The sequence below is a fragment of the Nannobrachium achirus genome (assembly GCF_963921795.1).
Source record: "Nannobrachium achirus genome assembly, chromosome: 13".
Classification (NCBI taxonomy): Eukaryota; Metazoa; Chordata; class Actinopteri; order Myctophiformes; family Myctophidae; genus Nannobrachium; species Nannobrachium achirus.
The window spans coordinates 955,404-1,027,492 of record NC_137833.1 but is presented as its reverse complement, the minus strand read 5'-3'; the positions used below and the strand labels follow the sequence as shown (position 1 = coordinate 1,027,492).

Genomic DNA, 72,089 nt, shown 5'->3' with positions numbered 1-72,089 from the left:
TGATTCTACATTGATTAAAACTCAGAACTCTGACTGAGGAGGGAGTCAGGGAGATAGGAGGGTTATTGATCTGACTGAGGAGGGAGTCAGGGAGATAGGAGGGTTATTGATCTGACTGGGGAGGGAGTCAGGGTGATAGGGTTATTGATCTGACTGGGGAGGGAGTCAGGGAGATAGGAGGGTTATTGATCTGACTGAGGAGGGAGTCAGGGAGATAGGAGGGTTATTGATCTGACTGGGGAGGGAGTCAGGGAGATAGGAGGGTTATTGATCTGACTGGGGAGGGAGTCAGGGTGATTGATCTGACTGGGGAGGGAGTCAGGGAGATAGGAGGGTTATTGATCTGACTGGGGAGGGAGTCAGGGTGATAGGAGGGTTATTGATCTGACTGGGGAGGGAGTCAGGGTGATAGGGTTATTGATCTGACTGGGGAGGGAGTCAGGGTGATAGGGTTATTGATCTGACTGGGGAGGGAGTCAGGGAGATAGGAGGGTTATTGATCTGACTTTTGTAACTCTGAGGACCCCCTAGGGGTCCCGGACCCCCTGTTGAAGACCCCTGATCTAGAAAATCAAAACATGGCACTTCATTCCAAAAAGCTTGCTGAGTCCTGCTGTAGAGACGGCTAATGTCAGGAGGAGATCAAGTTCTACTTCTACCGTACCAAACCAACACTATTTGTTGCTATGTCCATTTAGGCCTAGAATTATTGAGTGCTTTAACTATTGAAAAAATAGCAGATATACAAGCTTGTAGATCTGCTATTTTTGAAAAATCATGAAAATTTGTGCACATTTTTGAATATATGTATTTTTTAAAGCGAAGGTTTGTAACTCAAATTTTGCTTGTGGGTGGTCCCTGGAACTAAATATTTTGAGATGGGGGTCCGTGGCCAAATACATATCATTTTGGGGGTCCTTCACATGAAAAGGTTTGAGAACCACTGACATAGTAGTCTCTCAAGAACAGACTAACTGAGCTCCAGTTAAGTGAAAAGGACCTTTTCTTTGACGATGGCTGGCCAGATTGCTGACATAGAAACATGGGTTTTTCAAAAAAACCTTAGAAGGATTCAAAAGACACTTATAGAATCGGGTCAACATTTTTATTTTCACGATTTTTCAAGAATAGCTGATCTACTTGTAGATCTGCTATTTTGCTTAAAATAATAATACACAACTGTGTGCCCGTTCTGAATGTGAGTAGCTGTGATAGTACATTTGTGGTTTCCTTCCTTAACGCTGACATCTTGATGAGGAATCTTCCATCTTGATGAGGAAGTCTCAGACCTTGCATAGCTGTGTGATGTAAGATATGTGGAACAATGATGTGCTGTACCAGGGACGTGCAGAGACTGTTAGAGAGGCAGGGGCTGACATTTCTAATGTTGCGCTGTGAGCTTGGCTATTTTCCAATAATTCTTTCAACATAAGAAGCTGCAATCAAGTTCAGGAGAGTTTGGACAAGGTAATTTAGTTGGGTCAAAAGGGGCAGTTCCGTGACCATGGAGAGCGAAGGTCCGTTTCTCAATGGATTTGTCATCTAGGAGGGTTATTAAACACATTTGGCCGGGGTGTATTTTTTAAAATGGTTGGGAAAATGTTTGACAGCTAGGGTCATTTTCAGTCTCATTCACCTACACTATAAAGGAAAAAATGCCTACACAAAAATCTGCTTTAAGTGGGATGTGAGGGGTCAAACTAGGGGTGTTTAATTATTCTGAATCCATTGCAAGCATTTTTTTTGCATGAAAAACATTCCTTGGGCTAAGAAACGGCCAACACAACTATGGTTTAGTGACGAGTCATCAATTTTCACAGTCTTTTAGGGTCTGTTTTTAGCCCAAGGAATGTTTTTCATGCAAAACAAATGCTTGCAATGGATTCAGAATAATTAAAAACCCCTAGTTTGACCCCTCACATCCCACTAAAAGCAGATTTTTGGTAGGCATTTTTTCCTTTGCATTTACTACCAAAACCTCCACGGGCTGTCTGTGCGTCAGTCAGTGAGTCAGTCCGTCACACTTTTGCCCTGCTCATATCTCCACAACCGTTGCCCCCATCTATGCCAAATTTTGCACACACACTCCTTGACTGCCAAACTACAACCTCCAAGGACCCCCGGAGCCCCAGGGACCCCCAGGTCCCTGGGGGACCCCCAGATGTAAAAAATGACCACATGTGCTCACACGTCACACTTTTTCCCTGCTTATATCTCCGCACCCGTTGACCCGATCCATGCCAGATTTTACACACACACACACACACACTCCTTGCCTGCCAAACTACAACCTCCAAGGACCCCCGGAGCCCCAGGGACCCCCAGGTCCCTGGGGGACCCCCAGATGTAAAAAATGACCAAATGTGCAAAAATGACCGAATGACCACCCCAACGGGGGCTGCTCACGGGGAGTCTTACTGGTAGTATAGGTGAATGAGACTGAAAATTACCCTACCTGTCAAACATTTTCCCAACCATTTTAAAAAATACACCCCGGCCAAATTTGTTTAATAACCCTCCTAGATGACAAATCCATTGAGAAACGGACCTTCGCTCTCCACGGTCACGGAACTGCCCCTTTTGACCTAACTAATTCTCTTGAATGCTGCCTTCAGGTATGGCATGGAAAGAGGGGGCATTTGAATTTCTTTCACCATAGTAAAAACTGCATTCATGGTCTGGAGAGGGCACTTTTTACAGACGGATAAAAGGGCAGGGGCTCAAGCCCCCTTTGATGTCTATGTGTGCACGTGCCTGTACTGTACTGATGATAAACATGATTTGAAGGAATGCAGCCTCACAACTACCTTCCTGCAACGCCTCCTAACTTTAACCCATTCAGGCAAAGAATAGTTTAATGCTTTAACTATTGAAAAATAGCAGATCTACAAGCTCACAGTTTGTAGAGCTTGTAGATCTGCTAGTTTTCTGCTATATATATATATATATATATATGTATATATGTATATATGTATGTGTGGCGGAGAGAGTCGCAGCCCCAGCCTGAAGCCTCAAAAGTCTAGTATCTGCTCTTGCTCCATAGGGATGATGGTTGGAGTGATGGTTAAGATATTGTACTCTCACGCGGGAGACCCGGGTTCGAAACCGGGTGGGGACGTTTGGATCACCTCTGTTACATAATATATATTTTTATATACAGTATACATATATATATTTTAAGCAAACATTTTTAACTCAAATATTTGGAGTGGAACAACATATTTTGAGGGGTTTTCCACAGCCAAATGCATTTCATTTTGTAACTTTGACTTATTGCCCGACTTTTTTTCCGTCCATCCATCTTTCCAGATAAAGTTTCTTTTCCCACAGTTTTGGTGGCACCAGAACACTTGGGTCATGTTTCAAATCCATCGGCTTCATTGGGAATCGTGAGCTTGCATTTTTCTAAGAGATACATTATATAGTTTAATGTATATTGATTTATTAGTGAGTACATTTTCTCTGACTTGAATGGGAAAGTGCAACAATGTAACATTCCCAACTTTATTTATGGGTGTGAGCATCATTTAGTTCCAATAACCGTACAGTAACTATCTTAGAGCTGAAGGCTGCATTCTGCCGTTTAAATTATTTATGAAGCTGTTACACATAACGTATGATTTATGCAACTCTGACAACATGTGAGTCCAACAGTTCAGAACACTACTTTATGTCTGACCTCATATGTTCTGTAGGCCTGATGGTGGCGCTAAATGTGACAGATCCATGTTGATGACAGGACTCTAGACATAAGCCTACTGTGTACCCATTTGCGTGATTTTAGAGCAAAATCTGTAGGAGCAGTGTCCAAAAATGTGTTTAAAAAATTCGGCCTGATGGTGGCGCTAAATATGACTGATCCATGTTGATGACAGGACTCTAGACATACTGTGTACCGCTTTGCGTGATTTTAGGGCAACATTTTTAGGAGCAGTGTCCAAAAATGTGTTTTGCAAGAATCGGCCTCATGGTGGCACTAGAAGAGGGCCATGTGAGAAATGGGGGGTGGGGGTTGTGGTTTGGCAGCCAAGGAGTGTGTGTGCAAAGTTTGGGATGGATCGGGGTAACAGTGGCAGAGATATGAGAAGGGCAAAAGTGTGACGCGTGACTGGCAGACTGACTGACTGACTGACTGACTGACTGACTGACTGACTGACTGACTGACAGACTGACTGACAGCCGGTGGAGGTTTTGATAGTAACAGTGGTTTAGATGCCGGTATCTCACGACCGTCATGTTTCAGGGCTACCGATCTACAAGCTCACAACGCGTCTCGATGCGACTCGTTGTGAGCTTGTAGATCTGCTACAGTATGTTTACAAGCCAGAAGCTACTCAGTACTCAACAGTAAAACAAGCCTGAAGTCGCTTAGAATAAGCAGACCTGGCAACGCTTGGTCGAAACAAAAACCCTGTGACGCAATCACCCCGAAAGAGGAACATGTTGTGGTTGAGGCTGGTGTTGTTGGCAGCAGAGCTGACTGTTGTTGTTTCAGGTAAAAAGTCTCTTAAAGTGTTTGTTTGTTGTTTTCACTGCAGAATGTATGTGTGTTACTGGCTCACATGGACAAGGAGTAATGTTTAATAACTAGTTAGAAGCATTAGCATAGTGTGCTAGCATAGCTGCTAATGCTATCATGACATGTGTAAGCACTGACATGTGTGATTGTGTTGTTGTTGTTTGTTAGTCTGTCAGACTTTCTTTCTGGATAAACATTATTTTATCGCGCTACTCCTCACACAGTTTTGTTGCCACCCACTAACCCGATGAGGCCAGTCGATTTGACATATGGGCCATATGTCAAATCGACCGGCCTCATCGGGAATGGCTTGCTTGCATTTTGCTAAGAGACGTTTTATGTGGTTACTTTTTCGCCAGCAGAGCGCGCAAGTACTACTTTTGGTGCTGTCTGTATCCGATTGACAAACAAGGCTTTTAAAGAATATGGAGATGGCTGTCATAGATGTCTGATGTCATAGACACATGAGACTGCTCAATATGTCCATATATGGGCATATGAATACATCAGGGATCTCCATATAGCCATGGGCATAAAAGGGAGGAGGACGGAATTCATTTGCAAGTGAGACTCGTGTCACGCGAGGAGTTAAATGGGCTGAGGTTTTGGACAAGGTCGACGCCCTCTCGCTCCGCCCCCTTCATGGCAGGGAAGATTGAGTTTTGAGTGTAGCAACATTTTTATAAAATACCAAAGAAGTGTTTATTTATGTATTTTATTTACACTTCGCCCGCTTTCTGCGGAGACGCACATTTTTTTTTTTAAAGATTTGTTTTGCGGCTTTTATGCCATTGATAGGACAGTAGACTGACAGGTCTTTATTGATAGGACAGTAGACTGACCGGTCTTTATTGATAGGACAGTAGACTGACAGGTCTTTATTGATAGGACAGTAGACTGACAGCTCTTTATCGATAGGACAGTAGACTGACATGTCTTTATTGATAGGACAGTAGACTGACAGGTCTTTATTGATAGGACAGTAGACTGACAGCTCTTTATTGATAGGACAGTAGACTGACAGGTCTTTATTGATATGACAGTAGACTGACAGCTCTTTATTGATAGGACAGTAGACTGACAGGTCTTTATCGATAGGACAGTAGACTGACAGGTCTTTATTGATAGGACAGTAGACTGACAGGTCTTTATTGATAGGACAGTAGACTGACAGGTCTTTATTGATAGGACAGTAGACTGACAGGCCTTTATTGATAGGACAGTAGACTGACAGGAAATGGGGGGAGAGATGGGGAGTGACACACGGCAAAGGTCGTCCGGATCGGGAATCGAACCGGCGACGCCGCCAGGCATCCATGCCTGAGTGGTATGAGCCTGGACCAGTAGGCCAGCGGGAGCCCCGGAGACGTGCATTTAACAAAGAATGACAGACAAATAAAATGCTACCACTGTGCTTTCAGCCTTTCAGCAGAGCAGTGGTGGCTGAGTGGTTAGTGTCCACACCTAGGACTCCGGAGGCCCCAGAGGTCCCAGAGGTCGCAGGTACGATTCCCCACTCCAGCTACTATACCACTGCTCCCCTTCCCCCTTGCGCTCCTTGTGGGCATCACTGGGTTGAGTTCAGCTGGGTTAAAGCTGATAAAAAAGCAGCTGGGTTGGGCTGCGATATCTGAATTTCCCCTGCGGGAGGAGTAGGTATTCATTATCAAAATGCTACCACTGTGCTTTCAGCAGCGACGCGCTTGACTCTCCCTCTCCCTTCTACTTTGCCAGCCTAGGAGGGCGTCAACCTTGTCCAAAACATCAGCCCATTGAGCTCCTCTCTAGCTTTTGTTGTTGCTGTTATTGTTGGAATGCATTGGACTTGTACTGGTGTGTGTGTGTGTGTGCGTGTGCGTGTGCGTGTGCGTGTGCGCGTGCGTGCGCGCGTGCGTGCGTGCGTGCGTGCGTGCGTGCGTGTGTTTTGAAGCTCTTCTGTAAGGTTTGTGTTTCTTTTTTGTATTTATTATTTTCTTGTTTTCTACTGGTTGATTTCCACCTCAAGGACAGATCTACTGGTTCAACAGATCTACTGGGTCAACAGATCTACTGGGTCAACAGATCTACTGGGTCAACAGATGATGGCCTCCAAACGTTGTTCCATGTCGTCATACAAACAGCGAGAGATGGCGTGTAAACGTGGACTGATTGATGCCAGCATGCAACCTGTAGTAAAGTTGTACAGGATAGGTAAGTAATGTTTAATTAACCTGTATTAAAGTTGTACAGGATAGGTATGTAATGTTTAATTAACCTGTAGTAAAGTTGTACAGGATAGGTATGTAATGTTTAATTAACCTGTATTAAAGTTGTACAGGATAGGTATGTAATGTTTAATTAACCTGTATTAAAGTTGTACAGGATAAGTATGTAATGTTTAATTAACAACCTGTAGTAAAAGATGTCTTTGTAATAAATGTATCCATAGCCGTCATGACTTCTATTCCTTCATTCCAGACCAGAGTGTGGAGTCCAGACTGCAGCAGAAGATGACTTCTCCAGACCAGAGTGTGGAGTCCAGACTGCAGCAGAAGATGACTTCTCCTCCAGAACCAAGCAGCACCAAGAGACAGAAACGATTACCTCAGCGCTTCCAGGACTTTAAGTTGTGTGAGTGAGTTTGTTACTGCCTGGGACAGGACGTCTCGCGTGACCAGACTGTTGCCTCCGCGATTTGCAAATGTTCCCGTCATAAAGTCCGGGGTAACGTAAGAATAATGAGCGGAAGTGAAGCCTCTTCCTCACTCCCGTTTCCGTCTCACATCGTGCACATTTATCCTAATATCAATACAAATCATCTAAGAATATCTAGCTTGCTGCTTATCAGAAATTACATTTTAAAATATATTTTCTTGAATGGAAATGCCAGCTTCCATTACTCACAGTTGAGGAGGTGTACAGTAGTTGCAGACTCCATGTAGCATTCGGAGATTGTGGAATAGTTGTCTGTCTACGCGAGACTACTGGGACAGTGGATCTGCTGGTGTGAGCTTCAGTGCCATGGGGTCCCATGGGTGCATGTCTCTTTGATGCCTACAACCAAGGTCACATCAAAGTTCTTCTTCTGTTCCTTCATTCCAGACCAGAGTGTGGAGTCCAGACTGCAGCAGAAGATGACTTCTCCAGACCAGAGTGTGGAGTCCAGACTGCAGCAGAAGATGACTTCTCCAGAACCAACCAGCAGTGTTTCTGTTCAACAGGAAGCAGAAGATTACGTTAAAATTGTAGTTAAAGAAGAATATGTGGAATACTGGGATACCAGTACGTTTCTTTCTTTCTTTCTTTCTTTCTTTCTTTCTTTCTTCGTCTAAGTTAGTTATTGTTCTTTTGTTGTTTTGTTATTTTGTTATAACTCCTCCTACAAAGCTCTTAACTCCTCCTACAAAGCTCCTAACTCCTCCTACACAGCTCTTAACTCCTCCTACAAAGCTATTAACTCCTCCTACAAAACTCTTAACTCCTCCCACAAAGCTATTAACTCCTCCTACAAAGCTCTTAACTCCTCCCACAAAGCTGTTAACTCCTCCTACAACCCTAGCCTCCTGTTACAGGAGTTTAAACTTCATCTCCAACCTTCTTCTGTTCCTTCATTCCAGACCAGAGTGAGGAGCCCAGTTCTACTGGACAGGAAGCTGAAGCTGAAGTAGAAGTTGAAATTGAAGCTTCTTCATCCTCGTCTTCATCTTCGTCTTCGTCGTCTTCTTCTTCTTCTGAAGATGATGATGATGAAGAAGATGAAGACCACCATCACCTGAAAACCAGTAAGTTTCATTCTCTGCTGCTGTAAGGCTATGATTGTAAATGATGTATTCATACGTATTGCATTGAGAGACAGCATTTAGTTGTCACAGTAAACAACATATTGTTACATCCAGTCACCGCTGGAGCAATCACCTATGTGACGCACCGTGGAGTGGAGAAGTATAAATCTAGTTGAGAAAAAAAGCACATTACAAATATTAATATACATTATTTTAATCCTAGAATCAATTCATCCAGCATCCTGGTGAATCTTGACTATGAAACATTTGATTTGCCATTAGATTACAGTAGCGATGTGTTCATGTAGCTGTGGGTTAATGATGGCTCGTTAATGCCTGTATGAGCGTTTCACTTCAAAGACAATCGTCTGAAATTGTTAATTGTTTATTGAATGGATCCCCATTAGCTGATGCCTTGGCGACAGCTAGTCTTCCTGAGGTCCATATAAAATACATACAAATATAAAAACATGAAAATAAAATGCTTAATTGCTGAAATGAAGCTGAAAGTCAAAGTTCAGAGGAACTATATTGCTTATTGTTGCGTTGACATTAATATACATTAAAGGGATATTTCACTTTCAATCTTTTGGGAGTCATTTTATCGTCTACTCAGGCTTGTGTTTCACCCCAGACAGTTTTTAAGATGACTGATTGAATGTATTTACCTATCAGACACGCCCCCTTCCAATACAAACCCATTGTAACTTCAAACTCCATTTTAACCATGTTAGATTCATCGACACACTCGCTTCTGGTGGCTCTTTGATTACTTAGCATTTTCTCACTTTCTTACTGTAACACAGCTTGCATGTTGTTTCTAAACATGACATGTTTTCATGAACGGTGTCTTTATATCTCCTGTCATTGTCCATCCTAGATGTCTTTATATCTCCTGTCATTGTCCATCCTAGATGTCTTTATATCTCCTGTCATTGTCCATCCTAGATGTCTTTATATCTCCTGTCATTGTCCATCCTAGATGTCTTTATATCTCCTGTCATTGTCCATCCTAGATGTCTTTTTATCTCCTCTCATTGTCCATCCTAGATGTCTTTATATCTCCTCTCATTGTCCATCCTAGATGTCTTTATATCTCCTGTCATTGTCCATCCTAGATGTCTTTATATCTCCTCTCATTGTCCATCCTAGATGTCTTTATATCTCCTCTCATTGTCCATCCTAGATGTCTTTATATCTCCTGTCATTGTCCATCCTAGATGTCTTTATATCTCCTCTCATTGTCCATCCTAGATGTCTTTATATCTCCTCTCATTGTCCATCCTAGATGTCTTTATATCTCCTGTCATTGTCCATCCTAGATGTCTTTATATCTCCTCTCATTGTCCATCCTAGATGTCTTTATATCTCCTCTCATTGTCCATCCTAGATGTCTTTATATGTCCTGTCATTGTCCATCCTAGATGTCTTTATATGTCCTCTCATTGTCCATCCTAGATGTCTTTATATCTCCTGTCATTGTCCATCCTAGATGTCTTTATATCTCCTCTCATTGTCCATCCTAGATGTCTTTATATCTCCTGTCATTGTCCATCCTAGATGTCTTTATATGTCCTCTCATTGTCCATCCTAGATGTCTTTATATCTCCTGTCATTGTCCATCCTAGATGTCTTTCCTGACCAACTAGGAGTGCAGAGATACACCTGCTGTCAGCGCTGTGGGAAAGACTTCTTCACCGAACACAGACTCACAAAACACCAGAGAAGTAATACCTGTCAGAAGCCCTACGGATGTGACCAATGTGGGAAAAGGTTCAGTTACATTTATACTCTCAAACGTCACCAGCGAATTCATTACCCCTGTGAACAGTGTGGGAAACGCTTCACTTCATACAGTTCTCTCACCGCTCACCAGAGAATGCATACCAGAGAGAAACCATACCAATGTGGGAAAAGGCTCAGCAGTCACTTCAATCTCAAAAGACACAAGAACGTTCATTTGGGAAAGAATCTTTACCACCGTGTCCAGTGTGGGAGAAGCTTTAGGAAAAGCTGTGTGCTCAAAAGATACAAGAACATGCATGCAGTAGACAAACCCCTCCAATGTCCCTTTTGTCCAAAACAGTTCCCTTCCCAGAGTAAACTCAAAACTCACCAGAGAATTCATACCAGAGAGAAACCACACCAATGTGACCAGTGTGGGAAAAGGTTCTGCAGTCGCAGCCATCTCAAAACTCACCAGAGAATTCATACCGGAGAAAAACCCTACTCCTGTGAGCTGTGTGGGAAACGCTTCAACCAAAGTGGTTGTCTCACAAGGCACAAGAAAACTCATACAGGAGAGAAACGCCACCACTGTGACCAGTGTGGAAAAGGGTTTGCAAAGTTTAAAGAATCACCAGAAAAGTCACTGAAACCTTTGTGTGGGAAGAGTCTTAAACAGTAGCACACTTTAAAGGTGATGTCAAATTAATCAGACCATGTTGTACATTTGTTCTTTGTCATGTTCAGGCACTGTTCAAGAAGTGATGCATGCAAATGGTACATTCCGATGTGTTCTTTAGTTGTTGTTTTATTTTTCTTTAGCGTTGTTTAGGATCTGATCCCAGTACGAGTGTTCACAACAGACTTAGGATGCCACAGATGTGAGTGTGGTTTTAGAGTTGATGTTAATGATTAAAGGTTTTGTGTTGTTAAACTCCATCCTGTTTTGTGATTCTTCATCCCCCGCCAAGGGATGTTAATAATATAAACATTGGCCTTGTCACCTCCCCTTTAAAGCCTTGTCACCTCCCCTTTAAAGCCTTGTCACTTCACATCCCCTTTAACTCCTTGCCACTACCCCTATAAATTCATACACCATATATCAATGCCAAAACAGTTTTATCTTTCTTTCTTTCTTACACGTGTCTGTGTTCTTTACATTGATAGAGTGTATCAGAATCCACGAGATTGTCACATCAGTAAATAAATGGCTGAAATGTGTTGTTGTGCAAGATCATGAATGTTTTAGTAAGGGGAAGTTAGCTGAGTCTTTGGCCAATCTGGGAACTAAATAATTACCAATAGCTTTCTTCACAAATGTGTTCATAAAGGTGTCTACTATCACCTCTGAATTCTCTCCAACCCAACCACAAAGTTTCCCTTGGTTTAGTGATGAGTCTGTAGGAGCCAATCAAAGTTGGGGTCCAATTGACTTTATTATACAAGAAATACAAAAAAATAAATGTGCTTTAAGTAGTGTCAAAGTGTCATATACATATATATATATATATGTATATGACATATATATATATATATATATATATATATATATATATATATATATATATATATATATATATATATATATATTAGTGCTGTTCGAGTTAACTAAATTAATCGCGATTAACTCACCGTTATGTTAATTGCGATTAATTATTTTAATCGCAATTAATCGCATATTTATATATTATAGCCATTTGGCCTTTGGACACTGTTTCTCAACATTATTATCTCAACTATTATTTGGTGAGGTCTCCAGATGATTAGCTTAATGTGCAATATTGTTTTCTCACTCAACAGTAAACAATCCAACATACATATACAGGGTATCTGCACATTTATAAAGTGACAATTTAATTATTTTATTAATATCTCTAATTGTCTCACAATAATTAACTAAAATGGTCAAACATTGGCTACAATATTGGCTATTTTGGCTACAAGGTCCATCCCTCTTGATATAAAATATAATTAAAGCATAAAGGTGGCTCAAAGTAGCTGACAGAGTACAGCATCTTGCAATGGGCCTGGTGTACAAGATTCACTACACCTCCAAGATACCCATGTACCTGGCAAACTACTTCTTGAAGGTCAAGGATGTTCACGATCACAACACCAGAGGCAGCTCCACTAATCATCATCAACGTAGATTTAACACTAAACAAGGAGCTAACTCGTTCTCCTGCTACACCATCAACATGTGGAACGCCCTTCCACAAGCCTTAAAGGAGAGCAAATCCCTAGCCTCCTTCAAAATTGGTATGAAAAGTCACCTTCAGACAGCTACTACCCGTGACTTTCTGCCCTTGTATTTGATGTTATGCTTTTGAAACTGATATTATCCTAGATAAAGTACTATGTTCTATCCGTCTGTCTTTCAATGTTATATGAGATACTTAAAGTGTGGTTCCTGTGGAAATAAGCCTCGACTTTCTAGGATCTCCTTTTAGTTGACCTTGTACCAGTGATTTGTACTGTCATGAAACTGTACTTTTTTCTATTGCAAACTTCTAATAAATTCTTCAATCAATCAATCAATCAAACCATTGCTCCAATCATTACCCACATAATTAACCTTTCCATCGAACAGGGTCATGTCCCCCAGGACTTCAAACTAGCTAAAGTAACCCCCCTGCATAAAAAAGGTAGCAAACTAGACCCTGGAAACTACCGTCCCGTTTCCATTCTTAGCTCCATATCCAAAGTCATGGAGAAAATAGTCTACGAACAAATTGCAAGATATCTCGATGAGAATAATCTGATTTACGAGTTCCAATCTGGATTAAGAAAATCTCATTCCACTGACACATGCCTTCTCTATTTGACTGACCAAATCAAACGCGAAGCGGATAACCGCACATATAGCGGCATGGTCATGATGGACCTCCAGAAGGCATTTGACACCGTAAATCATTCTATTCTGATTGAGAAACTGAAAGCCATCGGTCTTGACAGCGCAGCAGTGAGTTGGATGCAATCTTACCTGGTGGGGAGGGAACAGGTGGTGGAGATTAACACATCGGGTGCCCACGCGTCAATCTCTTTGATCTTTACGAGTGCCCAACGACGCGGTTGACGCGTTGTACAGTAAACTATACTGTACTGTAGCTACTGCACTTGGCTACCGCGGTGATGAAACAACTCCATTTCCCAACATGCAGCGCGCAATTACGTCACCCGGACGTGCTGTGTGGCTCGTTGACTTCCTGTTTACCGGCTGCACAAAAATGCTGTTTTCTCCGGATTCTCTTCCTTTTTTCATTTTTTTCTCAAAACGGCAGCCTCTTCTACATGCCGTAACACAAACACTGTGGCTTAGAAATGATAAAAAACGGTCCCGACTGAAAGAAAAGATTTTCGCGAAATAAACAGGACATACTCGGATTACATTTACTCGGATTACTTTTCTCGCCAGTACTCTCGCCGGTAGGTAAAATGACGCGTTGCCATGGGCACCAGCAAATAAGACGTCAGAGATCACGTGGGCATCCGATGTGTTAACGGTACCCTGCCCCCCCCCCCCCCACCCCCCTCCCAGTAAGCTGTGGTGTTCCTCAAGGTAGCATACTGGGACCACTTGCAGGTTGAAAAGACACTTAACTCTGAACTAAGTAAGATCTGCACATGGCTTAACGACAACAAATTATCAATTCACCTGGGAAAAACTGAGTCCATCCTCTTTGGATCAAATCATAACCTCAAAAAAGTCGATAACTTCACAATCAAAGTGGGTGACAAGGTCATAACACGAAAAAACGAAATCTCTTACTTAGGATGTATCCTTGAAGCTAATCTTTCCAGCGAAAAGATGACTTCTAAAGTAATAAATAAAATCAACCACCAAACTCGTTACCTACAGAGGATCGCCCCAATGGTCAATTTCAAAACACTGAAGAACATAGCTGGTGCAATAATCCAGCCCCTCTTTGACTACGGAGTCCACGTATGGTATCGTGACGCCCCACAAGCCCTAAAAAATAAACTCCAAACAGCCCAAAATAAACTAATTAGGGTCCTGCTTAACCTTCCTTATCAGACTCACCTCACCGCTACTCACCAGTTAAGAGTGGGGTGGCTCAGAGTAGATGACAGAGTACAGCAACTTGCAATGGGCCTGGTGTACAAGATACACTTCACCACTATGATACCCAAGTACCTGTCAAAATACGTTATAAACGTTAAGGATGTCCATAATAGACCGTTTGTCAGCCTTCTGATTGGTCCCTGAGACTCCCTGACTGGCCAACCAGAAAAAAACATTCACTTTTTGCTATCGGGGGTGGAGTTTGTGCAGTGGAGAATGTTGCTTCAGCCTTTCAAAAACTGTCCGCAGTGCGCGACACGGAGATCGGCCGGTACGGTGATAGCGACGGCAAGCGTCAAGCGATCTCGCTCATCATAACGAATAAGCTTCAACAAACTAGTTCACATGTACCTTATCAATGGTCTAAGAGTCACGATTGGGTACATATAATTTAAATGGGCAGAATTACGAAAAGCCAGCCTATTATGTGAGGAGAAACATTCTCTCTGTCCTCTTCCTAGTACCCAAGATGCAATGCGCTTCTCTTTCTATCTCTGATCCAGAGGATTAAACTAATTAAAACATTTATTTTTCGGGGGAAAACTACTGTTTTGCTATGTAATTACTGTACCTTTTTCTTCCCTTTTTATTAATATCACGTAGATGTGTTTTTTGTGGTACTTTATATAGCTGTAATGAGGCTATGAAGGGAAAAAAAATCGCATCCACTACCACTATAAAAGAATCTGCAAAGAGGATTCTGTCCCACTGGGATTAAACAAATTAAAACATATATTTTCGGGTAAATCCCCTGTTTTGCAATGTAACTACTGTACCTTTGTCTTCCCTTTTTATTAATATCACCTAGGTGTTTTTCCTTTGGTACTTTATATAGCTGTAATGAGGCTATGAAGGGGAAAAAAATCCCATCCACTTCCACTATAAAAACAATCTGCCCAGGGTTAATGTCCCATCATAGTAACAGGGCAGAATGGGGCGGGATTTGCAAAAGGGTTTATTACAACACCAGAGGCAGCGCCACAGATCACTTTCAACCCAGAGTCAAAACCAACAAAGGGTCAAACTCGTTCTTCTGCTATACCACCAAAATATGGAAAGCCTTACCGAAGGCCATAAAGGAGTGTGGATCACTAGCATCCTTTAAAATTGCCCTGAAAAACCACTTTCAGGCAGCAGCCGTTAGCAACTGGTAAAAAAAAAAAAAAAAAAAAAACCTAGCCCAGCCCTACCCTCCCCTGCCCCTTCTTTTATACTTACTGTTTGTTTAGACTTACTGTTTTCTTTTTTTTTGTGTTCTCTCATTTTATTGTATTTACATATCTACTGCATAGTACTGTGTTCTATTCGTCTGTCATTCAGTGTTATATGAGATATTTTAATGGTTTTCTGTGGAAATAAGCTTAGTCTTTTCATGGATCTCCTTTTAGTAGACCTTGTACCAGTGAACTGTACCGTCATGAAACTGTACCCTTTCCTATGCAAACTGACAATAAAGTCTTCAATCAATCAATCAAGTGTTTAAGGAGTCTCCCCCTATCGCCCCCTATTGACCCAAACCATGCAACTGCACTTCACACGTCCCCACGTGGGAGATTCTATTGTGTTATAACCACTATTATAATCTATTATAGTGTATTGTAATTATCATAGTAATACATTAATACTTTATAGTGTATTATAATCACAGTTATAATCCATTATAGTGTATTATAATTTAGAATAGTTGTAATACAAATTTATATTGTATTATAGCCTAATCACAGTTAAAAGGGTCAATTTGTCCGTCTGTCTTTCAATGTTATATGAGATACTTAAAGTGTGGTTCCTGTGGAAATAAGCCTCGGCTTTCTAGGATCTCCTTTTAGTTGACCTTGTACCAGATTTGTACTGTCATGAAACTGTACCTTTTTCTATTGCAAACTTCTAATAAATTCTTCAATCAATCAATCAGTTTCTTATGACTTTTGTGTATTATGGAAAATGTAGATATTTTTATGTGGTGTGGTGTGGTGTGGTGTGGTGTGTAGTGGTGTGGTGTAGTGTAGTGTAGTGTAGTGTAGTGTAGTGTAGTGTGGTGTGGTGTGGTGTGGTGTGGTGCTAAAGCTGCAGTGGAAAAGGGGCTTAAGATGGGAGGGGAGCGGAGTTATGTAAACATAAACAACACGTAGCGGTGAGGAACGGTCTTCAGTCTCTACACATCAACGCACTGAAACACAGCGTTTCTGTCATCTGCAGCTGAACAACAACAAGCTGGAGGAACCTGGAGGAACCTGGACTAGGATTAATGATGATAAGATTACACTGAAGTCAAGCTGAACGTAAGAACACACCTAAACACACACAGTTCTGCACTCTGCGTGCTAACGTTGCTATTCGCTAGCGTAGTGGTTCTCAAAGTGGATTCCAGGGACTCTGTGGGTTCCTTAAAGGGGGTCTAAAATGGACCCCCTTAACTCTGACAGCATACAAATGGAACCAAATGAACCCTAACCAAATTGGTTCCATTTGTATGCTTTCAGAGTTAAGGGGAGACCTTGAAATGTAAAAGTTTGATAAACACTGCGGCTAGCGGACCAAGTTTAGTTAGTTTGGGGCTGACGTTCAAATAGACATCATTTACCAGTGGTGGATAAACTACTCACATTGTTTACTTAAGTAAACGTATCAGTACTGCATTGTAGAAATACTCTGTTACAAGTAAAAGTCCAGAATTCAAAATGTACTTGAGTAAAAGTACGAAAGCATTGGCATCAAAATTGCGATGCGTTCTGAGCTTGTAGATCGGCTATTTTCAAATGGCCATGGTATAAAACAGGGCTAAAGTGATTAATGTATGTTTGATAATATTATAATTTATATCTGCTAAGTAACTAGTAACTAAAGTGTTCAAATAATTGTAGTGGAGTAAAAGTACAATATTTGGATCTGAGATGTAGCGGAGTTGAAGTAAAAGTATTGGAAATTGAAAATACTCAAGTAAAGTACAGATAGGCTACCTCAAAACTGTACTCAGTACTTAAAGGAGCCATAGTCACAAAACGGAGCTGACCCCAGAAAAGTGATGACTCATCACTAATCCATAGTTTTGTGGTGTCTGTTTTTAAAAACAAATGCTTGCAATGGATTCAAAATCATGAAAAAACCCTAGTTAGACCCCTCAGTTGCTACTTAAAGAAGATTTTTTTTCCTGTATAGTAAGTGAATGGACCCAAACTCGAACCCCCTGAATTCACCTTGATCCACTAAATATATAATTCACAACTTTTAATATGTTATTTGGATGACCCTAAGGATCATAAAAAACCTTGAACCATTACTATTGCAATTTCTTTTGGGTCAGGCCCTTTTTTAGCTTAGATTGACTGGCCTAATTTAACAAAACCCAGCAGAGCCCATCATTAAGCAGGGCTGGACTAACCTGGCGTCACCAGTCTTTCCTAAGAGGAAAGCCTGCTATTGGTTTACAACGGGTCATGTGATCCGGTCTAAACGTGGCCTAAACTGGAAACGGGGAGAAGTGTTGGTTCCCCTCTTTGTTTCCCCAATTCCTATTTAAATGCTAGAGTAGCCTAGTGTAGTCTTGTCAGTCGCTATGAGTTGGACTAAAAGATGCATATATCAAACACATTTTCCAAAAGCAAAGCTACGCCGCATAAAGGGGTTTATTAGGTAGGTCCTAAAAGTATGCCCTTGAGCGCAGGGGAATTATTTGGGGTTCAAAGTGAATCTGGTTTGATAATAATTTGATAATTCCGACTACAACATGACGCACGCTGTTTCCACTCCCGACCGGATCAAACCTCGATAGGCTACTTCTGCACCCAATCGTTAATCTCTGTCTGCTTTTGAGAGCCAAGCTCCTTGACCCGTTAACTTTATAAGCCTGAGTGCGTTGTCAACTGTAGTGTAATGTTGGGAAAAAAAGGTTCTAATGGAATCAGACTGTTCACACTTTGGCACTGGACCTTAACAGATAAATACAAAAAAATAGCCTTTTGTCACGGTTTGGGTTCAGGATTGTAGGACTCAAGCGCAGAACGAACAGTACAGGCAAACCAGAGAAGATGCAAGGCTGTTAATTGTCAAACGAAGGCAATACAGGAAAAGGGGAAAACTATACTGGGAAAACTAAGGGGGAAAAGAAAGGTTCTGAGATACAAAGTACTCCAGGACTATAGCAAATACACAGGATTCAGCAACTAGACAAAGACAGGGTAAACCATTACTACGACGACGAACCGACAATGAACTGAACAAACTGGGGAGTATAAATACACAGTACAACTAGACACAGGTGAACTCAAAATACAATCAACACTGGGATTGGCTGGGGCAACAACAGGACACAGGAGGAGAGCAAGGTAGGTGAGACAAGACAGGATACAAACTACAGGGGCAGACAGGAAACATTGGGTACAAAACTACAAAATATTAGGCAACATCAAAGCACAACAGTGAAACAAGATACAAGAGTAGATACCGGAAAGGCAGCAAGGCCAAAAGTCCAAACTAAAATGCAAAGGCAGCGCCTCAAAGTTCAAAAACAAATAAAGTCCAGACTGTGACAAATAATAGTTAGTTACAAATACAGTGTGTGAGGAATGAAGCACCAAAGGTTTCACAGTCTTGACCAAAGAACTGAGAGAAAGCTTCTACAGAACAGCTAGAGCTTTCTGTCCACAAAGTTTTAAAGTGACAGTACATTCAGTGTCCAGTGTATGCAAGGTCTAAATCTGATTACATGGCATGGCTCCAAGGGACTGCGAGGAGCGGACGGAGTCTTTGCATGTACAGTGTATGACAAGACTGAGAAAGTGTCAATTGTACATTCTAGTCTTGCAGTGTCCAGTGAATGCGAGGACTGAATGTGTAACGTGGCTCCTCGCGGCCCTGAGGGTCCGCGAGGAGCGAACTGTGACACCTTTTCTTTCCTGAATATTTTCGAGTAGCAATGCCCACGGAGCAAGTACGAAACAGGGGAAAAGGTGAATCACCTAAGTACGAAACAGGGGAAAAGGTGAATCACCTAAGTACGAAACAGGGGAAAAGGTGAATCACATGGACCTTTTTAAGCTCCTTCCCTAGCAGTTGAGGAACAATTTCAGGCTCTTTAAATGCTGAAAGCAGATTTGTGCAGACAAACGTTTCAGTGACATCTTAAATAACGCCGACTCTAAACCCCTGAGATAATCCAGTTCTCTGAACCATCCTACTTCTCTTTCCGAGGAGGACGGGCAGGATGGAATGTGGGGAAAACAGACCGGGGGTTTGTTTCTCTGCATGCGCTACAAATATGAAGAAACATTCAATTTGGATATGAACGAACACGAGTTGTGAAAATGAATTGCAGATTGTTGCTGCTCATTTATTTATTTATTGCTATGACGCAATCGCCGTTGCGGTCCAAATCGTCAAGCAATCAAACGGCGGACTCCAGCAACGACAGGCGGTCGTTGTTGATGGCTTGGAGGTTATCAAGAATAATTTGCATATCGCTGAAGAGTCTGGGCTGGAACTGAGTCGCTTCCGCTGGACATCTGGTTGACTTGACTTACTCTGGACATCTGGTTGACTTGACTTACTCTGGACATCTGGTTGACTTGGCTTACTCTGGAAATCTGGTTGACTTGACTTACTCTGGACATCTGGTTGACTTGGCTTACTCTGGACATCTGGTTGACTTGACTTACTCTGGACATCTGGTTGACTTGACTTACTCTGGACCCTCTGGTTGACTTGGCTTACTCTGGAAATCTGGTTGACTTGACTTACTCTGGACATCTGGTTGACATGACTTACTCTGGACATCTGGTTGACTTGGCTTACTCTGGACATCTGGTTGACTTGTCTTCTACTGGACATCTGGTTGACTTGGCTTACTCTGGACATCTGGTTGACTTGACTTACTCTGGACATCTGGTTGACTTGGCTTACTCTGGACCATCTGGTTGACTTGTCTTCTACTGGACATCTGGTTGACTTGGCTTACTCTGGACCATCTGGTTGACTTGGCTTACTCTGGACATCTGGTTGACTTACTCTGGACATCTGGTTGACTTGACTTTGGACATCTATCTGGTTGACTTACTCTGGACATCTGGTTGACTTACTCTGGACATCTGGTTGACTTGGCTTACTCTGGACATCTGGTTGACTTGACTTCTAGACATCTGGTTGACTTGGCTTTCACTGGACATCTGGTTGACTTGGCTTGATGGATGTTGATGAGCTGATGGAGGTGGAGATGGCCTGAACTGCTGCTTCTCCTACGAGGATCTTGAGCTGGTGAGTCGTAATTGATATTGCTGAGGAGTGACGTTTCGTCGCCTACGTCCTCGTCTGAATGGGACATAACGAGCAGCGATAGCAGCTCACTTAGAAATGCAAATCTAAGTGGATTCAACAGCAGCCCGGCTGTGACTGATGCGATGAACGCTTTAGTGAATGAGAGGATTCTGACACCATGGGAACAGGGATGTGGACTAGATAGCAAAGAGTGGTTTAGAATAGGCCTTTTTATTGAACTAGCGCTTAAAGCCACATATTTTATGTGTCTATGGAGTTATCATTGCTCTAATAGACCCCCATGTGAGGTTATAATATGCAACCTTCATCTATTTCTGTTCCTTCATTCCAGACCAGAGTGTGGAGTCCAGACTGCAGCAGAAGATGACTTCTCCAGACCAGAGTGTGGAGTCCAGACTGCAGCAGAAGATGACTTCTCCAGAACCATTCAGCGTTGTTTATATTAAACAGGAACCCGAAGATAACGTTGAAAATCAAAAAGAACACATGGACACCAGTAAGTGTTTTCTTTCTTTCTTTCTTTCTTTCTTTCTTTCTTTCTTTCTTTCTTTCTTTCTTTCTTTCTTTCTTTCTTTCTTTCTTTCTAAATCTGTTATATTATAGGAATGCCATATGAACACTGTAGCATTATTATAACTGCTCCTAAGCTGATTTCATGTTGGCAGAAAGAGGTCTGTCCGATCTGACCCGGTCATCACATTATTGGCTTAGAAATGCAACAAAAACTAAAAAATCTCCATGAATTCAAGGAATACATTGGCCTCTTATGTTAACTGTGCATAGCTGGATATGATGGGGTAGGTCTGCGCAACTGTATTTTAACACCAGTTATTATGGTGGTACTTGGAGAGACATATTTTCTGAGGTGGTACTTGGCGTAAAAAGGGTGAGAACCACTGCTGTAGGTAAAACACTAGGTGCGTAGGACAACCAAAAAGGTACAAATGTTCAGAAGAGGATCCCTGGATGTCTGGATCTTCATCAGGACAGACATGAAACTGAATCATAACTAAATGTTTATTTGACGTTTTATTATTTCTCACAGAGAACCACTGGGAGAGACCTACGCTCTCCAAAAGGTCATCACCATGGTCAGAGGAGAGACCTACGCTCTCCAAAAGGTCAGAGGGACAGCGAGACATGGACCAGGGACAGTTAGACTCCATGCTGCAACCTGTAGTGAACTTGTACAGGATAGGTAAGTAATTTTTAATTAACTCATTCTGTGCCAGATGACGGTTTTGACTGTTTTTTTCCAATAGCCCCCTGTGCCAATGACGGTTTATGACGGGTTTTGTGTTTTTATATAGAAAGAAAAAAATTTTTTTTTTTTTTTTTTTAAGATGTCAAAATGACCTGAGATCAGAGAGATGCTTTTCTCTGTTTGTGTGTTGGCTCCCTCGTTTAGCTGATTGAGAAAATGTGTGAAAATGTGTGTCCATTCTAGTGGATGGACACTTTTTTTGATTCAAACAGCTCTATCTCTGGAACCATTTGTCTGATTGACAAAATTATTTTTGCCACTTAATCACAACAACTGTGTCTGTTTCTGTGGGGAAATTATAAATAGTAAAGAAAAACATACAAAACCGTGGCACAGCTACCTTGGAGCCATTTTGGCCTTTGGCACAGAAAGAGTTAACAACCTGTAGGATAGGTATGTAATGTTTAATTAACAACCTGTAGTGAAGTTGTACAGGATAGGTAAGTAATGTTTAATTAACAATCTGTAGGATAGGTAAGTAATGTTTAGCTAACAACCTGTAGTAAAGTTGTACAGGATATGCATGTAATGTTTAATTAACAATCTGTAGGATAGGTAAGTAATGTTTAATAACAACCTGTAGTGAAGTTGTACAGGATAGGTAAGTAATGTTTAATTAACAATCTGTAGTGAAGTTGTACAGGATAGGTAAGTAATGTTTAATTAACAACTGTAGTGAAGTTGTACAGGATAGGTAAGTAATGTTTAATTAACAATCTGTAGGATAGGTAAGTAATGTTTAGCTAACAACCTGTAGTAAAGTTGTACAGGATATGTATGTAATGTTTAATTAACAATCTGTAGGATAGGTAAGTAATGTTTAATTAACAATCTGTAGTGAAGTTGTACAGGATAGGTAAGTAATGTTTAATTAACAATCTGTAGTGAAGTTGTACAGGATAGGTAAGTAATGTTTAATTAACAATCTGTAGTGAAGTTGTACAGGATGGGTATGTACTAACCTCGCGTCACCAGGCTTTCTCGGGGGAAAGCCTGGTGATTGTTTACACCGGGCCGTTTGATCCGGTCTAGGCAGAAACCACAAGCAGGAGAAGCAGCGTCGCTTTGATTTGGTTCCCCCCGTTTGTTTCCCCAATCCCTGTTAAAATGCTGGAGTAGCCTAGTGTAGTCTTGCCATTCGCCATGAGTTGGACTAAAAGATACATGTACCAAACGAATTCTCCAAAAGCAAAACTACGCCACATCAAGGAGTTTATTAGGTAGGCCCTAAAAGTATGTCCTTGAGCGCAGGGGAATTATTTTGGGTTAAAACTGAATCTGGTTTGATAGTTCTGGCCAAAGTGTAGTCCGCTCCTGCTCCCGACCGGATCAAACCCTGAAAAGTGAAGGGACCCTAGGCTAGGTATGTACTGCATGACAGTACATACCTAAAATATATATCTAAAATATTTAAAAGTGAAGGGACCCTAGGCTAGGTATGTACTGCATGACAGTACATACCTAAAATATATATCTAAAATATTTAAAAGTGAAGGGACCCTAGGCTAGGTATGTACTGCATGACAGTACATACCTAAAATATATATCTAAAATATTTAAAAGGGAAGGGACCCTAGGCTAGGTATGTACTGCATGACAGTAAATACCTAAAATATATATCTAAAATATTTAGGCTACAAACATACATCCTAAGACCCCCTTTTTTGTATCTGTCAGTTGAAGGTCAAGAAGAAGGAAAACCCCAAAAGTAGTGCTTTGTTTTCAAGAGTCAGTAGTGTTAGAACGAACCCCAAAACCTAGCACTTCCATAAAGAACTGGATGAAGACTTTCCCCCATATTTTCACCCTACTATTTAAAGCTGTACTCTGGAAGTTGCTCAACTACTGGTCAGTAGCGGTATTGCTTTTTTCGGACGTTTTTCTCCCGGGGTCGCCGCGGGCCGCGGACCACCGCCGAGACGCATCCATAGAGGGGTCTCGCATCCCTCTGCGACCAGGCGTTGGGGAGTAACAGGCTAGACTCCTACACCAGAGTAAACCAAGCCCCCAGAACCCAGGGCTAGATTTGAAGCAACCCCGATGGTGGCCAAAGTTGGAACTGCAGCCTAAACGCGCATTTTGGCCCCACCCCCTCCACTCCAGACAATCCTTCCTCTGAGCGGAGAGCAGCGTGACGTCATTTTCAGGTGCATTCTGGGGGAAATTGGCCACTAGGTAGTGGCCAATTTCCCCCAGAATGCACCTGGATTAGCTACATGCTAGCACGTAGCCGTTGCTTCAAAACGCCACTGAGCACTTGCATTGAAATGATAGTGGGGGCGGTGCCGGTCCGCTCTCTATTGTTTATATACTCTATGGAGTAAACACTGCTGTTGAGGCAAGTTACTTCCTGAAAAGACGGCAAGATGCGCTGTGATTGGCCGGTAGTGTATGATCCGCGCTGTGATTGGCCGGTAGTGTATGATCTGGAGAAGTTGCAAACAATTGCATTATATAGTTGGATGTGCTACGTGCATGCATAGTGTGTCTGTTCATTTGACACATAGGCTACAACTATTTGCCAGGCAACATACAAAAGATGTTTAGTGATAAAGAGGGGGGTTACAATTTGAGACGAGAGCTTGATTTCAAGGTGCAGTTTGCAAGTTCAACATTGAAAAGCATGTGTATTTCAGTTTGTGGAGGGAGTTTGTGGAATGGACTAAAAGCATGTGTATTTCAGTTTGTGGAGGGAGTTTGTGGAATGGACTAAGTATGGAGGTGCAGCGAAGTCCAAACATGAACCTTTTCAAAAAAATATATATAAAAGAATCATATTTAATAGGTATTCGAGGAGGGGCTGTGTTGAACAATTGAGTCAAAACAGCCCTTGTGTCTGTTTTCAGTTAGTATTAATGAATTTTATTCTGATATTACTGCAGTCATTTTATTTTCTAATTTTTAATATTTCTTTTTCTTTTTACTTTGAACATGCAGTATAAGTTTTAGACTTCATCCTACTCCTTTTCGGACATTGTCAATGTTTTTTGCTTTGTATTTTATTTTATATGTTTTAATGTTCGAAATAAACTCTTTCATTCATTCATTCATTCATTCATTCATTCATTCACCAATACCTCATTTCAAGTCGTCTTCGTCAATATGTATACCTTGCATGTTGATACCTTGATGAAGGTACAGTACATGTTCGATGTATTGCCCAGCCTTAGCTGTTATGACTTCTGTTCCTTCATTCCAGACCAGAGTGTGGAGTCCAGACTGCAGCAGAAGATGACTTCTCCAGACCAGAGTGTGGAGTCCAGACTGCAGCAGAAGATGACTTCTCCAGACCAGAGTGTGGAGTCCAGACTGCAGCAGAAGATGACTTCTCCTCCAGAACCAACCAGCACCAAGAGACAGAGACGATTACCTCAGCGCTTCCAGGAGTTTGAGTTGGGTGAGTGATACTTACTAGTTACTTACTAGTTACTTACTAGTTGGGAGGCGACAGCGATACCGACGGTGCCACTGTGCCCCCTTCCCTACTCTGGGCACTTGTGTTTGTGCAAAGATGTAACACAGGGGTCTTCAACGTTTTCAGGCGTCCCGAGCTGTTAAGGGCTGGGGGAGGGGGGGGGGGAAACCTCCCTGTCTTTTGGAGCTGTTACAGTTTACAGTTTACAGTTTAGGCATTTAGCAGACGGTTTTAATCCAAAGCGACTTACAATAAGCAGGTAATACACATCACTATAATAAACAAGATAATATGTCAGTACATTAACAACAATACAACAAATGCCTGCATCTCCAGCCCAGGTCACATTAAAGTTCTTCTTCTGTTGCTTCATTCCAGACCAGAGTGTGGAGTCCAGACTGCAGCAGAAGATGACTTCTCCAGACCAGAGTGTGGAGTCCAGACTGCAGCAGAAGATGACATCTCCAGACCAGAGTGTGGAGTCCAGACTGCAGCAGAAGATGACTTCTCCAGACCAGAGTGTGGAGTCCAGACTGCAGCAGAAGATGACTTCTCCAGAACCAACCAGCAGCCGTCCTGTTCAACAGGAAGCTGAAGATTACGTTAAAATTATAGTTAAAGAAGAATATCTGGACTACTGGGATACCAGTAAGTTTGTTTGTTTTCTAAAGGTGGTTGCAACAACAATACTATCAAAACCTCCACCGGCTGTCCCTCTGTCAGTCCGTCCGTCCGTCAGTCTGTCCAGTCTGTTACATGAGACCTGACAGTCGCTTATCTCCCGATTAGGGAGTCTTACTGGTATTAGAGGGACTAGAAGTTGCAGCCGCTACACAACCCCCACATCACAGCGCACCGCCGAGACACGCACACGCACGCACGCACGCACGCACGCACGCACGCACACCCCAACCTGCACAAGCACTTGGAATCGTAAGAGTTGGCATTACATTTAGTTTGACTCCATCTATTGCATTGTGAAAATAGCAGATCTACATGCTCACAACAACGCCTCGATCAATGTCTGACCAGAGCTACTTACATTGTCACTTTAGAAACATGCAGATACCCTGTACAGTATACACTTATACTGTATGTTGGGCTGTTTACTGTTGAGTAGGAAAACAATGTTGACATAGCTAAACATCCCCCCCCCCCCAAAAAAAAAAAATAATAATAATAATAATAATTTGGGGACCCCTCTGGCGGTCCCGACCCTCAGGTTGAGAACCAATGGCCTACAGCTTTATGTCCAAAAAGGGTAGCCTAGTTCGAGACCCTGAATCGCTAGCCACACCCCTTTAAAATGTTGTTTTGGCGATTCAAGGGTCTAGAAGTACTCTCATTGAAGAGGCTTTCCTCGTTAGAAAATCCGTACGGCGAATCAGCGCCGTGAATCAGCGTCTTGTGATCAGCGTGGGTTGGGCTTTCCCAGAACTTGTGTGTTTCCAAGGAAACAAGCGTCGCCGCCGGACCGGACCGCACATCGCTTCGCCCGTCGCATCGTTTCGATCTCGCTATGAAACATCAGTAGCAGACATGTTATGTTGTGTTAGATTCCTCATTCGTAGCGCTCCTATTCCTGATGTTTCTTTGGTTAGCAAGTAGCACTAGCAAGCAACAGGCTAGCCACTAGCCAGCCACACAGAACAACACTACGTCATCTGCTTTGCTACTGTTGTGTTGGTCAGACGGTGAACCAATCGCTGAAGACTGCCTCTTTGGCAACGCCCAACCCAGAAACTGCCTTGGACGAGAGCAAGTTCAGACTGAATAATGGAGCGAAACGAAATGTCAATTCAGGCTGAGTGTCAGGCTAAACCTTGGGTTGTGTTGCTGCAGACAACCGTCCTACGTCGGACACGGACACCGCTTCTGAGGGGCTGACGCTACGCGAGGAAGAGGAAGAGGAGGAGGAGGAGGAGGAGGAAGAGGAGGATGATGAGGAGGAGGAGGAAGAGGAGGATGAGGAGGATGAGGAGGAAGAGGAGGATGATGAGGAGGAAGAAGAGGAAGAAGAAGAGGAGGTAAATATAAACACTAAAGGGTGAATTCAAATCGCGGTGGAGTCCAGAGAGTACATCCACCAGCCGGTCCAGGCCGGCCATTAACTGTACTACTGTACATTAACTGTACTACTGTACATTAACTGTACTACTGCCAGATGTTATTATTTATTTATTGGGTCTGGTGCCAGCAAAAAGCAGCTTACCTTTGTGACGTTATAGAAAAAGAACTATTCATTTTTATTTATTTGTATTATTATTTTTTTCTGATTACATATACTTTGGCCATACTGGCAGCAGAGGGCAGCCTCATGCAAGAATTAATGTGAATTGGCCGCGCTCGGCTGCCATCCATTCAGACCACTGAATCACTTCAGAGCAACAGATGCAGAGAAAATAACAAGGAAGTGATTTGTTACTCCATTGATGTTAACGTGTGGTGGATTTTTGAGAGCAGCGTTACGGGAGATTTTTTACTGTACACGGCGGCGCGACCCCTCATCAGCTTACGGACATCAATAAGGTAGAAGAACGAGCAGCCATATTGGCGACGAGCAGCGTTCAGAATTGGGGCGAACAGGAACGTCCGTAGCAGCAGCCCACAGAGCCATCACATTGGCCCCACTGGCTTGTCAATCATGTGAATACCAGCCCACTACTCCCAGGCTTCCTTCACTACTCCTGGATGGTCCTCATACAACATCATTAGACTCTCTTTATACCAGAAAAACTATGAGACCTAAAATCACAGTAACCGTTCATCGGTTAGTATTTGGGGCTTCACAGCGCGTCCTGGAAGGTGAAAAAATCTGGCGCTCGGCCATGCAATGAGGGCCTCTCCAACTCCCTTTCCCGGGCCCAGCACGTCCCTGGTGATGGGCCTTCACTGTGAGGCCCTGACTATGAAGGCCTCCACTTGTTTTCTCATGTTTAGGTTATAACTTATCACCTAAAAGTTGAGGTGATCACCCTTCACCTTGGACTATGATAAAACCTAAGATCTGCATGGGTTTTGAGTGATATATTATATTATATTATATTATATTATATTATATTATATTATATTATATTATACTATACTATATTGTACTATACTATATTATATTATACTATACTATACTATACTATACTATACTATATTATACTATATTATATTATATTATACTATATTATATTATACTAAACTATATTATATTATATTATATTATATTATACTAAACTATATTATATTCTATATTATATTATATTATATTATACTAAACTATATTATATTATATTATATTATACTAAACTATATTATATTATTATATTATATTATATTATATTATATTATATTATACTAGAAGCTCGGCCGCCCTTCCCGAGCATCTAGTCGGCGACCTGGCCAACTCGGGAACGATGTAAATAGGGAATGAATTCCCCACCCTTTAAAGGACCTACACCATGAATTTTCACTTTTTCTATTTTAAAACCTTTTTTTGGGGTCCCACTGGCACCTTCTATCCTCACAAAGTCCTATTTCTGACCATTGTGTCTTTCTCTGGTTTTGGGAAGAAAGAGATGAAAAGCTTTCCAAATTTTTTTTCAAAAACTTTTTTTTTCAAAAAACCTTTTTTCAAAAAACTTTTTTCAAAAACTTTTTTTTTTTCAAAAAAAAAATTTTTTTCCAATTTTTTTTTTTCAAAAACTTTTTTTTCAAAAACTTTTTTTTTTCAAAAAAACTTTTTTTTTTCAAAAAACTTTTCTTTTTTTTTCTCAAACATTTTTTTTTCAAAACATTTTTTTTTTGTTTTTTACTTTTTTTTATACATAAATACAATGCAGGTGGGGTTGATTGTCTAATGTAGATTAACTTTCTGTAATGTCTGGTCTAGCAACGGTCGCCCTGTGTCATTTGACAGTAGGCCTATAACATACAACATAGGACTACAGTAGGCTATAATCAGAGCTGCAACATTATCCTATTTTTGTATTGGCCCAATATTAACATTATTTGTTGTCAGCGTGGGGTCCGGGGAGGAGTGAAGAGGAGGGGAGGGGGGAGGGGTGGAAAAACCCCACTAGATGCGCCCCTGAGCAAACAGAGGCCGTTTTGGTATTGCAGCTGGAGAGCCTCATTATAGTAGAGCTAGAACAAACAAAAAGAATGGTCAGAGTGTTTGTTGAGGGTTAAAACCTGTAAGACTCAATTTTGAGCATATATTTATACAAAAAATATAGTTTTAAAAGCATGGTGTAGGCCCTTTAATGCAAACCCCATTATACCTGTTGTCATACGACCTGTTTTGACCATCTGTTTGCCTATGTCCATTTATGCCCATATATGGAGATATCTGTCTGTTTGCGTCCATTTTATGCCCCTATTTGGAGATCTCTGTATCTGTCTGTCTGTGTCCCTTTTATGCCCATATATGGAGATCTCTTCCCTTCGGGCGGCCAATCGTCTAGTCGGGGACCGGCCTACTCGGGAACGATGTAAATAGGGAATGAATGCCCCACCCTTTAACGCAAGCCCCATTTGTCTGTTCGTCTGCGTCCATGTTATGCCCATATATGGATATCTCTGTATCTGTCTGTGTTCATCTTGAGCAGTATACGCAGCCTGCTTGCTTTGCCACCCGTGGGGAATGATGCCCCTCCGGTTGTTAGGCAATACCCATCATACCCGTGGTTCGGTTACGTCATACTGATGACATTCAATACGTAACTATGGCATTTTTGGTTGACTCATGTGGCGTACGCGATGTCGGAGCCTTTTATGAAGCGATGTCACAATGAGTCAGCGCTTGTGCCGATTTCCTCCGGAACAGAGATTTGTCGCATTTATAGATAGATTATAACAGAGTACCATCCACTCTAGATGTTAACCGTGTCCTGTGATGTTTAACCCTCTCCTCTCCTCTCCTCTCCTCTCCTCTCCTCTCCTCTCCTCTCCTCTCCTCTCCTCTCCTCTCCTCTCCCCTCCCCTCTCCTCCAGACTTCCTGGTACCAGCTTTCCCCTCCTCTTCCTTCTCTTCCTCCTAGCTCCGCCCCCAACCCGGTCGTCTCTGGTCCTCCTAGCTCCGCCCTCAACCCGGTCGTCTCTGGTCCTCCTAGCTCCGCCCCCAACCCGGTCGTCTCTGGTCCTCCTAGCCCCGCCCCCAACCCGGTCGTCTCTCGTCCTCCCTCCTTCCTACGAAAGAGACGCAATCACCGACGAGTTCGGTAACAACGCACACATGCACACGCACACACACACACACACACACACACACACACACACACACACACACACACACACACACACACACACTGTTTTTTTCTTTAGCTGATATACAAACCGTGCACAAAAAGAAAGGAACCATGACTTGGGTCCATTATATCTCCCTTTTAATAACACCAATATTGTTATAGTTTTATATCATCTTTATCGTTGATTCCTCCTAGCCCCGCCCCCAACCTGATTGTCAACGGTAACAACACACACACACACGCACACACACACACGCACGCACGCACGCACACACACACACACACACACACACACACACACACACACACACACACACACACACACACACACACACACACAGTTGTTTTCCTTAGACATAGAGAGAGAGAGAGAGAATAATCTGCCTCTGCATTTGGATGTTTTGGATTTTGTTTTGTCAATTCAAAGGCTTTAGGTTATGGTTGGATGGTTGTCCCTGTGTTAGTTTGTATTGTTTTGTTTCTATACTGCAGGTGTAAACAGTGTGAGTGTTGTTGCGACCGTCAGGGAGCAGTTTACTATGAAAACCCTCGGTCGGTCACACGTCACACGTCACACCTTTGCCCTGCTCATATCTCCGCATCAGTATATAGGGCTTGTTTGTTTATTGTATGACATCACGCCACATCATCAGCTGTGGACTCTGTGATGTCATCGTATCGCATCAGTATATAGGGCTTGTTTGTTTATTGTATGACATCACGCCACATCATCAGCTGTGGACTCTGTGATGTCATCGTATCTCCATATATGGCCATCTCCGTATATGGAGATATAAGTCGTCCATGCCCAAGTATGGGCTGGTGAGGTCAGACTTTGTGTGATGCGTAGGTTATCTCCATATATGGAGATTCAACATTCCAGGTGTAACTATTTGTGGAGATATCTCCCGATTAGGGAGTCTTACTGGTATTGTTACTATTCTACAGGTGTAAACAGTGTGAGTGTTGTTGCGACCGTCAGGGAGCAGTTTACTATGAAAACCTCCACCGGCCGTCCGTCGGTCGGTCACAGGTCACACGTCACACCTTTGCCCTGCTCATATATGTACTTCGCTGCTGGTGATGTCACTAGCTATGATGTCACTGTGACTGTGCACCATGCCCAAATTTGGAGATCATGTGTGGCAAAATATCAACAAACGAGTGAAAGGCCTTTATCAAGTAACCATAGCAACTAAAAATCAACAAATTGTGCAAAGTGAAATATCTTTATCTGGTAACCATAGAAACCAAAATAATCAACAAATATGAGTATTTGTCCCCTTGTAGTATAGATAGATGTGGGAATGGCTGACACAGAACTCCATATTTGGACATAGAAGTGACAGACAGATGATATCTCCATATATGGGCATAAAAGGGCATGGCTGATGGCTGAGGACTGTGTGATGTCATCATATCTCCATATATGGAGACATAAGTTGCTCATGCCCAAATATGGGCTGGTGAGGTCAGACTTAGTGTGATGCGTAGGTTATCTCCATATATGGAGATTCAACTTCAATGAGTATATAAGACCGGCATTATCTACCGACAGCTGCTATAAGCCAACCCTGGCGATAAGGTCTGAGTCGAAGAAATGCTTCTTTCCTGGTATACAGTACATCAGTGGTTTAAAGTACATTTACTTATGTACTGTACTTAAAGGGGAAGACCACCCATTTTCAATATTGGAATGTCATCGTATCTCCATATATGGCCATCTCCGTATATGGAGATATAAGTCGTCCATGCCCAAGTATGGGCTGGTGAGGTCAGACTTTGTGTGATGCGTAGGTTATCTCCATATATGGAGATTCAACATTCCAGGTGTAACTATGGCTGCCCGTATGACGTGAGAGGTGGAGGTTGTGATATTTGTGGAGATAAGCGACCAACGGTCGCTTATCTCCCGATTAGGGAGTCTTACTGGTATTGTTACTACAGGTGTAAACAGTGTGAGTGTTGTTGCGACCGTAGGTCGCATTTACTACCAAAACCTCCACTGGCTGTCTGTCAGTGAGTGAGTGAGTCAGTGAGTCCGTCACACTTTTGCCCTGCTCATATCTCCACAACCGTTGCCCCCATCCATGCCAAATTTTGCACACACACTCCTTGACTGCCAAACTACAACCTCCAAGGACCCCCGGAGCCCCAGGGACCCCCAGGTCCCTGGGGGACCCCCAGATGTAAAAAATGACCAAATGTGCTCACACCTCACACGTCACACTTTTTCCCTGCTTATATCTCCGCACCCGTTGACCCGATCCATGCCATATTTTACACACACACACTCCTTGCCTGCCAAACTACAACCTCCAAGGACCCCCGGAGCCCCAGGGAGACCCCCATATGTAAAAAATGACCAAATGTGCAAAAATGACCAAATGACCACCCCAACGGGGCTGCTCACGGGGAATTCCCGGGGACCACCGACTCCTGGTGCTCCAGAACGGATGCAAAAGTGGTGGCGCCCCCAGTGGAGGACCCCCTGCCACTGCAGCGCACATAAAATGCCGTAACTCGGGCTAGGAGCGTCCGGGAGAGCCGGGGCCGGTACCTATTCGTCCACCAAGGCAACGCGGAGACCCCACCCCTCATTTCTCACATGGCCCTATTCTAGCGCCACCTTCAGGCCGATTTTTAAAACACATTTTTGGACACTGCTTCTACAGTTTTTGCCCTAAAATCACGAATATCACTACACAGCATGTCTACACTCATGTCATCAACATGGATCAGGAAGATTTTGGAAAAACACATTTTTGCCCTATTTGTGGAGATAAGCCACCTACGGTCGCTTATCTCCCGATTAGGGAGTCTTACTGGTATTGTTACTACAGGTGTAAACAGTGTGAGTGTTGTATTGTTTCTACAGGTGTAAACAGTGTGAGTGTTGTATTGTTACTACAGGTGTAAACAGTGTGAGTGTTGTATTGTTTCTACAGGTGTAAACAGTGTGAGTGTTGTATTGTTTCTACAGGTGTAAACAGTGTGAGTGTTGTATTGTTACTACAGGTGTAAACAGTGTGAGTGTTGTATTGTTTCTACAGGTGTAAACAGTGTGAGTGTTGTATTGTTACTATTCTACAGGTGTAAACAGTGTGAGTGTTGTATTGTTACTACAGGTGTAAACAGTGTGAGTGTTGTATTGTTTCTACAGGTGTAAACAGTGTGAGTGTTGTATTGTTACTACAGGTGTAAACAGTGTGAGTGTTGTATTGTTTCTACAGGTGTAAACAGTGTGAGTGTTGTATTGTTACTACAGGTGTAAACAGTGTGAGTGTTGTATTGTTTCTACAGGTGTAAACAGTGTGAGTGTTGTATTGTTACTACAGGTGTAAACAGTGTGAGTGTTGTATTGTTTCTACAGGTGTAAACAGTGTGAGTGTTGTATTGTTTCTACAGGTGTAAACAGTGTGAGTGTTGTATTGTTACTACAGGTGTAAACAGTGTGAGTGTTGTATTGTTACTACAGGTGTAAACAGTGTGAGTGTTGTATTGTTTCTACAGGTGTAAACAGTGTGAGTGTTGTATTGTTACTATTCTACAGGTGTAAACAGTGTGAGTGTTGTATTGTTACTACAGGTGTAAACAGTGTGAGTGTTGTATTGTTACTACAGGTGTAAACAGTGTGAGTGTTGTATTGTTACTACAGGTGTAAACAGTGTGAGTGTTGTATTGTTACTACAGGTGTAAACAGTGTGAGTGTTGTATTGTTACTACAGGTGTAAACGGTGTGAGTGTTGTATTGTTTCTACAGGTGTAAACGGTGTGAGGCCTGCAGGAGGACAAATTGCCAGGACTGTAAGACTTGCAGGGACATGAAGAAGTTCGGTGGACCAGGAAAGCTCAAACAGACCTGTTTGCTGCGCCAGTGTCTCGCTGTGAGTATCTGGACCATCCTGTATGAAAGAAAATAATGCACAACGTGAAGCCATTGGTTTCTACAGACACAAAAGATGTCTGTTTTCACGTCCACCGGGTTTCCACCACTCGTCCCACAGATAGACTAAAGGGCTTTGCACACAGGACAATTGCTTTTTTTTTGTTTGTTTTTTCGGTTGCTCCATTATTAACACTTTGCCGTCCGAAATAGAATGGTTGTTGGTAGATTAGCCGGGAAATTTCTATTATTATATTATGATCTGAACCGCATTCATTTTACCAGACATCCAGCGCTATATCATGTGGTCTTCATCCCCCATTACCATCCCGCGATCCCCCGTTGTTTTACTCACCCCAGTTCCCAGTGAAATTCTCAATCTGCATTGGCTTAGAGTGGGAGATTCGGCTGACGCATCATGTCCCCGTGCGTTTCGTGTGCGCGATCCGTTCACGTAAATGTCCCCTCAAATAATCCACGTGTGACTCAAGAGTAGAACTGAAAAGTATCGCTAGCATAGCCCCCAGCACGGCTGCAGTAGAAGCACTCGTGTACAGACAGTAACCGAATGGGGGAAGGTGCCTTGGAGAAGGAAAGGGCCATGACATCACTTCTGCTTCATGTCAGACCAGCCATGAGCTATCAATGCACGAGTGGTGACTAGGGAAGGTTAGACGATCGCCGATTTTCGGATGAAAATCATTTATTTCGGTAAATACGGGAAAGTACGGGAAAAGACGATTGGCTGCCCCTCCCCCCCTAGGAAGTCCGATATAGTACGGTTTTAATATTAAGGGGCTCCCCGTGGCTTGGAAAGGGTTAAAACGCATTGGATTTGGTGTGCAAGGATGTGCTGAATCCACAATGCGGATCCGAAAAGAATCCGAATGAAGAATCATTGTTTTCTTTAAAAAAATGAAATCGTCCCTTTTTCCTCGCAAAAAAAAATGTGTCTGTGTGCAAAGGGCTAAACACTATAATAAGGCTTTATCATTTTCTTATTTTCCGAAACAAAATTGAGCGCTGGTTTTGTTTTCCGATTACGTCATCAGCATGTTGGGTGACCTTCCGGTTAGGCCCGAAATATTTGGTAATGATGAGAAGCTGTAGGCTAGAAGCTGTAGGCTAGAAGCCAGGGTTTATTTTGCCTACTGCCTAGTAAAAAAAATGTAATTAACAGCTACTCTATATATGGAACTGAATTGCACGCACAGAGAAATAGTTTTCTTGTTTTGCCGACACAAAAATCATTCTCACATAAGTATATGCTTATGTTCCTCCATTACCATATACATTCGTGGCTAAAAGTATTGGCACTAGTGATGCGCGGATAGGCTTTTGAAGTCATCCGAATCCATCCGCGCAAATTCATTATCCGCCCATTATCCAACCGCATTAATTATATCATCCAATTTATAAATCCGCACCATCCTCATCCGCAACTTCAAAAGTATTATTATTATTATTACCCTTATTATTAGGATAATATTATTTTCTGGTAGGCTATTCCCTGTTAGTTTTCTTAGTTGTGCGATCACAGAAATGCATTGATCTAGCCTACGGAATGTCTCCGTTCGTCTTTTTTCCTTTCTTTTTTTTTTTTGAGTCGGTGCTGCGCGTTGATGCAGACAGACATGCAGGCAGACAGACAGAGTCAGACACACGAGAGAGAGAGAGAGAGCGAGGGAGAGAGCGAAAGAGAGAGGAACAAACACAACTTAGTGGGAAGTTTAACTTACCTACTGTACAGTACTTACAATATGGACTATGGAGCTGAGAGAGATTCACTTTTTAGCGCAGCAACCAGAGGTAATGAGTCGCACTCATTACGATGCATGCCGTGATGCCGTTTAAGTGGACACAGCTGTTAAGTTTTATCGTGGACTGCACATTGCCTCATGAAAAATGATGGTTACTTTACAAATTATACAAAATAACACACACTAACGGCCGGACTACACCAAGCCGTTTCGCGCGCGTCAGTGCGTATGCGTGCGTATGCGGGGCGCGCGCGCGTATGTGCATTTTGGATAGATCCAATGTATATCAATTCAGCCGGCTACACCAGGCGTACGGATAGCGCGAACCACGGATACGCATTCCCTAAAAATAGGATCGGTTCTATTTTTTAAGCAGGCGTATGCGTTTTGTACACAGACTATCTGGTCTTCCTCACATATACTCCCTCCTTGGTGTAGCCAGGGGCTTTTCGCACACGCACAGCGCACGCACAGACAGCGCACGCATACGCGCGCGTTTTCTGGTGTAGTCCGACCGTTACACAGACACAAGCATACCTAGATTTCGCTTTTTATTGATAGATAATAGGCCATAATTTATTTCCTGCATTATTTCATCCACGGATATCCGAAATTAATTAATAATTATATTTGATTGATCCAAATCCGACTGCACCGCGGATCACCGCGGTCCACCGCGGCTAAAACCGCTATCCGCGCATCTCTAATTGGCACCCTTGCATTAGTTTAAAAAAAAACACAACAAACAATCATCTAGATCAGGGGTTCCCACACTTTTTGGGTTCAGGGCACCCCTATGAATATTTTTTTCATCCGAGGCATTATATTATATAAACATACATTATATTAAAAAATGTCACTTCCAGTACCTTATATTTATAGCATATTTTAGTGGTTATGTTGCGAGGAAAACATTCTGATAATAGCATTTTCAAAAGATCAATCAATCAAAGCCTGTCTCCTCACAGCAGTTGGATGACCCTTAGCATGGAGTGTTTTCACCATGGACTGAACAGATCTTAGCATGGAGTGTTTTTACCATGGACTGAACAGATCTTAGCATGGAGTGTTTTTACCATGGACTGAACAGATCTTAGCATGGAGTGTTTTTACCATGGACTGATGAACAGATCACTGTGTTGTAGGACATTCACGAATAGTGATTTTTAGTATTCGAATTATTCGACCTCAAAGTATTCGAATTGTCAAATATTCAACAGGACTGGCCAAACTGTCAAATATTACGTAAGCAAGAGGAGAACATTCTGAAAATAGCAGATCTACTTGCTCACAACGCCTCGCAACGTGATGTTGATCTGTGGAACCGAGTCACATTAAATGTAATACCTACAATTGCAAGTGCTTGTCAGGGTGGGGGTCCCCACTTCAAATATGTTTATTTTGGGGGTCACGGCCTAAAAAGGTTTGAGAACCCCTGGTATAGAGCATTAACACATTCATCCACCAGGGGCATTGACAACTCATTCTTATGACTTCCTATCTCGCCAAGCTTTATATATATTTTAAAGAGAAAACAATAAAACTAAGCGTATATTCGACTCCGGTGAACAGCGTCGAGTAGTGACTTTGATATTCAAATATTCTAATATTTGGTGAATGCCCTAGCATGTTGTGTTGTCTCCCTGTCAGCCTGAACTGCCCATGTCTGCGGTCTGTGAGATCTGCAAGGAACCAGAGCAGTCGGACCAGCCTGGAGCCCGGTTGCACCAGGAGCCAGGGGTCCAGCCTGGAGCCCGGTTGCACCAGGAGCCAGGGGTCCAGCCTGGAGCCCGGTTGCACCAGGAGCCAGGGGTCCAGTCCAAGCTGATGGAATGCTCCCGCTGCGCGCAGATTGCACACCCTGGCTGCCTGACGGTGTGTGGGGCGCGCACGCACGCACGCTCACAGGCAGGCACGCACACACACAATTTTCAATTCAATTCAAAGGAGCTTTATTGGCATAAGAAAACATACATTTAATTGCCAAAGCAAGTGTCACAAGTAAAATAAAAGCAGTTGAAAATGGGGAACATATATATGATGTACCCCCATTGTGTAAACAGAGCTATGTCACATTGTGACATTTTATATATATATATATATATATATATATATATATATATATATATATATATATATATATACACACACAGGGTACGCTTTTGGAACAAAAATAGCAGCATTATTTTTTCTCAAAATGGCGTAAAAGCGGACTACACTTTGGCAGGAAACACCAAACTGGAAAAAGTACTACTTGTGCATGCGCTAACTGGGTTGAAACTGTTTCCGGTTTGGTGTTTCCTGCCAAAGTGCAGTCCGTTTTGAATACAAAATGACGTAGGATGTCATCCGGCCTCGACCAGCTCAAACCACCTGTTTAGTAAACCAAGACGAGGTTAGCAAAGTATTGTTCTGTCTCCACCACACATGGAGGAGACGCTGCTACTTGTACCGTAGAGTACCAAGAGACATGCTGTTGTATCATGAAGACATACAGTATGCCATGATTTAGTAAATGTAACTTTACTGCACCTGTACTATTTGTGTCCTTGTATGCATCTTCTTTGTGTGGACATAAATAAATGGTTAAAATGTGTGTGTGTTAGCCAGGGCATTAACGACAAAGTCGACCAGTAGACTTCATTACACAAGCCGACTCCCACCAGAGAAAGTCGAAAGTCGAAGTTGAAAAAAAACCAAAAAACTTTCTATCGTGAAAATAGCAGATCTACATGCTCACAACGCCTTGCATCGCATTGTCACTTTATAAATGTGCAGATACCCTCTATACACTTAAACTTTATGTTGGTTTGTTTACAGTTGAGTGAGAAAACAATGTTTCACATTAAGTCAATCATCTGGGGACCCCCCAAAATAACTGGGGGCCGTGTGTGATGTGATGACGCCATCAAACGATAAAGTCGACTTCAACCCGACTTTTTACTGAGTCGAGTCGACTTGCAAAAATCACAAGTCGTTAATGCCCTTGTGTGTGTGTGTGTGTGTGTGTGTGTGTGTGTGTGTGTGTGTGTGTGTGTGTGTGTGTGTGTGTGTGTGTGTGTGTGTGTGTGTGTGTGTGTGTGTGTGTGTGTGTGTGTGTGTGTGCAGGGTGAAGGTTCCTGGGTTCTGAAGGACTTGCCCAGCTGTTGGGAGTGTCCTCAGTGTGTAGAAGAAGGAACCGCTGACACAGAGGTATGGAAGCACCTTGTGTTCATGGTTCTGACACAGAGGTATGGAAGCACCTTGTGTTCATGGTTCTGACACAGAGGTATGGAAGCACCTTGTGTTTATGGTTCTGACACAGAGGTATGGAAGCACCTTGTGTTCATGGTTCTGACACAGAGGTATGGAAGCACCTTGTGTTCATAGTTCTGACACAGAGGTATGGAAGCACCTTGTGTTCATAGTTCTGACACAGAGGTATGGAAGCACCTTGTGTTCATAGTTCTGACACAGAGGTATGGAAGCACCTTGTGTTCATAGTTCTGACACAGAGGTATGGAAGCACCTTGTGTTCATGGTTCTGGTCCGTTTTGACTAGGGCTGCCAATCTTTGGCTATCCCACGATTCGATTCAGAATCGATTCTTGGGGTAACGATTCACAATTGTTTTCGATTCTTTCAAATTCAAATGATTCGAATTCAGAAACGAATATTTTCCGATTTAAAAATGATTCTCAATTCAAAACCATTCTCTATTCAAAACGATTCTCTATTCAATTCATATATCAGGATCTACTCCAGTCTGCTGGCATGAAAGCAGAGTACATTTACGTAGCTTTAGTAATTGTAAAGGTTTTATCAACTTATTAAGTGTGCCTGCCATGCAATGGCAAAACACTTATTGTAATCCGCCATACTTAAGTCAGTAAGTAAGTCATGTTCTTGCAAATTTCTGCTCGTAATAACTGCCGCACAATTTACGCCACCGCCACAATATATACATCAAAACGTGCGGCTCGGCCGGGAATGGTGTGCTATTACTTTTCTAAGAGAAAAGTTGTATCGTTTAATTGATATTAATTTATTAGTGAATTAATTTTACCCATTGACTTATAATGGGAATCGCAAAAACTCACATTCAATATTGTTTTTCTCGCAAACCATAGGGGCTACAGTTTCAAAACTTGGAGAGGAGATTTATAATGATATCAAGGATTAAATAAAAAATAATTTCGTCAGTTGGCCTCATGGTGGCGCTATAACAGTCCACTTTACCTTTCGGCCTGTAACTCTTGAACCGTGGGTCGGAAAATTAAAATTCCTTTTTCCCTGGATTCCTTGGGTCATGACGCATCTCCTCATATAGACCACGCCCATTTGCGTCAGGATAGATTCTCCGCCATTTTGAATTTTCTTCAAAACACACTTTTTGCTCCTTTTCCTACATATTTTTTCCAAATGTCACAAAAATCGATACACACAATCTATGGACTCATGCGATAAACATATTTAAACGATATTTTGATAGTCCATACCGTTCTTCCGTAACAGGGTTCCAAAGTTAGCGGGAGGAGCCCGTTTTGTAAGAAGTAGCCATAAATCACAAACGAAACATCCAGTCAACACCAAATTTTAACCACAAGTGGGGGGCGCTATACTGAACATATACCCAAAAGCATTTCCACTTCGACCCATAGGGGGCACCACAAACGCGCAAAACGTAACCGTTTCATGCCAAAACGTGTTTTTCAGGGGGAACGACCCTCTCAAAACGAAACACTAACACCAACCGCTACACAAGGTTGCACAGACTTAGCGAGCTGCAGGCACACTTAAAATTTCTTAGAAATTTTCTTTTCTAGTTGCAATAATGTAAACAATCAAAGGTAAATCCAAGACAACACGTCTGATTTACTCATGCTTGCACAAAAATCATAATAAAAAATAATAAAATTAAATCATAAAAATCATAATATCTAATAAATAATATCTAATAAAATAAAAGATTTTTGGAAAATGATAATCGATTCTGAATCTTGAACCATGTTAGAAACACGATTCGAATTCGAATCGATTTTTTTCCTGCACCCCTAGTTATGACCAAAAACACAATCTGTGAAAACAATGGGAGTTAAATGGACTTTTGTGAATCTCATGACACTGAAGGCCTTTGCACACAGACGCGTTTTTATTTTTTTTTATTTCGCACGGAAAAAAACAGACAATTTCATTTTTTAAAAGAAAACAATGATTCTCTGTGACCTCATGCACACCGGCTCCGAATTTGCCATGCGGCAGGTGGCTGCGGCCGTGCGTTTTTTTCCCCGATCGAACCCATTTCGATTTGTGCGTCTTGTTGAATGCGGTAAAAACTCATTGACTTCTTTTTTGACTCCTCTTGGGATCCGCAGTGTGGATTCCACACAGCCTTGCACACCAAATCCAATGAGTTTTAATCACGCAGCAAACAGAAAGAAACGCAACGGTCCTGTGTGCAAAGGGCTTGAGCTAGAGTCTAGCTCAATGTTGTTCTGCTACAGAACAGAGAGGTTTGGGGATGACATCATTTGATCCACTCACGGGTCGGTAGAGCGCCATCTAGGGTTAACCTTAATCAGTTAAAAGCATATGAAACTGAACTAGAGTGCACACTGTCCAGACGACAACTTGCACCATGTATGGCCTACTGTTATTGCAACCGTCAGGTCGCAGTTACTATCAAAACCTCCACCGGCTGTCAGTCTGTCTCTCTGTCAGTCACATCACACGTCACACTTTTCCCCTGCTCATATCTCCGCCACCGATCCATGCCAAACTTTGCACACACACTCCTTGGCTGCCAAACCACAACCTCCCTCATTTCTCACTCGTCTAGCGCCACCATGAGGCCGATTCTTGCAAAACACATTTTTGGACACTGCTCCTACAGATTTTGCCCTAAAATCACGCCAAGCGGCACACAGTATGTCTAGAGTCATGTCATCAACGGGTCCATGCTCAAGCTCCCTCAGCCTTATGTTCCCTCAGCCTTATGTTCCCTCAGCCCTATGTTCCCTCAGCCTTATGTTCCCTCAGCCCTATGTTCCCTCAGCCCTATGTTCCCTCACCTCTTCCCAAAATAGGACCCTATGTTCCCTCAGCCCTATGTTCCCTCATCCCAAAATAGGACCCTATGTTCCCTCAGCCCTATGTTCCCTCATCCCAAAAATCTCAGTCGCCCATGGCATTGTTTCCGACGTCTCATTGTTCTGACGCCCCATTCGTCCGATGCTGGTGAATGCTAACCTGCCGACGCTGTTGAATGCTAACTTGGTGAATACTAACCTGGGGAATGCTGACCTGCCAACGCTGGTGAATGCTAACCCGTGAATGCTGACCTGCTGACACTGGTGAATGCTAACCTTTTGAATGCTGGCAAATGCTAACCTTGTGAATGCTGACCTGCTGACACTGGTGAATGCTAACCTTTTGAATGCTGGCGAATGCTAACCTTGTGAATGCTGACCTGCTGACACTGGTGAATGCTAACCTTTTGAATGCTGGCGAATGCTAACCTTGTGAATGCTGACCTGCTGACACTGGTGAATGCTAACCTTTTGAATGCTGGCGAATGCTAACCCGTGAATGCTGACCTGCTGACACTGGTGAATGCTAACCTGGTTAATTGCGACCGTAGGTCGCATTTACTTACACTCCCCGGCCTCCCTCCATCCGTCTGTCTGTCCCTCCGTCAGGTCACTCGTCACACGTCACACTTTCCCCCTACTCATATCTCCGCCACCGTTGCCCTGAACCATGCCAAAATGTCCACACAAACTCCTTGCCTGCCAAACTACAACCTCCAAGGACCCCCGGAGCTCCAGGGAACCCCAGGTTCCTGGGGGACCCCCAGGTGTAAAAAATGACCAAATGTGCAAAAATGACCAAATGACCACCCCAACAGGGCTGCTCAAGGGGAATTCCCGGGGACCACCGACTCCTGGTGCTCCAGAACGGATGCAAAAGTGGTGGCCCCCCCAGTGGAGGACCCCCGCCACTGCAGCGCACATGAAATGCCGTAACTCGGGCTAGGAGCGGCCGAGAGAGCCGGGGCCGGTACCTATTCGTCTGCCTCGACAGCGCAGAGACCCCACCCCTCATTTCTCACATGGCCCTCTTCTAGCGCCACCATGAGGCCGATTCTTGCAATACACATTTTTCGACAGCTCCTACAATTCTTGCCCTAAAATCACGCAAATCGGTACACAGTATGTCTACACTCATGTCATCAACATGGATCTGTCCCATATAGCGCCTCCATCAGGCCAATTTTTTTTAAATACATTTTTGGACACTGCTCCTGACTGTCTCTTATCTCCCGACTAGGGAGTCTTACTGGTATAAGATTAAAAAAAACATGATTTGACTGGAGCAGGTCTTTAATATTATTACCAGAAAAACATAAAGAAATAGCCCTGAACATGCAGTCCTTGCAAATATAAATAAAATTGAGAAGCTCTGGTACTAGTTGGACTCCTAATATGCCATAGTGTTGTAGAAAATAAGTGAAGTGACATACATATTCTGAAGAAAACCGAGAGACTTGGGTATTTAGTAATTGTGTCTTATGATCAAAATAAGAACATTTTAATGTTAAAAAAAAGAAAGAAAAATGCCACGGACATGTTGAATATTTATTGTCAAAATGAAATATATTTTTTACCAGGGATATACAATATAAGTGGACAATATTTTTATTAGAAAAAAAGAAGAAAGAAATGACCCAACAAGTCTGTAAATCGGCTCTCATTGTCCTTGCAATAAAATAAAATAAAAAATGAGAACCATAGTGTTGTAGTAAATAAGTGACTTACATATTCTGAAGAAAACCCAGAGACTTGGCATCCAGTAATGGTATGTAAAAAAAGAGTATTAAAAAATATATAATAATAATGCCACGGACAAGGACAAGTCTTCGCCACAGGGGTCATCGCCCTGTTGGCTCATCGTGGACTTTTTTTCTAAATTATATTTTTGGGCAAAATGAGTGGACATTAATAATACCGGAAAATAAAAATAAAGAGATAGCCCTGAATGACAATAACATGTATGTAACTCTGAAAGAGTACAAATAGAACCAAATTGCAAATAAAACATTTGAGAGTGGACTCATAATGAGCCATAGTGTTGTAAATCAGTGTCATACTTATTCTAAAGAAAACCTGTAGACTTTAGAACCTTAGAACATTTTAATGGTATTTTTTTAAATAAAATAAAAATGCCACAGACAAGGACATGTCTTTGCCACAGGCGTCTTCACCATGTTGGCTAGTGGTGGATAGTTTTGTCAAAATTATACAGGCCTATATTTTTGCCAGGGATATACAAAATAAGTGGACAATCTTTTAACCAGAAAAAAAGAAGAAAGAAATATCCCTGAATGACCCAAACAGGTCTGTAAATCCTTACCTCTCATTGTTAGGCGGTTCTTGCAAATAAAATAAAAAATGAGAACCATAGTGTAAATAAGTGACTTACATATTCTGAAGAAGAAAGAAGAAAACCCGGAGACTTGGCATTCAGTAATGGTATATAAAAAAAGATTATAACAAAATAAATGCCACAGACAAGGCCAAGTCTTCACCACAGGGGTCATCGCCCTGTTGGTTCATGGTGGATTTTTTTTGTGGAACAATACCGGAAAAAAATAAAGAGATAGCCCTAAATGACAATAACATAGAACCAAATTGCAAATAAAACATTTGAGAGTGGACTCATAATGAGCCATAGTGTTGTTGTATCAGTGTCATACTTATTCTGAAACCTGGAGACTGGAAGTTCAGTAATTGGCTATTACTGATTACAATTATTGAATATTATCAAAATAATGGTGTGTAAAACAAAAATTTGCCACGGACAAGGCCAAGTCTCTGGCATGGACACTGAACACTGCTCTAACGGAATTCACGAATGCAGTTAGATACTGCTCTCCAGAAGGAATCAATGTCTCTGTCTCCATTATTATATTGATCCTTCAGTCTCAGAAGGCGACTCTCTAGCCGCCTCCACTTCCTTCGCCTTGGTGGAGCTGCCTCACCTCTCTCTGCCATCATCATCCTTTCTTCTGTCAGTGTCTGGCGATCTTTTAAATGCCGGATGAATAGCCACAGTGAAGGATGGCGTACAAGCACTGTGTCGTTCATGATGCGGTGGTAAGCTAAAAAATATATATATATCAAATGAAAAATAGAAATTACCCCCACAGTAGCACTAGCCTATATATAGCACTAATATATATATATATATATATATATATATATATATATATATATATATATATGGCTAAATTCAAATGTTAAGACGGAATTCATTTGCAAGTATGACCTGTGTCATAGCAACCACACACCACATTTGTATGGTTGAATTGTATGTCATTAATTAATAATACATTACTTAAGCAATATTACACGAGAGGGTGTGCATTATCACAGTTATTTGGCCCGACAGCATTGCTGCAGTAACGAGCCAAAGGCGAGTTCCGTAGGCAGGGCAGTCACTGAACCTGAGAGCCTGTTTTCCATTGAGAGCCTGACTACCTGTTTTATAATAAGCATTAGTAAATACAGTTATAAACATTTCATTTATAAACTTGCATTAGAAGATACTTAAATCATCATGAAATCATCATTTATAAAGCATTACTTGTGCATTACTAAACATTAGTAAACACAGTTAAGCATTTTACTACCGATTGATAACATAATTCTAATGTGCTAAATGGTTGTAGTCTAATACTTTGTAAATTGTTTCATAAGCCTTTGTGTGAAAGGTGGGCATCACTTCCTGTCCTCTTAACTGTTTCATATGATTGGTTGTTGTGCTGCTGTGGCACCTGAATCATCTCTGAATGGTGATTATTTGGTGCTTTGTTAAGTGATTTAAATTAACTGTGTGGACGAAGTGAAGCACACATTAACAACCCCCTTGTGGATAAATAAGTATTGTATCAATGTACAAAATAAAAACTACTGTAGCCTATAACCTTGTTTACTAATGCTTAGTAAAGTATGAATCATTTTACTAATGATGAATTAAGTATTTTAATGATGCTAATGCTTCACAGTGGATAGTTATTAACAATTAACAACACTCACATTCAACGTGATTGTTTGTTCTTTGGTCCATATTCCTCTCGAACACGTTCCACATCGCAGGTGGAAAGAAGCAGCCTGGTCTGAGGTAAGTGTCCCTCACATAAGTGAAGAACTCATCCAGCGCGGGGAAGCGGTTAGCCACCTGTCTTGTGTGCCTGCCATCACGAAGTTGGTTGAAATGCAACTGCACGAGAGGTAAAGGCAGAAAACCCAGGGCCATGACCTTTCTAATTATCTCTGCCAGGTCCTGGTCCTGGCGATAGGGAACCGCCAATCCGAGTCGTTGGACCCTTCTCCAAAGCGACTGGTCAAAGTGAAAGTAGCAGCCGTTGACTGTGGCTTGAGGGAATTCGGTTTCCAGGGCCGTCTTCATTCCTTGTTCAAAGTCAATCACAATGACCTGGGGGCGCCAGTTGTGATGGCTAAGATGCAGTATGGCCCTTTTAATTGCTTGTAAGGCATTTCTATAATGGCCAATTGTGCGCCGTTCCATCAGGACATGGACAAGTGGGAGTACAAATCCATTGGAGCTTCCAAGGATAGTGAAGACCTGATAATAAGGCCTAGGGCAGCTCCTGAAGGTACCATCCATATAAATGGTTCGGCACTGTCGAAGCTTTAGGAGGTTCTCATCAGTTGCAAATACATTTATGCCCCATTGATCGTCCGAATGTAAAAGAAACCGTTCCTGGGCCCATGTTTGGGCCCATGGCCCCTCGATGACTACTTCGTCTGCAGTTTGTGGAATAGGTGGCATTTGCTCCAACCTAGCTCTCTGCATGGAGGTTCTGACAGCATCAAAGCGTGGAATGTCAGCTCTTTCACCTCGCTGGGCCTGCCGACGCGCTCTCACAAATGCTGCATCATAAACCCGTCGAACTGGCACGGTTGGGTCCTGTCTTACTTCTCCCAAAAGGTCCTGGCGGAATTGTGCTCGGTTGACCATTGGCGCGTCCGGGGGATGTCCATGGTCATTGGAGTCTAGAATTTGAATATTTGGATTTGCACTATCCACGTCAAACAGGTTTGTGATCAATCTTGACCTACAATCTCTTCGCCAGCACCGCCACTGGATATTACCACCTCTCATTTGGTGCCGTTGGTACCTGAAGTCCTGATAAACCAAAATCCTTCCTCCACGTTCTCCAACAATAATCCTTGCTTGCATAGCAGCCATGTTGTGGTTTCTGAAAATAGGAAAAAAGCAGTAGCACTTTATAATAACTAATAAGCAATAGTTAAGCATTATTAGTAAATACTTAATTCATAATTATTTGATCATTAGGAAGGCAGTATTTAAATATTACTAAGCATTAGCAAACAGTTATACATGATTCAACTATAAACTATTAAGCATTAGTTTAATAGTTTAACAGTTTTTGTTTAATAGTGTCTAGTTAAAATGTTAATAACTGTTTACTAATTATCTGTAATGTATGGATACTGCTTCAATAATGATGAATTCATGATGAATTATTTAAATACAGTAGCATAAATGTTATAAAACCACAATAACACACACACACACACACACACACACACACACACACACACACACACACACACACACACACACACACACACACACACACACACACACACACACAGTGGTGTAAAGTATCTAAGTACATTTACTAAGTACATCTACTCCACTACATTTCGAATCAAAAAATGTTGTACTTTCACTCCACTACAATTATTTGAAAACTTTAGTTACTAGTTACTTTACAGATCTAAATTACAATATTATAAAACATACCACTTAAGCCTGATTTTATATGGTGGTCATTTGAAAATAGCCGATCTGCAAGCTCACAACGCATCTTGTAGATCTGCTATTTTCAAACATTTAGTACTTTTACTTTTGGTAATTTAAGTACTTATTGATGCCAATACTTTCATACTTTTACTCTCACACACACACACACACACACACACACACACACACACACACACACACACACACACACACACACACACACACACACACACATATATATATATATATATATATAACTGCACAATGCATGTAGTGTATAGAAAACATAGCTGTTATTTTTTTACTTTACTTTACCTGGTTGAGTGTAACTCTTGGTCAAAATGCAGTGAGACTTGATGTCCTCTTCAGTAACAATTCACTCTTGACTTCACTCTTCGATGTCAGCCAGCATATTACCTTCTAAATGTGACATGGCTTTATAAACCACACAGGCCCTGATTGGCTTGCATTAGTAACATTATCCTGATTGGTCAAAATTAATTGATTTGACCTGGTCAGCTAAGAAACATTAAATTATAGTTATAGTTTCTCTCATCACTTGAAATTAAAACAGCTGTGAAACTGATTGATGTTAATGCTACCTATATATCTACCTGTAACAGCAGCTGGGAATAATTGCTGATCTTCAATTGATTCCTGGTCAGCTTGACATCTTTTGAAATCATATCTTTAACACTTGCATGACTAACAGGCCATTTTGACCAGTTTTTTAGATTTAGAAATGGAATTAGAATGCTCAGGAAACACTCAAAACATTTTATTTCATATTTACAAAACGTCTCAAATGGTAGAAAAAAAAACTTTGCTTGTATGATAAGGAAAAATCATGAAAGGGAAATTTCTCAGAGTTTCCTGAGCAAACCCAAATCACCTCAAAATCTCATGCGAGTGTTAAAGCAGTGGTTCTCAACGTGTGGTCTGGGGACCCCCAGGGGTCCTTTAGGAGGTTCCAGGGGGTACACAGGAAAACGAAGATCAATTTTACCACTATTTTGAAAAATAGCCGATCTACAAGCTCACAATGCGTTACCATTACAGCCCATTTTGAGCTTGTAGATTGGATATTTTTGAAACATTTTGATAAATCTTGATAAATCTTCCCAAGCAGAAAATATTTTCAGGTGGGGGTCTGCAGAATCGTGGCGTGGGGCATCTTCTAAGACACATTTATTTACTGAAATTACATCTCATCTACATTGAGTACACACAACCATAAACCTTGTTTTATTTTGCGTAGTGTTTTGTGGTGCTATTTGCATTTGTTTAGAAGTTACACAGCTGTTTGTGACTTACACAAATGAATCAGTTCTTCATTAGCCTATGACCAACTCACTCAAAGTTATCCATGAATCCATCTGTATCTTTTTGAGATGTCTTAAATGTACTTTTTGCGATGCCATGACATGCCCTTTGCCATGCCTCCTACTGTATGTCAAAAACACATGACTTTATATTGTTAAAAATATGTTTTAACAGACAGGCAGACAGACATCAGGTTTATTTTTGCGTCCGTAGGTTGCAGTTTAGTATGAGGGGTCCGTCACATCTTGTCAGTACGTATATGTCTGTATGTCTCTGTAATGCTTTGTTTGATCATTTATTGTTGACACAATAACTGAACCCTTTTATGCCCATATGGAAATCCCTGATGTCATCAATATTAAGCCCATATCCGTGAATGCCAACATGTCAGTCTAACCTATAGACTAAACATGTCGGTAACACTTTACTATAAGGTACAAAGTAATACACTTAGTTAATGCTTAACTAACACTTTATTCCTGATTAACTAATACATCAGGTAATCATGAATTCATCATGAAAAATCATCAAGTAATGTTGGAATAGCTATTACTTAACTAACGTAATCTATCAGTAGTTAAGACTATGTTAGTTAATAGTTAGTTAACATCAACCATATTATGGATGGTTTGTAGATCGTTCTTTTTGGTCAATTCTATGCCCAGGATGAGTGCGTCATAGGCGGGTAGGATTAGTGCGTTGACCCGGTGATACTGATTGGTCTAAAACTTCCAGGGGTCTCCCATATTGGACTGATCCAGTCCAGAAAAACCAGATCTACAAACCAACCGTAATATGGTTGATGTTAACTAACGATTAACTAACATAGTCTTAACTACTGATAGATTAAGTTAGTTAAGTAATAGCTATTCCAACATTACTTGATGATATTTCATGATGAATTCATGATTAACTGATGTATTAGTTAATCAGGAATAAAGTGTTAGTTAAGCATTAACTAAGTGTATTACTTTGTACCTTATAGTAAACTATAACCAACATGTCAGTCAGTCAAACCAGTGTGGCTGGTTCTACAGACAGGGTCCATATATGGTCATAAAATGGATTGTATGTGGCCGGTGTGGTCTCCAAATATGGGTATTCCCATATGAAGTCCTGTTAGGGGAACCACAGTAACAGAATCTCTTTATATGCCCATATATGGAGATCCCTGATGTCATCATTATTAAGGCCATATCTGTGAATGCATGGGTAACAGGGATCTCCATATATGGGTAACTGGTCCGATATATATTAATAAAGGATAACATAAATTAAAAGTTCACATATGGGTGGACCCCCCAGATGATGCCCTATTAGGGGAACCACACCAACAGAATCCATATATGGCCAAGACTGGTGGCCAAGACAGATGGCGCGACCTTGCCCATCGGAACAATGAGATGTCAAACCAATGCCATGGCACCGTCTATTTTGGGCTGAGGGAACATAGGGCTGAGGGAACATAAGGTCTATTTCTGGGTTGAGGGAACATAGGGCTGAGGGAACATAGGGTCTATTTTGGAATTGAGGGAACATAGGGCTGGGGGAAACATAGGGTTGAGGGAACATAGGGTAAAAAAAATTGTTAGGGAGTGAGGGAACATAGGGCTGAGGGAACATAGGGCTGAGGGAACATAGGGTTGAGGGAGCTTGAGCATGACCCCGTCATGAACATGGATCTGTCCCATTTAGCGCCACCATCAGGCCGATTTTTGGACACTGCTCCTACAGATTTTGTAAAATCACGCAAAGCGGTGTATACATGTGACCTGACGGTCACTTATCTCCCGATTTAGGGAGTCTTACTGGTTTAAATCAGGGCGCACTTATTGATGGTGACCAGGAATGCTCAGGGGCGTCAATTGGGTATGGAGCTGCCATACCCTGGGTCCAGGGGGGAAAATAAAAGTAACTTTTAAATATAAATCCATGAATGTCTCTTTGTCTATCTGTGCTGGTTATTATGTTGTTAAATTACAGTAAAATAACTACAAATGCAAAATTTTACAAAATGGTCACTTTATCAAGGCATTGTAATTATATTCTCCACACTTGTATTCTCCCCATCTTGACAGAATGGTATATTCCCAGGTTCCGCAGGTCAGCTTCACAGGTGCAATGCATTATTGTTAATTTATTGTTCATTGTGGCACGTTTACTAACTAGCTGCACTTGAACAACCGTTCCAGGCTGCCATATCCAGCCCAAGAAACCATAGAAACGGGGGGGGGGGGGGCAACATGACTTATACTTATACTTATACTTATACTTATACTTATACTTATAGTACAGTAGCTACTAAGGAAACACAATGTCATCTCTTTGCTCTTTTGCCCTTTGCACTCTCTTTCTTTCCTAACAGTCGGGAATTTTAATTAAACCCTGGGAATAAATTCCTTACCAAACAATTTCTTCACCAATGTGTTCGTAAAGGTGTGTAGTAACATATCTAACCAAGATTGAAATTCAACATCCCTAGCAAAATATTTGACAGCTAGGGTAATTCTGGGTCTCATTCACTTACTATACTCTGTACTATAAGGGGAACAAATCACTCCCAAAAATATGCTTTAAGTAGCATGTTAGGGGTCTAACTAGGTGTTTTTAATTATTCTGAATCCATTGCTAGCATTTGTTTTGCACGAAAAACATTCATTGGGCCAAAATCAGACGCAAAAAAACGATGGTTTAGTGATGAGTCATCACTTTTCACAAGGTGTATGGGGTCCATTTTTGGCCCAAGGAATGTTTTTCGTGCAAAACAAATGCTTGCAATGGATTCAGAATAATTAAAAACACCTAGTTAGACTCCTCACATCCCACTTAAAGCATATTTTTGGGAGTGATTTTTTTTCCCTTATAGTACAGAGTATAGTAAGTGAATGAGACCCAGAATTACCCTAGCTGTCAAACATTTTGCTAGGGATGTTGAATTTCAATCTTTGTTAGATATGTTACTAGATACCTTTACCAACACATTGGTGAAGAAATTGTTTGGTAAGGAATTTATTCCCAGATTTGACAGGTTTTCTGCTAATTTTACCTCACTATAAGTCATTATTACTTATTATTACTTATTATTTTATCTTTAGATGTGTTGTTTTTGTTGTTTTGCTGTTATTTTATACATACCACTGCATTGTCTGTAAGGATGCCCAACAAAAAAACAAGTTTTACTCTTATGTACAAAAGACCCTAACGATAAAGTACAACTTGAACCTTGAACATCTCTCTCTGCTCTTCAGGAGAAGTCCTGTACCATGTTGTCTGACCATCGCATCGCCAACATGAACCGCGGACACAGCCCAGACGGGGACCACGCTGCCAGCAACGAAGGTTTGTGATTGGCCTGTCCAGAATGTAGAAGAAGGTTTGTGATTGGCTGTCCAGAATGTAGAAGAAGGTTTGTGATTGGCTGTCCAGAATGTAGAAGGTTTGTGATTGGCTGTCCAGAAGGTAGAAGAAGGTTTGTGATTGGCCTGTCCAGAATGTAGAAGCTTTGTGATTGGCCGTCCAGAATGTGGGTGCTTTGGTTGTGCGTTAGGGCCATGTTTATTGCGACCGTCAGGTCGCAGTTACTATCAAAACCTTCACCGGCAGTCAGTCAGTCAGTCAGTCCGTCACACGTCACGTCACACTTTTTCCCTACTCATATCTCTGCCACCATTTCCCCTGTTGTCAAACCACAATCTCCACCCCTCATTTAACACATGGCCCTCTTCTAGCGCCACCATGAGGCCGATTCTTGCAAAAAACCTTTTTGGACTTGTTTCTTAACACAATTCCCTGATTCAAATGCTGATCTGCCAGCGACTTTCATGGATTTCACCTTATTTTGAAGGATCCACGGAAGTCACGGGGCGTCACCACGATGAGTACACGCTGTTTGTAACATCCAGCGATCACCTGGTGAAGAAGAAACAATGCAACAGCAAAGATCTGTTCTTTAGTTATGGTCCGTTGTAAAAAAAATAAAAATAAACGTTAAAATAATGTCTTTCTGCCGATCAACACAATGTGGGAGTAGAATCCGAGATGATTCCACTCTTCTGAATTCTCTACCTCTGGTCTGAATGGAAAACCTGATGTCCGGGTGGCCTCATCTCCCAAAGGATCATGGGATATGGAGTCCCTGCATTACTGCAGGGTTTATCAGACGGTCTGATATTAAACAATGAAAAGACCAATTGAAACTTTATCCAGTCAATCGTGGCCAAGTGTTGAATGAATTGAGGTGTTTTGGAGTCAGTGACGGCCAAAGTGTTAACACATCGGCTGCCCAGGATTAATCAAGATTTAATCTGCAGTTGCTTGCCATGGAAACCCGCCATTTTACCTCTTTCTGCAGCTCCATGGAAAAAAGTAATCAGAGTAAATGTAATCGAGTATGTCCGGGATTTTTTTTCACGATAGTACTTTCTTTCACTCGGGACAGTAAAATGACAATCGCGGGCATCAGTGCTTTTGTAACGGCCGGTAGAGAAGGCCACGTTTTAAACATGAACGTGATTTAAAAGTCAGATTAGGAGATAAATGCACTTTAGTGCAGCAGTGTAACACAGCTCTCTACAAGGGAACAGGATTTCCTGGTCACGTGATTCCCAGATAGATAGATAGATAGATACCTTTATTATCCCAAGGGGAAAATAAACCCAGTTGCACTTCTGGAATTGGAGTGTTTCTCTTCACAGGCGGGAGCCTCGTACTCTAAAGTTCAGTTTACTCTAAGACCCCCCGCGACCAGTCCAACGCATCGAGGACACACGGAGACATAAAAGAGTTTGACGCGTAGCCGCGTCGTGGGCATCAAATGAGTTTATTGCGACCGTAGGTCGCATTTACTGTCAAAAAGCTCCACCGGCTGTCCGTGCGTCAGTCCGTGAGTCCGTCACACTTTTGCCCTGCTCATATCTCCACAACCGTTGCCCCGATCCATGCCAGATTTTGCACACACACTCCTTGACTGCCAAACTACAACCTCCAAGGACCCCCGGAGCCCCAGGGACCCCCAGGTCCCTGGGGGACCCCCAGATGTACAAAATGACCAAATGTGCTCACACGTCACACGTCACACTTTTTCCCTGCTTATATCTCCGCACCCGTTGACCCGATCCATGCCAAATTTTACACACACACTCCTTGCCTGCCAAACTACAACCTCCAAGGACTACTACGTACAGGAGCACATCTAGACCAATCACATTCATTCTTCCCTCTTCCTCTCTTCTCCCCACAGCCTCTGGGAGGAGCAAGCTGGCCCTGTGCCACGTCAGGAAGGGTGGAGCCACTGTGAGGGGTGGAGCCAACGTTAAGGGTGGAGCCAACATGACTGTGAAGGGTGGAGCCAACGTGAAGGCTGGAGCTAAAGCCACTGCAAGGGGTGGAGCCAACATGAAGGGTGGAGCCATCATGAGGGGTGGAGCCACCGTGAGGGGTGGAGCCACCATGAAGGGTGGAGCTAAAGCCACTCTGAGGGGTGGAGCCAACATGAGGGGTGGAGCCAACATGACCGTGAGGGGTGGAGCCACTGCGAGGGGTGGAGCCACTGCAAGGGGTGGAGCCATCGCGAGGGGTGGAGCCATCGCGAGGGGTGGAGCCACTGCGAGGGGTGGAGCCAACATGACCATGAGGGGTGGAGCCAATGTAATGGGTGGAGCCACCGTGAGGGGTGGAGCCACCGTGAGGGGTGGAGCCAACAGCAGGGGCGGGCTGCCGCGGAGGGGAGGCTCCGCCCACAGAGGTGGTGCGCCTCCCGCCTCCTCCTCCCTCATGAGGCTGAGGAGTGGTGGCATGAGGGGAGGAGAGGGGGGGGCCGGGGGAGGACAGGGGGAGGGCCTGGGGACCAGGGGAGGAGAGAAGGAGGGTGTAGGGACCAGGGGAGGAGAGAAGGAGGGTGTAGGGACCAGGGGAGGAGAGAAGGAGGGTCTAGGGACCAGGGGAGGAGAGAAGGAGGGTGTAGGGACCAGGGGAGGAGAGAAGGAGGGTGTAGGGACCAGGGGAGGAGAGAAGGAGGGTGTAGGGACCAGGGGAGATGAGAAGGAGGGTGTAGGGACCAGGGGAGGAGAGAAGGAGGGTCTAGGGACCAGGGGAGGAGAGAAGGAGGGTGTAGGGACCAGGGGAGGAGAGAAGGAGGGTGTAGGGACCAGGGGAGGAGAGAAGGAGGGTGTAGGGACCAGGGGAGGAGAGAAGGAGGGTGTAGGGACCAGGGGAGGAGAGAAGGAGGGTCTAGGGACCAGGGGAGGAGAGAAGGAGGGTGTAGGGACCAGGGGAGGAGAGAAGGAGGGTGTAGGGACCAGGGGAGGAGAGAAGGAGGGTGTAGGGACCAGGGGAGGAGAGAAGGAGGGTGTAGGGACCAGGGGAGGACAGGGGAAGGGCGGGAGGCGGGGCCGTGGTGTCAGTCTGCCCGGACGAGGCTCCGCCCCCATGCAGCGGAGGCACCAGGACTCTGAGGACACCGATGAAGATGATGAAGAGACTGTGGAGGTGGGAAACGCTGCCTGTCTTCACCTATTCTTACATGATCGTCCGATAGGGCATTCAGGGAATATTCGAATGTCAAAGTCACTATTCGACGTTGTTCACCGAAGTTGAATATTCGCCTTTTTTTTTATTTTTTATAGTTTTCTCTTTAAAAAAATATATAGTTTATAATGCTTGGCTAGATAGGAAGTCATAAGAATTAGTTGTCAATGCCCCTCAAACCTTTTTAGGCTGTAGACCCCCAAAATAAACATATTTCAACTGGGGACCCCCACCCTGACAAGCACTTGGAATTGTAGGTATTACATTTAATGTGACTCGGTTCCACAGATAAATATTGTGAAACTAGCAGATCTACATGCTCACAACGCCTGCTTACTTAATATTTGACAGTTTGGCCAGTCCTGTCGAATATTCGAATGCTTTGAGGTTGAATAATTCGAATTCTAAAAATCACTATTCGTGAATGCCCTATCGTCCGATGGTATTTTCTTCAGATGTTCTGTTATGTTTTGCATGATTGTTTATCATGATTGTTATCGTATATTATTTATCTATCGAGTTCTCCTCAAAAATTACATAAGACATCTATCAGTCAAGTTCTCCTTGACGGTACAACGGCATACACATGGCCCATACATGGTGTTACATGCCAGCCCACACTGTTTCGTAGGAACAGTATTTCTAGCTGTCATCCGTATGAATTCATGTGTTTGTCCGTGGCTTAATCTGTGGCGCTTGAGCAGAAAACCTCCACATTTCAGCATTTTGTTCTTGTGAGCTTGTAGATTTCAGGCTTTTAAAATAATAATGATAAAAAGGAATGGTTTCCCCCCGTCAACAACGTCCATGCTAGCCTTGGTACCGAAGAATACAGGACTTCTGCTGTAACAGAGAGTTTCTACACTGCAGTGTTGATACTTTTACTCCAGTAAATCATGTGAGTACTTTGCTTCCCCCATCCATCTCCAGGTGGGGGAGGAGCAGCAGAGCGTCCGGCCGCCCCAGACGGACGAGGGAGACGAGGACAGTGAGGACACGGAGGACAGCGAGGACTGGGAGGACACCCAGGCAGTGGTTTGTTCTACATCTTTATCTTAGAGCCTACTATAACTATAACTATAAATAACTATAACTATAACTATAACTATAACTATAACACACAGGCAGTGGTTTGTTCTACATCTTTATCTTAGAGCCTACTATGACTATAACTATAACACACAGGCAGTGGTTTGTTCTACATCTTTATCTTAGAGCATACTATAACTATAACTATAACTATACTATAACTATAACTATAACTATAACTATACTATAACTATAACACACAGGCAGTGGTTTGTTCTACATCTTTATCTTAGAGCATACTGTAACTCATACTGTAACTCATACTGTAACTCATACTGTAAATCATGGGTTTATCTTAGAGCATACTGTAACTCATACTGTAACTCATGGGTTTATCTTAGAGCATACTGTAACTCATACTGTAACTCATGGGTTTATCTTAGGGCATACTGTAACTCATACTGTAACTCATACTGTAACTCATGGGTTTATCTTAGGGCATACTGTAACTCATACTGTAACTCATGGGTTTATCTTAGGGCATACTGTAACTCATACTGTAACTCATACTGTAACTCATGGGTTTATCTTAGGGCATACTGTAACTCATACTGTAACTCATACTGTAACTCATGGGTTTATCTTAGAGCATACTGTAACTCATACTGTAACTCATACTGTAACTCATGGGTTTATCTTAGAGCATACTGTAACTCATACTGTAACTCATACTGTAACTCATGGGTTTATCTTAGGGCATACTCATACAAGCTCACGTTGTGTCGCAGATGCAACCGTTGTGTGCTTGTAGATCACACTCGGCTGCGACGCCGGAAACTGCCGCTTGCCTTCTGCACGCTGGGATGTTGGAAAGTTGGGGATGTTGGGGTTCAAGTGGTTTATATCAAGAAAGCACATAAGGAGGAGCCTAAGTAAGTGAGGTGCTGACCACACCTAAGTAAGTGAGGTGCTGACCACACCTAAGTAAGTGAGGTGCTGACCACGCAGATAACAATGAATGAGAGGAAAGTGGTTAACTCTTTTACCGCTTTGGACGTTCCTGTTCGCCCCATTTTTGACTGCGGCGCGCCGCCACTATACGTTCTTTGGCTCGTTCTTTTATACCTTGTTTTGATGTCTGTAAACTGATGAGGGGTCCCGCTGGCACCAGACCCAATAAATAAATAATAACATCTGGCAGTAAAACTGTTAATGGACCGCTCAGTTCACACTGGTGTGATTTTATTTTCAGTTTACAGTTTACAGTTTAGGCATTTAGCAGACGCTTTTAATCCAAAGCGACTTACAATAAGCAGATTTTCCTCTTCTCCCCAGCATTCTACGTACACCCCGGTGTCAGGGAGAACTCAGTACCGCACAGAGGGGGTCCCCGACCAGGACCACATGGACCAGGAGGAGGACCCCACCGACTCCGACCACATGGAGGCGCTGGAGCTGGGGGAGGAGGAGGAAGAGGAAGAGGAGGGGGAGGGGGAGGAAGGGCGTCCCGTCCTGCTGGTGTCGGACCCCAGCCTGGGAGGATCCTACATCACTGTCACACTGCAGCGCCCCCCACAGGCCGGGAGGAGGACAGGTACTGTTGGTGGTCCCCTTTTCTCATGACCTCATCTCAGTTTAACTCTCCATGTGGTGAGTCATCAGTAGAGAAAAAGACATTCTGGGGGTCAACTACCGTATACTACCAGTTAGTAGCCCGGTGGCAAACTGCTGCCTGGTCTCTTTAAACGCCCGGGGTCTGACCCCATTTTGCGCAAAATAAACACCCGTCTCAAATAAAAGCCAGGTTCGTTTAACGGCCAAGACCTGAGGGCAAGTAGAACATGACCTGTACTTGCCCGACGGGCAAGTGCCTCTGAGACCTTAGTGTCAACCCCTGAAATGCCTGGGCCATTATTTGCAATGTATTTAAACTTATGGTCATTTATGTTGCATGGCGGTAGTGCGTCGAAAATAGCAAATCTTCAACCATAAGTTGGCTGAGAATGCAATACCATAATGGTTTAAAGTAGAGGAGAGCAGCGTCCAGTCAGACCAGCACCAGCTGCAGGACTTACCGTAATTGGGTTGACCGTTCTTTGCTGTCATGTAGAGACTATGTTTTCACCTCCGTCCGTCCGTCCGTCCACAAAGTTTGTTTCCAGCTAATCTCCAAAGGTGTTGGCCCGGTCGCTGCTAAACTGAGCACACACACTCCCTGGATGCCAATTCAGAACCTCTGACCCACATTTTTCAAATGTGCCTGTTCTAGCGCCACCAGGAGGCCAATTTGTGCAAAACTACCTTTTGGCCAGTACTCCTACAAATTTTGTCCAAAAATCACGCAAATCGGTAGACAGTATCTCTACAGTCATGTGATCGACATGGATCTGTCTGATATATTCCATATTCCATCCTGATTGGCTTTCAAAGTTTGTAAGATTGGTCAGTTTTGAACAAAATGCCTCAAATCACGAACACATCGTGCAATCTTTGTGAAATTGTGCACGCACATTCCCACCAGGCCGAGGAAGAAATGCCACTTCAAATTCTTCAAATCAGCCTCATGGTGGCGCTATAACTGGCCACCTGGCCTGGTGGAGACCTGTGCTCGGAAGAGCACTGCTTCTAGTTATTATTGTATTTATTTTACTGATTAGGTGTGTGGTCTACGTGTGTTATTGATATTCATATGCATTTGTTAAATTGTTGTTGATGTACTGACATATTATCTTATTATAGTGATGTTGATGGACTGACATATTATCTTATTATAGTGATGTATTATCTGCTTATGGTAAATCACTTTGGATTAAAAGTGTCTGCTAAATGCCTAAACTGAAGAGATCCAGTAGAACTAAAAGCTTTGCATGTTTTAGTTTATGTTAGTTCATGTTGGTTGTGCTGGGATGTTGCAGCTTGTAGATCTGCTCTGGTAGGAGGAGAACAGCCTTCTCAGTGTGGATATCCTAGAGCAGGGGTTCCCAAACCTTTTGTCTCAGGTGTGGCAAATCACCTTGCCACTGACTGGACTTTAGTTTATTCCAGTTTGTTTTCCCCATTTTTAACTAATTATTTCACAAAACAGGTTAAAGTTTGAGTTGCACTGTATTTATAGAGAATGTGATCACCCCATAAATATATATTTATATTTTTTTAAATCCAAGGCATAATAATTTTCACTCCCAGCACCTTATATTTATAGCATATCATCGTTGTCGGGTGGAAACCTTGTATGTCCAAAACCGTTCGTTTTGTATTTGTCATCTATAAAATGTAATATGCGAGGCGTTGTGTGCTTGTAGATCTGCTGTTAGATCTGCTGTTTTCACTAGTTTTGTTTAACAGTCTTGAAACTTGGAGATACGAGGTTTCTGCCCGACAGTGACAATATTTTAGTGATTATGTTGCGAGGAAAACGTTGAGATAACAGCCATTTTGGTTAGAACTGACTGAAAATAGCCTTGTAGCCTACTTCAAGTTTAAAATGATACTAAATATTTTGTGTATCAAGTGTCCAAATATATTCCAAATATTATCAAATGATCTCACGGCACCCCTGGACTGCCATCACGGCACCTCAGGGTGCCCCTCACCCACTTTGAAAACCCCTGTCCTAGGAACAGTTCAGCATTATCATGACTGAAATATCACAATGATTAAATCAGATCTAATAGGCCATCATTATTCCTTCTGTTGCTTCATCCAGACCAGAGTGTGGAGTCCAGACTGCAGCAGAAGATGACTTCTCCAGACCAGAGTGTGGAGTCCAGACTGCAGCAGAAGATGACTTCTCCAGACCAGAGTGTGGAGCCCAGACTGCAGCAGAAGATGACTTCTCCAGAACCAACCAGCACTGTTTCTGTTAAACAGGAACCTGAAGACCACGTTGAAGAAGAAAACATGGACATCAGTAAGTTTCATTCATGTATTCATCTCATCTCAACGGGGTCCACCCTATGTTCCCCAGGTTCTATGTTCCCCAGGTCCTATGTTCCCCAGGTCCTATGTTCCCCAGGTTCTATGTTCCCCAGGTTCTATGTTCCCCAGGTCCTATGTTCCCCAGGTTCTATGTTCCCCAGGTTCTATGTTCCCCAGGTCCTATGTTCCCCAGGTCCTATGTTCCCCAGGTTCTATGTTCCCCAGGTTCTATGTTCCCCAGGTCCTATGTTCCCCAGGTTCTATGTTCCCCAGGTCCTATGTTCCCCAGGTTCTATGTTCCCCAGGTTCTATGTTCCCCAGGTCCTATGTTCCCCAGGTTCTATGTTCCCCAGGTTCTATGTTCCCCAGGTTCTATGTTCCCCTGGTTCTATGTTCCCCAGGTTCTATGTTCCCCAGGTTCTATGTTCCCCAGGTCCTATGTTCCCCAGGTTCTATATTCCCCAGGTTCTATATTCCCCAGGTTCTATGTTCCCCAGGTTCTATGTTACCCACTTACCCCCCCAAAAGGTTCTATGTTCCCCAGGTTCTATGTTCCCCAGGTTCTATGTTCCCCAGGTTCTATGTTCCCCACTTACCCCCCAAAAGGTTCTATGTTCCCCTCTCAACCAAAAACAGGATCTACTATATGTTCCCCACAAAAGAATGTATGTTCCCCACTCAAATGCAGGAAATGGTGGGACATCTTGCCCAGGTGCCCACATGTCTCCACCCCCAAGTGGCCACTCGTCCAAATGCCCACATGTCCCTATTGCCCAGATGTCCAGGTGTCCACTCGTCCAGATGCCCAGACATACCAAAAGTATGGTGCCCAGATGTCCCTAGTGCCCCCTGTCCCACTAGTATTCATAATCTCCCCCCATTATTGGGTGTTTTGAGTTGTTATTAATAAATAATAAAGAACAAATCGGTTGACGTGTAGATGTTTGGCCTCGCCTCATCATTCCTACTGCATCAACAACAACAACCAGGACACATTAAAGTTCTTCTTGTGTTCCTTCATTCCAGACCAGAGTGTGGAGTCCAGACTGCAGCAGAAGATGACTTCTCCAGACCAGAGTGTGGAGTCCAGACTGCAGCAGAAGATGACTTCTCCTCCAGAACCAACCAGCACTGTTTCACTTCAACAGGAAGCAGAAGATGAAGCTACAGAAGACTTCCTGGACATCAGTAAATACCTGGACATCAGTGAGTGGCATGTGTTGTTGCGACCGTCAGGTCACAGTTACTATCAAAACCTCCACCGGCTGTCATTAAGACTAAAAGGATATCACAATACTTTATTAGTCATAAATGTAAACAGAGTTACCAGGGCAGGAATGTCATGAAGGCCATGGCGGCTGTTGCCCCACAGTTTTGCCTTGTGCCCCTCAAACCAATGGCATGACCTGAGACCACAGTGGCCTTAATGCCCCTCAAACCAATGGCATGACCTGAGACCACAGTGGCCTTAATGCCCCTCAAACCAATGGCATGACCTGAGACCACAGTGGCCTTAATGCCCCTCAAACCAATGGCATGACCTGAGACCACAGTGGCCTTAATGCCCCTCAAACCAATGGCATGACCTGAGACCACAGTGGCCTTAATGCCCCTCAAACCAATGGCATGACCTGAGGCCACAGTGGCCTTAATGCCCATCAAACCAATGACATGACCTGAGACCACAGTGGCCTTAATGCCCCTCAAACCAATGGCATGACCTGAGACCACAGTGGCCTTAATGCCCCTCAAACCAATGGCATGACCTGAGGCCACAGTGGCCTTAATGCCCCTCAAACCAATGACATGACCTGAGACCACAGTGGCCTTAATGCCCCTCAAACCAATGGCATGACCTGAGACCACAGTGGCCTTAATGCCCCTCAAACCAATGGCATGACCTGAGACCACAGTGGCCTTAATGCCCCTCAAACCAATGGCATGACCTGAGACCACAGTGGCCTTAATGCCCCTCAAACCAATGGCATGACCTGAGGCCACAGTGGCCTTAATGCCCCTCAAACCAATGACATGACCTGAGACCACAGTGGCCTTAATGCCCCTCAAACCAATGGCATGACCTGAGACCACAGTGGCCTTAATGCCCCTCAAACCAATGACATGACCTGAGACCACAGTGGCCTTAATGCCCCTCAAACCAATGACATGACCTGAGACCACAGTGGCCTTAATGCCCCTCAAACCAATGACATGACCTGAGACCACAGTGGCCTTAATGCCCCTCAAACCAATGGCATGACCTGAGACCACAGTGGCCTTAATGCCCCTCAAACCAATGGCATGACCTGAGACCACAGTGGCCTTAATGCCCCTCAAACCAATGGCATGACCTGAGGCCACAGTGGCCTTAATGCCCCTCAAACCAATGGCATGACCTGAGACCACAGTGGCCTTAATGCCCCAGCTGACTGGTCCACTTTCTGCTCTGTCTCTTTCTTGTCACTTATGTAGACACCAGTGTCTCTTTCTTGTCATGTAGACACCAGTGTCTCTTTCTTGTCACGTAGACACCAGTGTCTCTTTCTTGTCATGTAGACACCAGTGTCTTTTGTTGAGAAAACATGGACATCAGTAAGTTTTATGCATGTATTCATATCATGTCTGCTGCACAGCAAAGAAAGAAAGAAAATTAACATTGTTTGACACGTAGATGTTTGGCCTCGCCTCATCATTCCTACTGCATCAACAACAACCAGGTCACATCAAAGTTGTTCTTCTATTCCTTAATTCCAGACCAGAGTGTGGAGTCCAGACTGCAGCAGAAGATGACTTCTCCTCCACAACCAACCAGCATCGTTTCTCTTCAACAGGAAGCAGAAGATGAAGCTACAGAAGACTTCTTGGACATCAGTAAATACCTGGACATCAGTGAGTGGCATGTGTTGTTGCGACCGTCAGGTCACAGTTACTATCAAAACCTCCACGGCTGTCTGTCTTTCAGTCTGTCCGTCACGTCACACTTTCCCCCTACTCATATCTCCGCCTCCGTTGCCCCGATCCATGCCAAAATTTGCACACACACTCCTTGGCTGCCAAACCACAACCTCACATGGCCCTCTTCTAGCGCCACCTTGAGGCAGATTCTTGCAAAACACATTTTTGGACACTGCTCCTACAGATTTTGCCCTAAAATCACACAAAGCGGTACACAGTATCTCTACAGTCATGTCATCAACATGGATCTGTCCCATTTCCCATATTCCCTCCTGATTGGCTACCATTGCCTTCTAAAGTGTGTGTATGCGACCTGACGGTCGCTTATCTCCTGATTAGGGAGTCTTACTGGTAAATGATGTCTGCTGTGGTTTTATTGATTCTTCTGTCTGACTGTAGGGAGTCTTACTGGTATACAACACATCATTTACCAGTAAGACTCCCTAATCGTCTTACTGGTAAATGATGTGTGGTCTTATTGATTGTTCTGTCTGACTGAGGCCTGGTGAAAGCAGTGTTAGAGTTAGCTCTAACCCTAACCCAGGTGAAAGCAGTGTTAGAGTTAGCTCTAACCCTAACCCAGGTGAAAGCAGTGTTAGAGTTAGCTCTAACCCTAACCCAGGTGAAAGCAGTGTTAGAGTTAGCTCTAAACCTAACCCAGGTGAAAGCAGTGTTGGGGAGAAAAGAAAGAAACCAAAACAGGACATCATCGTCAGTCTGACTCTCTCTCATTGGTCAGCTCCAGTGGTTCTCAACCAGTGGTCCGGGGACCACCAGTGGTCCTTGAGCGGGTTCCAGGTGGTCCCCAGCTAAATGATGGAGTTGGTAACCAAATGGACCTAGCCTGATTTCAGACTCAGCTGAAGCTTGAGTCTGACATTGTGCCCTGTTTGAGCCATTTCTGGAGGGGAGGGACAGCACGGATTGGTTATTTGTTAAACCCACCCCCACCCCCTGCGCTAATTGGAGGAGCCGTTATAAATGTAAACAGATGTACAGTCAGACATTAAGGCTAAAAGGAGAACACAATACTGTTTTTAGTCATAAAAATGGTATTATCATGATTGAAATAGCACAATAATTAAATCATATCTATAGGTCAGGGTTCCCCAATTAGTTTTCCCCAAGGGCTGAATCATGTCTAGGGTACCAAGCCGAGGGCCACAGCATTGAATCATGTCTAGGGTACCAAGCCGAGGGTCACAACATTGAATCATGTCTAGGGTACCAAGCCGAGGGCCACAACATTGAATCATGTCTAGGGTACCAAGCCGAGGGCCACAACATTGAATTATGTCTAGGGTACCAAGCCGAGGGCCACAACATTGAATCATGTCTAGGGTACCAAGCCGAGGGCCACAACATTGAATTATGTCTAGGGTACCAAGCCGAGGGTCACAACATTGAATTATGTCTAGGGTACCAAGCCGAGGGTCACAACATTGAATTATGTCTAGGGTACCAAGCCGAGGGCCACAACATTGAATTATGTCTAGGGTACCAAGCCGAGGGCCACAACATTGAATCATGTCTAGGGTACCAAGCCGAGTGTCACAACATTGAATCATGTCTAGGGTACCAAGCCGAGGGCCACAGCATTGAATCATGTCTAGGGTACCAAGCCGAGGGTCACAACATTGAATCATGTCTAGGGTACCAAGCCGAGGGCCACAACATTGAATCATGTCTAGGGTACCAAGCCGAGGGCCACAACATTGAATTATGTCTAGGGTACCAAGCCGAGGGCCACAACATTGAATCATGTCTAGGGTACCAAGCCGAGGGCCACAACCTTGAATCATGTCTAGGGTACCAAGCCGAGGGCCACAACATTGAATTATGTCTAGGGTACCAAGCTGAGGGCCACAACATTGAATCATGTCTAGGGTACCAAGCCGAGGGCCACAACATTGAATCATGTCTAGGGTACCAAGCCGAGGGCCACAACATTGCTGGGGGCTACGGTGGCGTTCCCGCTACTCCAGTGACAGTTCAGATATCGTCGTTGTCGGGTAAAAATCTTGTCCAAAACCGTTAGTTTTGCATTTATCATTTAAAAAAAATATTTAAACTAGTGAAAACAGCCGATCTACAAGCACACAACGCCTCGCGGTTGTGCGACGGCCTTGTATGATTTGCAAAAGAAAGTACATATTTGGAGATACGAGTTTTCCACCCGACAACGACAATATACTAGTGTTGTTGCTGCACTTGTACCACCATTATTACTGGGGTTGGTGTGGGCCAGACAGTAGCCCCCCACGGGCCGGAAATGGCCTGCTGGCCGCCTATTGGGGAACTCTGCTATAGGCCATCATTCCTTCTTCTCTTCCTTCATTCCAGACCAGTGTGAGGAGCCCAGACTGCAGGAGAAGATGACTTCTCCACAACCAAGCTGCATGGTTTATATTAACCAGGAACACCAGATAGAAGTTGAACTTGAAGAAGAGGGAGAAGAACTCGTGGACGTCAGTGTGGGTCAGGTGTTGTGTCATGTTGTAAGGGTGTGATGTTGTTTTTTTAGTTTTTGTAACCACATGTTTGTAACCCAGTGCCAGTCTAAGCTGTAACCCTGGGCTCTGCTCTCCCTCTGCCAACCTGGGCAGAGCCCTGAACTGAACTTCAGTGCATGAGGAGTGGGCAAACTGCTTCTTATCACCCGACAGGGGTTGAGCTTCCCGAGTGCATCTCTCCACTCCGACATGTCTCCTTTCCGACATGTCTCCATTCCGATTCCATCTCTAACCCTACCCCTAAACCTTAGGCCCATGGGAGTGTCGCCACTCCGACAATTCCAGTAAATTTCGGAGTGGCGACATGGAGAGAGCCTCCCGAGCTTCCCCGGCTGGACGTAGCGCATGGAAGGAACACGTTATTCCAAAACCAGTTTCTTTCCCCTCCATCAGGCACCACCCCGGCTGGCCAGGGGGAGGCAGTATAGAGACAGGATTACACTAACCCTTTTTTTGTGAGGGTGTCTACCCTAGGAGAGAAGGGGAGAACATGCAAACTCCACACAGAAAGGCCCTTTCTCCAACCCCTCCTTGGGTGTGGGCACTGATGACACAGAGGAGAGAACACGCCCCCAGTGCCCACAGCGTCCCCCGGCCGGAATTGAACCCAGGACCTTCTAGCTGGGAGGCGACGGCGGTACCGACTGTGCCGCCTACTTTGAGCTCTTTGTGAAAAGATGCAGGCGGCCTACCGGTGTTGATTTCATCGACCAAGACTACGACAAAAAATGTTTGTCAACTGCGTTTTTTTCACTGACGAAAACTAAATAAAAACTAAGCTGTGATGACTAAAACTAAGACTAAATATATTGGCAATTTCGTCAACAAAATAAAAACTAGACTAAAACGTTGAGGAGGGACTAGTGGAGAAGAGTCATTTTATGTTTGGTTGCTCTCAGGTGTTGCGTGCTGAAAATAGCAGATCTACAAGCTCACAATGTGTTGCAGCGGAGCGGGGAATCGCTGGAGCGGGGAATCGTACCTGCGACCTCTGGAGCCTCCGGAGTCCTGGGTGTGGACACTAACCACTCAGCTATCACTGCTCTAAAGGGGAGGGGATGTGAGGGGATGAGCATGCATAAACCAAGTGTCAAAGTGATTTAACGTTGTTTAATGCAATCAGACAGGACTTTTCTGTTTTGATGTTTGGGCTGTCAAGGCCAGAAAGTAGTTTTTGCCACTCAGTAGGCGTTCCCGCATAACGTACAGCAGTGGCGCCAGTTCAGCAAAAGCTAAGGTATGGCAACATGACTGGTGTCTTGCACCAGTCATGTTGCCATACCTTAGCAACAGGCATGATACATTTATTTTAAGAAGTACATTTTATATTTTCCCCCCGTTTCTACGGTTTCTTGGGCTGGATATGGCAGCCTGGAACGGTTGTTCAAGTGCAGCTAAACTTGAACAACATTCTGTCAAGATGGGGAGAATACAAGTTTGGAGAATATAATTATAATACCTTGTTAAAGTGACATTTTTTTATTACATTTTGCATTTATAGTTATTTTACTGTAATTTAACAACATAATAACCAGCACAGATAGACAAAGAGACATTCATGGATTTATATTTAAAAGTAACTTTTATTTCCCCCTCTGGACCCAGGGTATGGCAGCTGCATACCCCTGCCATACCCTATTGACGCCCCTGACACTCCTTCTGTGCAATGCATGATGGGACGTTGGAAAGTTGTGGATACACAAACCTCAATGTGAACACTGGCTAAGGTCAAAGATATGTATTTAATGAAGATAGCTCAACCTCATTGGATCCACTAGAGTGTGACATGGTACACAAATCCTACAAATAGACTCCTAAGTGGGCGCCGGCTCTGACGGCAAATCTTGCGCGCGTCCTGTTTACTGGTGCTATAGATCTGTTTACTGCTGGTGCTATAGATCTGTTTACTGGTGCTATAGATCTGTTTACTGGTGCTATAGATCTGTTTACTTGTGTTATAGATCTGTTTACTGGTGCTATAGATCTGTTTACTGGTGCTATAGATCCCGCGAGAGTGTGTTGCTGGGACAGCTAAAGAGCAATAATAAAGTTGATTTTCTCAGTTGTTGTGTCGCTGAAAAAAGCCACTTTAGTATGACAATTTTGTTAATATTATGTGGCTTGTGATGATCTGGTCCAATATTTAGTTCAGTGAGCATAGCTTCTGAACTATTATTTTGCTCTGTGTTCACGTTAGCTCTCCCATTGTAAATGAATAGACTCCAAACATGCTTCCCAGCTTCCGCCTCCTAAAAAGGTATCTACCTACGTCACACAGAAACGGGAAGTACAGGTCTTTTGCACCCTCTTGCTATCGCCCTCTTGGCTAAGGTGCTTCATCTGTCTTTGTTTCATTTTCACTGTCTGACAAACTACCTGTCACATGGTCTCCTATTAAACCAAACTACCTCTGTCACATGGTCTCCTATTAAAGTAAAGTTTATTACAAGTTGTTTATTACACTGTCAACCCCAGGGGTGGGCATTTGCTCTACGCAGACTACGCAACTGCGTAGAGCCCCTAGGCAGAGGGGGCCCCCTGCTGGGCTCATTATTCTGAGCATTTAGGGAAAAAAAGTAAGTCTCTAGCCCATTCCTGTCAAAACTTATATGTTAAAGAATTGACCAACTGCTCACGGGAGTCAATAGATTTCACACAGAGACCAGCTGGCGACAATTGAGTTGATTGATTGGAATGTTAAGTGATCAGCTCTCTCTCTTATCTCTCTATGAATTTCCTGTACATACGTGTAATAGCCAAACTGTACTCAAAGATTACACATATTAGGCTTGAAAATTAATGATGTTAAGAAAATAAATTATTTTATCTACATTTTGAAAAAATAATAATTAACAAGAAATTGTAAAAATATACATTTTAAAGTATTATTATTCACCGATATTCCCTTATTGTTATTGTCCTGCATCAAATATGTCCTGTATATAGGCCTACTCTATATACCTTTGATTACCTTACTTACCTTACTGTACTCTTCTTAAATTAATCAAATAGATCCAAAATGATTGTGGTTAGGTATTTAAAACCAACCATAATGACAACAAATAGGCTTCCTCTGCTCTTCATTGTCTTGTCAAGTTCATTGTCTTGTCATGCTAAATCATCACTTTTTCAGAATAGGTATTGAGTTGGAGGGTGGCATTTTTAATTCCTGCGCTTCGCGCGCGCGCATACTGTTTTTCGCGCATACCTATTTTTCACGCAAGCTCATGGGGGGGCCTCTTTTACTACCTTTTTGGGGAGCCCCCAGTTTATAAAAACCGCCCCTGGTCAACCCAATAACATTGTGTCTGGGGACATGGTTGCCATAGAGACAAAGAAAGAGCAGTTAGACTAACAGAACAGGGACAGCAGCAGGTTCAGAGGTTGTGGGGACATTAGGTTGTTTACCATCGCAGACGAGATGAGGCCTTACTTTGGGACAGACCAGAGACATGGATTGAGAGAGTCCATTGTTGGCCACAGGAGGGAGCTGTTCCACCATGCTATGGAGTCTCACACTGTTCTTGGCTTCACTGTGAGACTGCATGTGTTGTCAATCACATGACCGTGTGTGTGTGTGTGCGCGTGTGTGCGTGCGTGCGTGCGTCTCACACACACACACACACACACATCATTGTATCATCATTTGTATTGCTGATCAGTCACCTTTACAACGAGGTACAGCTTGTAAGCATTAGCCCTATTCACGGCCCGCCCACTCAGCAGATTTCTCAGCAACTTCCTGGTGCTGACGTCAGCGTTGAAGGGTAAAATAACACAGAAATCGCTGGACTTAAAGCCAACAAGTCATTATTTCGAACGGTAAAGTAAATTATAACGCTTTGTGCCTTTTACTATCTTGTGTTCTTGATCATGATAGCCGTATTTTATAATTTACTATTTGGAAATTGCATTAGATTTGTGATTTCTGTGTTAACTTTATGGGCTTTTAGCAGGGTTAGAGTTCTGTCAGAACCTTTTTAGGCTGTGACCCACAAAATAAACATATTTGAACTGGGGACCCCCACCCTGACAAGCACTTGGAATTGCAGGTATTACATTTAATGTGAATCGGTTCCACAGATGAATGTTGTGAAAATAGTAATCCTCTTGCTTACTTGATATTTGACAGTTTGTCCAGTTTAGTATTAAATTGGTCTTGAAAATCCTTAAATTGTCACTTTATAAATGTGCAGATACCCTGTATAGACTTTTGTACTGTTGAGTAAGACATTGTTTTACATTAAGCTAATCATATGGGGACCCCACAAAATAATTGATGGACCCCAAGTTTGAGGGGGTCCACCCTATGTTCCCCAGGGTCTTATGTTCCCCACAGGTTAACCTCCATTAGTTTTACTGAGGTTAGGGCTGGGTTTAGGTGGTAAGAGAGTGGGGAACATAGAACCTGGAGAACGTATACGGTCCCATGATTGGTCGGTATTAAGCCACCATCGGTGCATGATTATTCTTACTGTACATCAATCGATACAGAAACCTGTTAATGTGAGGGTGATGTGCGATGCCAACCTGGCCCTCCTCAGTTTCAGTTTGATTCTGTCTAAACGTGAACATTTTTCACTATGCCTAACCCTAATCCTAACCTCACAGAAGTTATAACCTCTAACCCAGCGTTCCCCAATTAGTTTTCCCCAAGAGCCAAATTATGTCTAGGGTACCAAGCCGAGGGCCACGACATTGCAGGGGGCGACGGTGGCGTTCCCACTACTCCAGTGACAGTTCAGATATTGTCGTTGTCGGGTGAAAATCTTGTATGTCCAAAACCGTTCGTTTTGCATTTATCATTTTAAAAATGATTTAAACTAGTTAAAACAGCAGATCTAAAGTACGAGGCATTGTGTGCTTGTAGATCTGCTGTTTTCACTACTTTTGTGCGATGGCCTTGTATGATGAAGCAGAGCTTTACTTTGCGAAAGAACGTACACATTTTGAGATACGAGTTTTCCACCCGACAACGATGATATACTAGTGTTGTTGCTGCTCTTATACCACCATTATTACTGGGGTTGGTGTGGGCCAGACAGTAGCCCCCGTGGGCCGCAAATGGCCCGCGGGCCGCCTATTGGGGAACCCTGCTCTAACCCTTGCGAGTAAGACCTGTCCCTCCTCAGTGGACCAGGGTTCATCATGGTGGTCCAGGTGGTCCGGGGTTCACATCATGGTGGTCCAAGTGGTCCGGGGTTCACATCATGGTGGTCCAGGTGGTCTGGGGTTCACATCATGGTGGTCCAGGTGGTCCAGGGTTCATCATGGTGGTCCAGGTGGTCCGGGGTTCATCATGGTGGTCCAGGTGGTCCGGGGTTCACATCATGGTGGTCCAGGTGGTCCGGGGTTCACATCATGGTGGTCCAGGTGGTCTGGGGTTCATCATGGTGGTCCAGGTGGTCCAGGGTTCATCATGGTGGTCCAGGTGGTCTGGGGTTCACATCATGGTGGTCCAGGTGGTCCGGGGTTCACATCATGGTGGTCCAGGTGGTCCAGGGTTCACATCATGGTGGTCCAGGTGGTCCGGGGTTCACATCATGGTGGTCCAGGTGGTCCGGGGTTCACATCATGGTGGTCCAGGTGGTTCGGGGTTCATCATGGTGGTCCAGGTGGTCCGGGGTTCACATCATGGTGGTCCAGGTGGTCCGGGGTTCACATCATGGTGGTCCAGGTGGTCCAGGGTTCACATCATGGTGGTCCAGGTGGTCCGGGGTTCACATCATGGTGGTCCAGGTGGTCCGGGGTTCACATCATGGTGGTCCAGGTGGTCCGGGGTTCACATCATGGTGGTCCAGGTGGTCCGGGGTTCACATCATGGTGGTCCAGGTGGTCCGGGGTTCACATCATCACTCCTTCATTTCCCAGGACAGCCGTGTAGAGATTCTCATAGGTGAGCAGGTTGTGTTAAATATGAACAACATTCGCTTGAAATTTGAATTCATTCCAAATGCTAACATTTCAGTGGGACTCACTGAGTGGTGTTCAAGGTGACAAAGGTCATGCCATGGCTGAGTATTTAATGGCAAAATCACGCTCTTTCGAACGCCCATCGTTTCGACCGGAGGGT

General features: G+C 43.2%; 1 protein-coding gene across 1 annotated transcript; it reads left to right on the top strand.

Annotated features, from left to right (window-relative positions):
- Window positions 1-22,763: 22,763 nt before the first annotated feature.
- Window positions 22,764-63,124, top strand: LOC308296731 (uncharacterized protein; the record flags this gene model as incomplete). The annotated part of the gene is made up of 15 exons (XM_080740058.1): window positions 22,764-22,767; window positions 24,820-25,017; window positions 25,414-25,683; window positions 26,878-27,062; window positions 30,019-30,245; window positions 34,036-34,159; window positions 37,569-37,793; window positions 39,027-39,110; window positions 52,325-52,415; window positions 54,316-55,562; window positions 56,532-56,636; window positions 57,966-58,224; window positions 60,337-60,540; window positions 61,575-61,754; window positions 63,105-63,124. 15 exons carry the CDS (start codon window positions 22,764-22,766, stop codon window positions 63,122-63,124), a joined length of 3,423 nt encoding a protein of 1,140 aa, XP_080596184.1.
- Between the last annotated feature and the right edge of the window lie 8,965 nt (window positions 63,125-72,089).